Source organism: Coptis chinensis, chromosome 5 (assembly GCF_015680905.1).
Source record: "Coptis chinensis isolate HL-2020 chromosome 5, ASM1568090v1, whole genome shotgun sequence".
Classification (NCBI taxonomy): Eukaryota; Viridiplantae; Streptophyta; class Magnoliopsida; order Ranunculales; family Ranunculaceae; genus Coptis; species Coptis chinensis.
Window position 1 is genome coordinate 64,179,364 of NC_141460.1, and position 72,089 is coordinate 64,251,452.

At 37.5% G+C, this 72,089-nt stretch overlaps 4 protein-coding genes and 1 long non-coding RNA gene across 10 annotated transcripts; 4 read left to right on the forward strand and 1 right to left on the reverse strand.

Moving 5' to 3' along the window:
• Positions 1-1,731: 1,731 nt before the first annotated feature.
• Positions 1,732-6,738, forward strand: LOC147498318 (uncharacterized). Of its 3 annotated transcripts, none has more exons than XR_015195435.1 (4): positions 1,732-1,878; positions 1,970-2,077; positions 2,186-3,687; positions 6,397-6,738. It is a non-coding gene; the product is annotated as an uncharacterized LOC147498318 (long non-coding RNA). The 3 variants fall into 3 exon arrangements; XR_015195436.1 differs by lacking the exon at positions 6,397-6,738 and adding an exon at positions 4,852-4,900; XR_015195437.1 differs by lacking the exons at positions 1,732-1,878; positions 1,970-2,077; positions 2,186-3,687 and adding an exon at positions 3,955-5,277.
• A 3,171-nt stretch (positions 6,739-9,909) lies between these two features.
• Positions 9,910-10,911, forward strand: LOC147498319 (uncharacterized). The gene has a single exon (XM_086563209.1). The coding sequence runs from the start codon at positions 9,910-9,912 to the stop codon at positions 10,909-10,911; it is 1,002 nt and encodes a 333-aa protein (XP_086419335.1).
• Positions 10,912-19,556: 8,645 nt separating this feature from the next.
• Positions 19,557-21,789, forward strand: LOC147498320 (protein NRT1/ PTR FAMILY 4.6-like). The gene is given in 3 exon segments (XM_086560353.1): positions 19,557-20,172; positions 20,364-20,574; positions 20,577-21,789. Coding segments are annotated over 3 exon segments (1,443 nt in total). The 5' UTR covers positions 19,557-19,704; the 3' UTR covers positions 21,341-21,789.
• A 1,401-nt stretch (positions 21,790-23,190) lies between these two features.
• Positions 23,191-28,861, reverse strand: PLPB (PAS/LOV protein B). Of its 4 annotated transcripts, none has more exons than XM_086560357.1 (7): positions 27,523-28,861; positions 26,407-26,599; positions 26,240-26,304; positions 25,799-25,878; positions 25,625-25,680; positions 25,466-25,529; positions 23,191-23,643 (listed from the first exon to the last, which is right to left on the reverse strand). In XM_086560357.1, the coding sequence occupies exons 1-7, from the start codon at positions 28,100-28,102 to the stop codon at positions 23,635-23,637; spliced, it is 1,047 nt and encodes a 348-aa protein (XP_086416483.1). In that variant the 5' UTR covers positions 28,103-28,861; the 3' UTR covers positions 23,191-23,634. The 4 variants fall into 4 exon arrangements, with proteins under 4 accessions (XP_086416483.1, XP_086416480.1, XP_086416482.1 ...); XM_086560354.1 differs by having other exon boundaries at positions 23,191-23,638; positions 26,407-26,614; positions 27,523-28,857; XM_086560356.1 differs by having other exon boundaries at positions 26,407-26,614; positions 27,523-28,753.
• A 19,458-nt stretch (positions 28,862-48,319) lies between these two features.
• On the forward strand, positions 48,320-49,694 carry LOC147498322 (uncharacterized). Its single transcript, XM_086559040.1, has 2 exons — positions 48,320-49,375; positions 49,472-49,694. The coding sequence occupies exons 1-2, from the start codon at positions 48,336-48,338 to the stop codon at positions 49,572-49,574; spliced, it is 1,143 nt and encodes a 380-aa protein (XP_086415166.1). The 5' UTR covers positions 48,320-48,335; the 3' UTR covers positions 49,575-49,694.
• Positions 49,695-72,089: the final 22,395 nt, after the last annotated feature.

Below are 72,089 nucleotides of genomic sequence, written 5' to 3' on the forward strand. Positions count from 1 at the left end.
TTTGGTAATTGGTAAAGAGTAAGTACAATTAAGTTGTATATTCCTAACAACTTAAGACAGATTTTTCTTTGGTAAATTAAGTTTATTCGTTGAACTAAATGTTTGTTCATGATATATTTGTTATATCAATTTGATTTTCTTGTTTACTTAACAATAAGTATATTTTTGGAATAAGTTTCCTACAAAACAATCTAGCTCAACTTCAATAAACTAAAGGAGCAAACAAATTGAACTGAGCCAAATGGACTTCACGAAATAGAACACATGATTCAAATTTTGGAAACCCATAAAATTTCATTTGATTCATCATATTATCTTTGTGTCTTTCTCTCAATCCATTCAACTTAACAAAAACTTGTAGAAACCCAACTTTAAAGTGTACCTTAATACAAAACTTATAAAAATTGTTTGATTTTTTGTACCATACAACTATTGGATCGAGTTTGAATGTATCACATATAGGCAAAAGTGTACAAAAAAATAAGAAAAATTGCAAATGATGATAAGGTGCGCGCCTTGTGCCTCAACAAAAGGCACAAAACGCCACAAAAAACACGCGCCTTATGCGTGCACCCGCGCCTTGGTTGAGGTAAGGCACTAAAGGTGCGCCTTGACTTCACTGGTATTAACATCAATCCAACAATTCCAACATTTAGAATCAATTCATTTCACAAAACACCACAAAATTAAATAAAAAATGCAATTGAAACAAATCCCACTTCAATTAATATATATCAAAGCCTATTTCAATGTAACTACAAACAAACAATGGGTACATTCAATAAAATTTCAACGCATGCTTCCAAAACAGCTCACACAATCAATCAAATCACACCCTCAATCAAATCGAATTTGCAAGTTGTAATATTACGTTGTCGTATGCCCAAGCAATAAAATCTAGTTGAATGAATCTTCGTCCTTTACCTTAGCTCTTTGAATGAATCGAATTTAGAAGCAATTGTTTATGGGGGAGAGAATTTTATGAGGTGGGAGAAAGAAGACCGGCAGAGAGCAAGAGAGAGGTGAGGAAGAAGGAAGTTTTGCATTTTTAGTGTATAGACTATACAGACGGTAGAGTTTTTGCTGTCTGTTTCTGTCGTCCGTCTCCCGATGCTACAACTGTTAAAAAATGTCGATTGGAATGGTTTTTTGTGTTTGGGCAGCCAATTAAATTAGGGTGAGCATGCTAAAACATGTTAAAAATTATATGTAGGACCCTTTAGCAGCCTAGTTTTAGCACCCCATTGGACTTGCTCTAAACATAGAGCTCATAATTATATAGTGTGACCAAAGACATAAATGGGTTTCGATAACCCAATAACCGATCCGAACCAAACTGATAAAAAACGGTTTGGGTTTTGATAATTTAGTTTGCCCTCTACCGAACCGATAAGATATTGGTTTGGTTTTGGGTTTGCCTTCCACCGAACCGATATGAACCCGAACCAATAAGATAGCATTTTAGTAATATTTATGATTAATTTTGTATGTGTTTATCAATTGTGTGGTTAAAATTAATAAATTTAATTTAAAATTTAATTGATTTTATAGTTTTCGGTTCGGATTCGGTTTGCAATATATCTTATCGGTTCGGTTTCGGATTTCCAATTTTCTTATCGGTTCGGGTTCGGATTTTCTAAGACCCGACCCAAACCGATCCATTGACAGTACGACCGTATGAGTGACCAACACATCAAAGTTCTCATATAAGGTATATTATGTAATCTGTATCAGTCATCCCTCATCAGCAATCAATTTTCTTTATATACACATTTTACACGAAGTCCAACCTCTCAGGCCTCACCTCAAATCCTTATATATTCAACCCGGTACTAAGTCTTTCATATCCAAGATCCTAGACGAAGTTCATAAGAAATGGTACTTTTTCCTTCTTGTTTATACTTTTGATATCCTTCTTGTTTTTTCGTACATATAACGACTTTCTTCAATCACAAATGACATCTTTCAGGAAGAAGGTAATCAACTAGAAAGATGGGAAGGATATTTGGATTGGAGGGGAAGACCTGGCTTGCGAGGTCATCATGGTGGGGCATGGTCGCCGCGTCTTTCGTCTTAGGTAAGTAAATCAATCTTCTTACAGTTTTGGGATTGATTGATTATGACTAGGTATTACTGAAGTAAGAACCAAAGGTTTGGTATGATTCATGTTCTACAAATGAATCAGTTGTAGAAGTACTAGAGAACTTGGCGTATTTGGCAAATGCAAGCAACCTCGTTCTCTACTTATCGAAATTCATGCACTTCTCACCATCAAGATCAGCTAACGCAGTCACCAATTTTATGGGAACAGCATTTCTTCTTGCCCTCCTCGGTGGATTCTTATCAGACACTTACTTTACATCTTATCATACCTGATAAGTGTAGTGACTGAATTTCTGGTAACTATATATATATGCCTATTGGCTTATATTCACTAGCTTCATGAATTTCAATTTTGAGTTTTCCTTCATTTTATCACTTATATTTCATGGATTTTCACATTATCACTTATATTATCCAATCACATCACTTTTCCTTTAAAGATCCAATCACTACTTGCAATGAAGTTTCTATTTGCTTTTTCAAGCTCAGTTGGAACTTCAATGCTATATCTTTGTGTCAGTTGTTTTGTAGTGAATTATTTTGTCTCTAGTACTAGAACAGTAAAACTAATATAAGCAAACTGACATCAAATGTTTAAACCGTTGACATATTTTGGGACACGTTGTCCACAACCTTCTGCACACGGCACACCTTTCATTTTGCTATAATTGGCATTATATGTTACCATCATCAAATAGTCCATGATACGTATTTACTAAATTCCAATATGAATAGTGAACATTTACTACAAGTACTAGTGAGAGGAAATCTATCAGGAGTCAGTGGAACGAACTGAAGTAATAATTCCCACAATCTGAACTCATGAAATTTTGTTTGACACTTTAACTCCATTTTCCTATACTTGCTGGAATACTAGACACTTATCCATTAGTACAAAATTCGTATCTATGTTGTGAACTTGTAATCTGTAGCTGTTTTATTTTGGTAACTGAACTTGTAACCTCTAGCTGAATCGCTCAGAACCAACCAAAAAACATAGTCTTTTCATTTTTTTGGGGTGCTGTATTGGGCGCCACTCATATTAGATCGGGCAGCCTCCACCCAAGCCCAAACAACAAAGCCCAAACAATAAAGCCCAATACACCCCCCCACCAAATCGAAACCGGGAAAACCTACAATTACCGGTCGTCTCTTTCGCCCAAACCCTTCGAAACCCTAACTAAAAAACCCCAAATTTGAATTTCAAATCTCCAACAATTCGAGTGCCCGATTCGAGTTTCTCCAACAATTCGAATTAAGAACTGTTTTTGTTTTGGCCAAAACAACAAATCTCCAACAACTCGAGTTTGCAAAGCCTTCGACTGGGTTTGATCCACCATTGATCAAAATCTCCAACACAATCTCTCCACCATTGATCAAAATCTCCAACAATTCGAGTTTGATCCACCATTGATCCACCATTGATCACAGTTTGTATGTGTTTGTCACTGAAAACTAGATTTGAGTTTCTCAATTCGTTTGAGTTTCTCAATTCGAGTTTTTCTCAATTCGAGCTTTATCAAAATTGCAAGTTGGAAGAGCGGTGAAAGCTTGAAATTTGCGAGTTCTTCAATTGAAATTCAGGTTGGTTCTTCTTAATTTGTGCAATCTCTTATTATGTAATCATATATATGTGATATGATCATGGTTTGTTGCTTTGAAATGTTATATATGGATTATTAATATGACTCTATGACTCTGTCCAAGAAGAGGCAACAAGAGGGTAAGTTGAGTTTCCATATATCGCTTTACTTTCAAGTCAATATGGTAGAATTATAGTAGATGATTGAAAATAGGAATGGACAAATGAACTTTACCTAGCTAGCAATAACAATGTCAATGGTCAAACGATTATGCATAACCCGCCCATGATTTCCCTTGACACTCCTTATTTAATAATCATGAATCTATAACATTTGAGTCGTGCTTAATTGAAATATTAAAAGTTCTAGATGATAAAAGTTAACGAAATGGTAGAATTATAGCATGACATGTTCACTTATAGGATCTGTTGTGTCTTTTACTGATTGTGTGTATTCTAGGCTTCCATGATGTTGATATGTATTTGGGTTTCCTCGAATTTCCAAATATTGTTTGACACGACAAGTCGGCAAATGTGGACTTTGAATAAGTTACGTTCTTTTTAGTTGAACGCATTTTGGCCATTGGTGTAGGTGCATGTCATGCTAGTTCCATCTGCATTTAGAATGTGGATTAATGGCTTGAGTCATTGTTGTTTCATTATTGTTTACCTTGGAATAAAAACCTTGTTATATTGATTACTTGATGATTAATGGTGGAGAGCTAGAGATATTCGATTCTTTGAGTTATCTCGTGTTTTGTTAATGAGGTTAGTTGGGTATTATGTTTAGGGCGTCATTGCTCTCTTTCTACTTTTAGTGTTGTAAGTTGTGAATATTTGATTCTTACACTCCGTCTTGCTGGGGGTGGTAGGACATCTTTCTTGTGTTTGATTTATATGTGTTGTCTGACAGGAGTACTAGAATGTGTTTCTTTTCCTTTTGTTCATTTTGTATGTGTTTACAGTAGGTGTGTTAAAATTCATGGTGGTAGCTTAAAAAGCATAAAAGGTACGTATTACAGAGACATCCCCCCACTAGGCACATGCACTAAAATGGTGCATGCATTTCTCAACCAGCACTACAATGTTGTAATTGTCCTGTTCTTTGTTCTTTAGGAACGTACAAACAACTCAAAGTAATTCTTGTTTGTCGTTTTACTTATTAGGTTGCATTGAGCTGAAAGACGGGCTATTAGCTTGGCAATTTATGGAGGTTTATGGATCGAGGATATTGAGTCCCGTTTGGAAACCACCAGTAGGATCGAGGATATTGAACAAAAGCCCAAGACACATTGAACTTCCATCCCAAAACCGGAAAAACCACCTCTAACCGGTCATCTCTCTCGCGCAAACCCTTCGAACCCTAACCAAAAAAACCCAAAATCCAATCTTCTTAATTTCAATCCAATCCAATTTCGCCATTTTTGCAATCCAATCCAATTCGCCTTTGCAATTTCGCCATTGAAGCTTTTGCAATCCAATCCAATTCAGTGAAGTATTCTCTCATCTCTCGCCAACACGCCATTGTTAAGCTATTCTCATTGTTAAGCCCTACAAGACGATCTACTAAGGGTCAGTGGACAGTTGAAGAAGTAAGTGCTTGAAATCAAATTTCCAATTTATTCCATGATTTTTAATCAGAATGTTATACCACAATTTCATGCTTTCCGATATCAATAGTAAATATTACTCTTATTTTCTCAGAAACTAGTGTTGAGAGATGTTGTGGTATAAAAGTAATGATTTGTATGTTGTCGATAACCTTGGTTCAGTTGATTTAGAACGATTTTTTTTGTATGTTGTTGATAACCTTGGTTCGGTTGATTTATATGTTGTCGATAACCTTGGTTCTAACATATAATAAAACAAGTATTGTGTTAATACGAGATTATTTTTGTCGAGAAATGAGGAGGTGGTTGGTGGAGGGACGGGTTCGGATGGTGATAATGGTGTTGTGAGGACTAGGAGGAAGTTGCAAGTTGTTTTTGCGCCTCATTTGCCGGAATCATCTTGTGAGTATGTGGTTTTGAGAGAAGGGGTGTTTGGGCTGACCCCGTTGTGATTGTTTCCACGAGACGAGATTGAAGTAGGGGACGTGGGTTTGGACATTTGTTTGTATATGAAAGATGATAGTCGTGATTTCTGAGTTGCATTTTCACATGTATTTTTTACGGAACATGGTGTAAATTAGTATTTTCTTACTAGTTGGGAACTAGAATTTTGTTTATCATTCATATGCTAAAAAGAAAAGGAATGAAGAAAAAGTTCGTAATTGTGAATAATATAGATTGGAATTACGGAATATTCATATTGGCACTCAAACTTATGATTGGAATTACTTTGTGATGAGAGTTCATGTAATGTAGAAATAAGAGTGAGAGTTAAGTTCTGCACCCTTTTTCTATGAAACTTTCATCCGTAGAAGTTTACAACTTGATTGTCCTGTACATATATAAGTATAAAATTCTTGTCAGTTTTTCGCTTGAGAGCTAAATGAGGACTTCTGTTGTTTGTTTGTTTGTTTGGTGTGGTATGTCTACGTGTATGAAGGTATAGTATTAGTGTCTATTGTTTGGTGAAAGTAATTGTCCGGGAATAAAGCAAAGAAGAAGGGCATATGAGAAGGATAGGGATAAGTAGATTTCTAACATAAGTGTAGATTTGATTAAACTTATTATAGTTACTAATACTTGTTTTATTTTTCTTTGTAGCAATGTCTCGATCAAATAATGTCAAGAATGTAGCAAAAACTACATTCAATGGTGTAAAGAGGTTGTTTAGTGGCAGCGGTTCCTCTTCGGGTCGTGGTGACGCGCCTGAACCTAAGAAGAAGAGAGAAAAGGGGTCGAAAACAATGGCTTCCTCCGATGTTGATGTAATTTATGTATTTTTGAATTTGATGTATTTTGTAATAATTGTGCGCCATTACTTGTAATATGGCGTTTGGGATTGTTGTTTGTACTGAGTTTTGGATATTAGCAGGTTGTTTGATGAGTTTTTGATATGAATATGTCAATAAAACAAATGAGGTTATGGCAAAAAAATTTCAAAAATTATAAGTTAGGAGGTTTGTCTACTTGTCGCATCTTCAAATTCTTCACCTTGACCTTCAACATTTTGTTCCACTTCTTCACTTTTAACATATCTTATATTTTCTCCTTCTCTAATTTGTCGTTCTTCTCTAATTTGTTGTTGTACCTCAAACATTACCTCAAATGATTCTTCTTTATCTTCATGTTCCATTTAGAAAAACTTATGTATTCTAATATGTAGAAAAACTTGAGTATGTAGAGAAACTTGAGTATTCTATGTAAGGAGTAAGAATTTTGATAAAAAAAAAAAAGCAAGGAGGAGTAATGAGTATTTTATATATATTTGAAATTTTGATATATTTCGAATAATTGAGTGAAATATGTTTGTAAACCCTAAACTCTAACACCCCCCCCCCTCCAACTAGTTTATTATTCACAATTGAATAAAAAAAAATGGAAAATAACAAGTTTAGATATAAAACAAATTATTATTTTAGATTTGGATAATTGAGTGAAATATGTTTGAAATTAAAATTTGTTTATGTCGGTACGAAATTTGTAAACCCTAAACCCAAATCCCAAACCCCCAAACTAGTTTATGATTCAAAATTTGAAAAAGAAAATAATAAATAATAAGTTTATAAATAAAACAAATTATTATTTTTGAATAATTAAGTAAAATACGTAGTTACGCAATTTGTAAATAACCCTAAACCCTAAACCCTAAACCCCAAACCCCCAACATAGTCTATGATTTACAATTTTAAAAATAAAATAAAAAATAACAAGTTTAGATATAAAATAAATTATTATTTCAAATAATTAAGTGAAATATGTTGGTACGAAATTTCTAAACCCTGAACCCTGAACTCCAAACCCCAAACTAGTTTATGATTTACAATTGAAAAAAATAATAATAATAACAAGTTTAGATATAAAACAAATTATTATTTTAGATTTTAACATATTTGATTACATGTTTTAACTTGGTTATAAAGATAGGTGACTATGAGAGTGCAGAGTGCATGTTTTGTTGGTGTAATTGTGTTGTTTCAAACCTAATTTTTTAAATCGGATTTCAATTTTCCTAATTCAATTGGAATGTGTTGATAATTGATCATTACTAATTCAATTTTGCACATAATTATTTAAATAAATTATTATATACTTATGATCGATTAATTATTTGTATTATAAGAAAAATGTTAGTGTTTATCTATAAGAAAAGTGTAATTGGTGTTTATGTCCAAATGACTTCACCATATTGCCCCATATAAGTCCTAAACGACTTGCATGTGATATCAAATGATTAGCCAAATCTAAAATGCACACACAAACGATATGGCCACGTCGTTTGAGTGCGTTTGAGTGTACACTCAAACTACGTGACCATATCGTTTGAGTGTATACTCAAACTACATGACCAAGTCGTTTGAGTGTATACTCAAACTACATGGACAAGTCGTTTGAGTATTACTCACACTAACACTCAAACTACGTGACCACGTCGTTTCAGTGTACACTCAAACGATATGGTCACGTAGTTTGAGTGTTAGTGTGAATAACACTCAAACGAAGTTGTCCATATCGTTTGAGTATACACTCAAACGACTTGGCCATGTAGTTTGAATGTAACTCAAACTCAAACTAACACTCAAACGACGTGACCATATCGTCTCAGTGTACACTCAAACTACGTGACCACGTAGTTTGAGTGTACACTGAAACGACGTGGTCACGTAGTTTGAGTGTAAACAGAAACGACGTGGTCACATAGTTTGAGTGTACACTCAAACTACGTGGTCACGTAGTTTCAGTATACACTGAAACGATGTGGTCACGTCGTTTGAGTGTAAACAGAAATGACGTGGTCACGTCGTTTGAGTGTAAACAGAAACGGCCCGGAGGGTTCGTTTTGGCGATATGATACCGGTTGAATTGGTTGCTGGACATGGGCTTTGATGACAAACTTGTAATATGGCAAACTTGTAAAATTTCTTTTTTTTTAGGGGTTGCCCAATCCAATTTGATGAGTGCCCGATGGAATTGCCTTTTTTTTTTGTGTGGTAGAACTTTCGTCATATAGCTCATTTATTGCTAATTAAAAAAGCTATATTTGTCGTTTAAGCGCAAATTTTGGCCACAAAATGGCCTTTCTTACCAACATTGTCAATGGGTGGAAGTCAATATTGTACATGAAATTTCATGTGAAAGAAATTATAAAGCGAAACTTTAAATCTCAACCTTAGCCGACAAACACTAAAATAGAAACAAATATTGGGAGAGAATGTATGGGTCGTATTCATGACCTAGGAGGTTAGTGGTGACAATGGGATCGGATGCGGTATAGTATGGGGGGACAGGTTGTATGGGATCAGATTCGCGATATCCTAACTGCTTTGGAACTACTGCGAGACGTGGAGAGAGAGAGTGGAATCATAACTGCAAGATAACTGCCGCGATACGTGGAGAGAGAGGGGACAATGGATGGCAGAAGATCGACGAACTAGATGAGAGGAGAGGTTAGAAAGAGAGAAAGAGATATAAAAGGAGGAGGGAGGAGAAAAGAAAAAAGAAAAAAATATATAGAGAGAAAGAGGAGAGATAAAAGTAAGGAGAAGAGACAAGTGATCTTATAGGTTGTAATAACAGTGTATACATTTTGGCGTCGTCTGTGGAGACACGAAGAGAAAATGGCTACTGTAGTGAAAAGGGGAGTAGGGAGACCTAAGAAAGCAATGGTTAGAGGAACAGCCGAGGAAACAGAGAACACACGGAGCGGAAAGGGTAGGAGAAGAAGGGGTAGGAGAGGAAGAAGTATCTAACGCGGCGGCGTACGCTACCAGACTTCTCCAGGAGGAGATAGTTAGGTTACGGACTGAGAATGACGAATTAAGGAAAGAGAGAGAGATTACACATGGTGAAACGGGCGGAATGATCACCGGAGCAGCGAAGTGGAGGGGGAGAATGAGGAATACCCGCCACAGGAGGCTGAACAAACGGTGGGTATCACATTGGAGGTAGTACAGGCGATGATTGAGAAAGATAGGGAGATGAACCGCGCAGCAGAAAAAGCGAACCAGAGCGCTACACAGAAGGAGGTGGCAAGCCTCAACAAAAATCCACTAGCAGATTCGATATGGAATTCGGAAGTGCCTAAGAGGTTCGCCCAGCCAAGATTTGAGAGGTATGATGGAAAGGGAGACCCGACGGATCACTTGCACCATTTTCAGCAACAGATGCCGTTATGGCAGGAGAATAAATGATGGGCTTCACTGCATGATGTTCCCCCCCAGTCTAAAGGGGGGAGCCTCCGATTGGTATTACAGGTTGGCTTCATGGGGCATCAAAAGGTTTGAAGAACTGGAGCGTGCGTTTGTTGATCACTTCATACACCAAAAAAGAAGGGTGGTTGACATCGCAGCTCTGTTCAACATAAAACAAAGGTCCGCAGAGTCATTAAGAGAGTTTCTGTGTAGGTTTAAGGAGGAGACATTGCGGGTGGAAAATTTGGAGGAACATATCATGGTCATAGCCTTCCAGCACGGCTTGAGGGCGGGAAATAGAGTTCATGAGTCGGTTTCCAAAATCGAAATCACTTCTTTGCATGCTCTGTATCCAAAGGTAGAAAAATACATACGCTACGAGGACATAATGCATAGAAATGCGAAAGAACAGAAGAGATCAAGGAAAACAGTGCAGACCGTCGACCAAGATGTCAGCAAGGGAAAGAGTAGAATAAAGGAAAGAGAGAAAGGAGCGTACAGAGGAGAGGGCCGAGGTCCGGATAGGACGGGAGACCGCGGCCGAAGGGATATCCGGGAGAGGAAGTCGTACAGGGAAATTGAACAGACTCCACTCAACAGGCCCTTAAAGAAAATCTTGCCGCTGATTAAGGGGCAGCAGTACTTTGAGGGTCCGCGAAATACACCTATGGAGATAGAAGGGAAACCATTTTGTGCGTATCATAAAATCAGGAATCACGCCACGAATGAGTGTTATGTATTGAAATGGTTGGTGGAAAGAATGATAGAAAAGGGGATGCTCAGGGAGTTTGTCACAGAGGTTCACCAGGAAGAGAGGGTGCCAGCTCCGGCTAGAATTTTAGGTACCGTCAATGTCATCTTTAGTGGAGAAACCTTGGGAAGAAATGCACACCGAGAAAAGATGAGAAAGACAGCGAGTTTACAATAAGTGAATGCGGTGGTAAGCATACTGCGGTTAATTTGCGGAGCAGCAGTGGGTGAGGACTTAGAGTCAGTGATTTCCCCGCATGAGAATGCGTTGGTAATTACTATAGCAATGGACAATTATCTGGTAAAAAGAGTATTGATAGACTGCGGCAGTTCAGTGGACTTGTTATTTAAGGGGGCGATGGAGGAGATGAATATCGGAAAAAATCAGTTAAAAGCACCTCGAACTAATCTGTATGGGTTCAATGGCAGCATGACAGAGCCCATGGGGGAATTGATGCTACCGGTTATAGCTGGTCCGATAACGGTATTCACCAGGTTTATGGTGGTGGATTCAAGTTCTCAATATAATGCCATTCTAGGGAGAAAATGGATCCATGAAATGAAGGCCATCCCCTCGACATTTTATCAAGTGATCCACTTCCCTACTAATAGGGGGACATACGAAATAAGGGGGGGACCAAGTAGTAGCGCAGAATATCCATCAAGTTAATGTAAAAGGTATGGTTTACAGAACAAAAGGGGAGGGGTTGTCGAACGAACCAGGATCATCATAGATTTTACAAGGGGCAACGGAAACAGAAAGGTACGAGCCTCCGCTGGGACCGAAAACGTTGGATGAGTTAGAAGTAATGAACCTTGGGGTGGGAGATGAGGAAAAGTTTACATCGGTTGGAGCTGACTTACCGGAGGAATGGAAGGGTAAGTTGGTGTAGTTTTTGACGGACAATACCGATATATTTGCATTGGTAATCGAGGATATCACGGGCTTAGACCCAGAGTATGCTTGTCATCATCTGCATATGAATGAAGATGCTAAGCCAGTGCGACAGAAAATGAGAAGCATAAGGCCCAAATATGCTGAAGGGATTCGCGAAGAGGTTATACGGTTGAAGGGGGCTGGGATAATAAGGGAAGTGGAGTTTACAGAGTGGTTGTCTAATGTGGTCGCAGTACCGAAAAAGAATGGCAAGGTTAGAATGTGTGTTGATTTCACAGACCTCAACAAGGAATGCCCGAAAGATTGTTACCCTATGCCCCAAGTGGATGAGTTAGTTGATAGAACGGCAGGATACAAGGTGTTTTCTTTCATGGATGCATCGATGGGATACAATCAGGTCGCGATGTTCGGACCAGATCAGGAGAAAACCACCTTTGTGGTGGAGGGTGGTACCTATTGTTACACCAGGATGCCTTTTAGCTTAAAGAATGCGGGTGCTACCTTTCAGCGGTTGGGAGAAAAGATGTTCGAAGGCAAGATTCGAAAGGGGATAGAAATATGCATTGACGACATGGTGGAAAAAAGCATATCGGAAAAGGAACACTTAGAAGGCCTCCATGAAACTTTTGGCATACTGCGGAAGCATAAACTGAAACTCAATCCCGAGAAATGCTCATTTGGGGTAACTTCAGGAAAGTTTCTAGGCTATGTAGTCACACACCGCGGAATAGAGGCAAATCCAGAGCAGATTCGATCGTTGATTGAGATGCCCTCTCTGCAGAATGTGAAGGAAGTACAACGACTGGCTGGACGAGTTGCCGCCCTTAATAGATTCATTTCCAAGTCGTCGGACAAATGCCGGCCTCTATACCGCTTGCTGAGAAAAACTCCTGATTTCCATTGGACCGCGGAATGCGAAAGAGCCTTTCAAGACTTGAAAAGCTACCTCAGGCAGGCACCCTTGCTCTCACGACCGGAACATGGAGAAAAGCTGCATTTGTATCTGGGTGTTAGCGAGTACGTTATCAGTTCAGTTCTAGTGAGGGTGATCGACAAGATAGAAAGGCCAGTTTACTTTCAAAGCAAAACCCTACTGGATGCAGAGACCCGGTATAGTAGGATTGAAAAGTATGCTTTGGCTCTGATATTTTCAGCTCTTAAATTAAAGCCTTACTTCGAAGCTCATTTTGTAGTGGTAGTAACAAATTTGCCTCTCAGACAAGCGTTGAAGGCCGAGAAGTCAGGTAGGATGCTTAAGTGGCCGATATTGCTCAGTTCTTACGAGATTACATACCAAGTCAGAACAGCGGAAAAGGCACAATCCGTGGCGAAGTTTCTGGCTGAATTTCCGGCAGAGGATCCCACTTGGGGAGAGGAAATGTTAATGGAATCTGAAGGGGAGGTTAGTAGCGATCCTTTGGATCCTTGGGATATGCGCAATGGGTGGAGAGTTTTCGCGGATGGTTCTGCTACAGATACAGGAAATGGAATAGGGGTCGTGTTAGTAACTCCTCAGAACAATCGCCTTGATTTATCTATGAAATTGGGATTCGCGGCTTCAAATAACGAGTCTGAATATGAAGCTGTGATAACTGGATTAGACTTGACCAAGGATCTGGGGGTGAAAGAGTTGTTTGTTTACTCAGATTCCAATTTGGTAGCTTGTCAGGTGAATGGAGGGTTTGCAGCTCGCTGCCCTCGGATGGCGAAATACTTTGATGTCCTACAGCGAAAGGCAAGCGAGTTTGACAAAATACAATTTGCTCATCTGGGCCACGGAGAGAATAGACATGTCGATGCTTTGGCTTATGTGGTGGCAATCCTACCCGGATCAGAGGGTCGGTCTATTGAAGTTAGAGTGTTGAGCAAACCAAGTACATCAGATGAGGATGGGGTTTTGCTCACTACCGAGGGAGATCAGGGTTGGATAACACCGATTAAGAATTTCTTAAAGGGAGTAGAGGTAGAGAATAAACAGGACAGACGAAGGATGGAACAGTTGAGTCAAAGGTACACATTGCTGGAAGGGGCACTATACAGGAGAAATTTCAACGAACCATTGCTTAAATGTATAGGTCCACCGCTGGCACAAGAGGTTCTGGCAGAGGTTCACGAAGGAGATTGTGGTAGTCATTCTGCAGGACGAACTACAACTCATAGGTTGATATCACAAGGGTATTTTTGGCCCCATATGAAAAGAGATGCCACAGAGTACGCCAAGAAATGAGAGAAATGCCAACGATTTGCTTCATTCATACACTCACCAGTTGAGCCATTGCATAATGTGTTTAGCCCATGGTCGTTCGCCATGTGGGGACTGGATATTGTAGGACCGCTACCAATGGCGAGCGGTAAGAGGAGATTTCTGTTAGCCGCTACTGACTATTTTACCAAATAGGTAGAAGGCGTGGCTTTGCAACAAGTTAAAGAAGAAAACATGAAGAAGTTTTTGTGGGAGAATATCATATGCAGGTTCGGGCTGCCACATACAGTAATCGCGGACAACGAAACTCAGTTTACCGGGGGAAAGGTCCGAGACTTTTCACAGGCGTTTAAAGTAAAGCAAAGGTTCTCGGCCCCCTACAACCCTGAGGGAAATGGACAAGCAGATGCATCCAACAAAATAATAATGGACAATTTAAAGCGAAAGTTGGAGGAGAGAAAGGGTGCTTGGGCAGACGAGTTAAGTCATGTGCTATGGGCATATCGGACCACACCAAGAACATCCACTAATGAATCCCCATTCGCAATAGGGTACGGTGTAGAGGCCGTCATACCAGTGGAAATGATAGAATCCACAACCAGAACCCAGGCTGTTGAAAGAGGCATGAATGAGAAAATATTAGCTGCGGATTTGAATCTTGTCGAAGAAAGAAGAGAGATAGCTTGTATTCGGTTGGAGGAATACCATCGGACTTTACAGAGACAGTATGATAAACAAGTAAAGCCGTGGAGTTTTGCGGTGGGGGACCTGGTGCTGCGACGAGTTACTCCTGCCACCAAGAAAGAAAACGAAGGAAAGTTGGGTCCAAACTGGGAAGGACCCTATGTCATCAGTAAAAAGGGTAACTCTGGAACTTATGGATTACAGACTACGACAGGGGCAAAGATAGAGAGGCCGTGGAATGTCAGAATGTTAAAAACGTTCCATGTCTAGAGTCTGTACTTAGTCTTTTCGTATGACAGATTTAAGAAAGAGCTTAAGATAGTGCACTATCTGTATTGTTTATTATTATGTCTGTGAAATAAACATGCACTTCTTTCAATCGAATCAGCGGTAGATAATAAATTATCAATTTTGGAACGAACATAACTTCTCAACAAGCTTCACAGCTGTATAGAGAGACCGGAGAGCCTTTCGGATTGCACATCGAATCAAAATGGAGGCAACCCTGAAAAAGCTTCACAATTTGTCAGAGAGCGGGGAAAGAGCCCTTCGCCCGACGGTATGCGTCCGAATCGAAATGGGGGCAACCACGAAACAGCTTCACAACCAGATAAAGAGGGCGGAGGATGAGCCCTTCGCTGGACTTTACGTCCCTGATCAAACCGGGGCAACCCGAATAGCTTCCACACCGTACAAAGAGAGCGGGGGAAGAGCCGCTTCGCTAACTTGCAAGTCCTAATCAAACCGGGGGCAACCACGAGCGACTTCACAATTTGTATAAAAGAGAGCTGGGGAAGAGCCCTTCGCGGACTGCAAGTCCGAATCAAACTGGGGGCAACCCTGAATAGCTTCACAGCTGTATAGAGAGAGCGGGGGGGAAGAGCCCTTCGCGGACTATACGTCCGAATCAAACTGGGGGCAAATTGAGCCGCCCCCATCTAGCTTCACAGCTAGCCAAAGAGAACGAGGGGATTAATCCCTTCGCGGTGGTAGACAACTTAGGGGCAACCCTAGCTGGCTTCACAGCTAACTAAGTCTGCAGGGGAAATGAGTGCAAACAACTTGGATGAAAATCAAGATAGCCCCTTCAAAGATTATGAAAAGGATATTCATATTAAATTTTTTAATAGATTAAATGGCTTCAATGCATAACGAATCGAAAGAAGGGCGAAATTTGAAGAAATTATGGCAAATGGTAAATGAAAGTGCAAATGGAGTATAACGCAAGTTTGATTGGCACCTACTACGCAAATGTAGTGGGTCGATGAAATATTTGTTCAAACACATACAAAAGATAGTTGTTCCACAAAGAAATTACAAGTCAGATAGAAAAGCGGCAAAGAAAGAAAGCCAGCACATGTTACTGCTGAGGTTCAGTATTCCCTTCTTCCTGAGCGATATTTGCCTCCTCACCAACAGCGGTGTTGTTGTCTTCGTCCAATTCAACTGGAGAGGTGTCAACATTAGTAAGGGGAGTAGTCACATCAGGGGTAGTGTCTCAGCAGTCTCAGGAGGCGTGGTCGATGGTACCAAAGATGGTGTATCTGCAACTGGAGGCGGCGGTGGAAGAAGACGGCCATCAGCGGTAAGCTGATCAAGTTGTTGTTGCAATTCACAAGCTATCTTCTTCGCAGCTAGACCCCAGAATCGCTTCGCGGCTTCTTTCAAAGCCTTGTCTACAGCGGCTTTAGTGGCAAGTTTCTCTGTCTCTTTGAGGCTTTCCAATTTTGAATTGACCCCCGCTATGTAGTCGCGGTGCTTGTCCTCGGCCACCTAGAGCTGCTTGTGGGCCTTGAGTGCCACAATCCGCGAATCGTCCCTTTCCTTCTCCAGCTTAGCATACTTGGCCTTCCAGCCATCAGGTCCATGAATCTCCTGCTTCACAACCTCCAGATTCTCCACAGTGCTGGTTAGGCCGCGCAACACATAGCCGATATCCAAACTTAGCTGCAGAGACATATTGGGTATAAAAGGTAGTAAAACGGATAAAGAGAGAGTAACATTAATAGCACGCACCTTTTCCCAACCAGTGTAAATGGAGGCCCTATGAGATGCGACAGTGCCAGAATCTCCATAGGCTTGATCCCGAGGGAGATGAGAGCTGAAAAACAAAGATGCGGCAACAACTGGATTTTCCAAAGCTGAGTCTCGAGTAGTAACATCGCGATCCCTGCCCTTGAATTTGGGTTGCCAAACTTCGACTGGGCCTGATGTTAAGGGACCGACTGGAAGTGGGTCTTGTCTATGGCGCTGAAGGGATAGCGAACCCATGAAAAGGATCGATCTGAAGGTACTAGTGGGGGGATGAGAAGTGGAAGTAGTTTTGGCCTTCTTCGTTGGACTCTTATTTGAAACTTCAACAGGCGCATCGCCATCAGAGTCATTGTCCCAAAGCTTGTATTTGTTCACGTCCATAGCGGTAGCAGAAGGGGTAAAAGAAGTATGGGCAAAATCATCTTCCCACTCAGCCACATGAGAGTACGAAGAAGGAGGGGTGTCAGCAGTAGTTTTAGCTTTAGCGGCAAGAAACACGTTGAAGCAACAAATTTCGTGAATGAGAAATTTTGGTGGTATATTTGAAGGACTTGTGAGCTGGACATTTTCTTTTTTGAGGTGGGGAAGGTTTTGGCTTTCTTTCTTTGGGGGGCGGCAGGCGATATAGGGGGCCTTGGTATTTGTCAATGTCTTTTAAAGAAGGGTCAAGTAAGAGAGGATTGGCCTTTTCCGGATCAATGCCGAGGACTTTACACTGTGCGCTTCCAAGTTCGCGAAGGGATTGGAAGATTTATGATGAAACGCCGTTGTATATCTATGATCGCGAATCGAGTCTCCAACTTATATCACCAAGAATAAAGACAAATTACAAACAAGTGGGACATAAATACTGCGACTCAAAATGGCTTACTTACCACTCGTAAGGAAATGGAGATGCCTCAGAGAAACTTCCGAAGGGAGGTCCGCAGATAAAAAACTCCCAGACACATACAACGGATAGTGGTGCCACACCTTGTCAAAAGTGGTGATGTAAAGAATAAAAGACTTCTTTTGTGGACGAGTGCAGAAGGATTGGTATCCCACACTCCCAAGTTTAGTGCTTTTCTTTATATATAAGTGAGCAAGGATATCGCGAAGTTGGATTTTAGGGGAGTGGGTCTCATTGTAATAGTTAGGCGGCATACATAACACGCTAGAAGTTACCTATGCCTTGGCACGGAGGAATGTTGAAATGGTTACAAACCTCGACGTCAAGTAGAGTTAAGGGAAAACGCAAACCAGCCGCTATCTGTCCTACAGTAGCGACAAGATAGCCGGGGCGCGGTGCTACCAAGTGAGGAAAGTGGGTGATGCCAGACACGTGTTCTAGAATAATGTCACTAGGTATGCCATAAGCGGCTTTAACGGCATCTAAGTTGGGTCTGCGGTAGTAGGATGGTGGGGGAGGCAGAGAAGGTTTCCTCCCAGAAGTAGATGGAACAACGATAGGGTCAGTGGAATCAGAAGCTGGGGATTCATATCGTTCCGCGGAGGGATGGCTAGATCTAGGGGTAGACGATTCAGATCTATCGGATTTGGTGGCGGAGGATTTTGTGGCGGAGGTAGCCTCCGATTCCGATCCAGACATAATGGAACCAGTGCTAAGAAGGGAGTTTACAAAAAGAGAGGTATGCAATTCTAGAAAAGAAGAAAGTGATGAAGAAGCAGCACCCAAAAAAAAACGATTAAAACAAATAATGAGAGGAAAGGAAAACAAATAAGAAGGGGGAAGACAAACCTGCGATAAGAGGGAGCCAAGACAACGGAGGTCGTAGAACACGAACAGTGCTGGAGAGCTACCGGAGGGAAGAATAGTGGGAAGAAGTTGGAAAGAGTTGAAGGAAAGGAAGTTGAAAAGATTGGTGAGGGTTTGGGGTTTTGAGAGAAGAGAGAGGTTTGAGCGGGATTTGAAGGGGCAAGGGCATAAAGGGAATAGCCAACAAAAGAACCAAGGAAAGTGTGACACGTGGAATCTCAATTTTCGAAGAGGCAGAATATGATGCGCGTGCGTCGTATTTTCACATGGCAATAAAGAGGAAGCACGTGGAACACGTGCTGAGAGAGAAAAGATATGGGGACAGAGTGGCAGTGTCAGAGAAGAGGTATATCGCGAAAGGTGTATGAGATGAGAAATGTTAGTTCTCGGCCCCATAGTTGTTCGCGGACCATCAATAAGACCGAGAGAGAGCATCTGTATGGATCGTATTCATGACCTAGGAGATTAGTGGTGACAATGGGACCGGATGCGGTATAGTATGGGGGGACAGGTTGCATGGGATTAGATTCGCGGTATCCTAACTGTTTTGGAACTGCTATGAGACGTGGAGAGAGAGAGAGAGCGGAATCATAACTGCAAGATAACTGTCGCGATACGTGAAGAGAGAGGGGGACAATGGATGGCAGAAGATCGACGAACCAGATGAGAATAGAGGTTAGAAAGAGAGAAATAGATATAAAAGGAGGAGGGAGGAGAAAAGAAAAAAGAAAAAAATACATAAAGAGAAAGAGGAGATAGAAGAGTAAAGAGAAGAGACAAGTGATCTTATAGATTGTAATAACAGTGTATACAGAGAATATTTAGCATGTTAGAAGAGCCTGAATTTTGGGCAAGTCCCCGTGATTCCAAGCCTTCATCATGTGCACCAGATTCTACGCCATATACAGTATGTAAGATTGAGGAAAGTTCAGGTAAAATATGTTCTGTATTTGAACTTTCGGACCTTAAATTGATCCCATTTACTTGTGACTTCTGACCATGTAAAGCATGGTGCCAAAGGGAGAAGACTTCTCAGAAACCCGTATTCTGACTTGAACTACTACAAGTCGTTTTGCATTCTGACGAACACAGGATGGAAATGTTTGGAAGTAAAAGATGAAAGTTCTTCAATGTTTTCTAAACATGCGCTCTAGTCGTTTTTTGCTCGCTCAATTTCACCTCTAGTTGCAAAGGGCCAACCCTGAACAGATTTTAGGTCTCAAAGCCGCGGCTCGTTTCCTAAGGAAAAAATATATAAATAAATAAATAAAAATAAGTAAATAAATGCCAAGGCTGAATTGGAACCAAACCATTTTTTCAACTTAAATAGAAGGAAATTATTAATTGAGAATGAATAACTGATGTTTGTGAATAAAATTCTAAAAATATCCCTTCTATGACTCAAGTTTGGTCATTGGAACAGGGTCTTGTGATACTAACAGTCCAAGCACATTTACCATCTCTTAAGCCCCCGCCCTGTGATCGAGTTAACACCAGCATTTCTTGTGAAGAAGTCTCAAACTGGAAGGCGGCAATGTTATTTGGTGGGCTTTACTTGACTGCACTAGGCATCGGAGGCATAAAAGGATCGTTACCGGCACAAGGAGCTGAGCAATTTGATGAAAGTACTCCAGAAGGAAGGAAGCAGAGATCGACATTTTTCAACTACTTTGTGTTCTGCCTATCTTGTGGCGCCTTGGTAGCGGTAACATTGGTTGTATGGATTGAAGACAATAAAGGATGGCAATGGGGTTTCGGAATCTCAACTGTGACAATATTGCTGTCAATACCTATCTTCCTTGCTGGCTCTACTACATACAAGAATAAGATTCCTACAGGAAGTCCTCTAACAACCATAGCAAAGGTAAGCGTCGTTCAAAGGTTCCATCATGTAGTAAGACTACAATAACGCCTTATTACCAATGTTTGAGATCGTCTTGAACAAATCATGTTCCTCTGTTAAGCTCTATCTGAAACCATTACCATTTTGAGCATACCAAGTCGCTTAAGTTATATCCTTCTTTAAGTTCTAATGATGCAGCTTCACTGGAATAGGTGTTGCTGGCAGCAACTTCCCCAACATGCTTAAGTAGGAGTCCAAGTAACGCAATTGCAAGCATGAACACAAGCCCAATGTACCCAACTCAGACTACGGAGGATAAAGAAGAAGAGGAAGAAGAGAAGACGAAAGAGAATCTTCAAACTCAGTCCCTTGCCAAAGGTCTCAAGTTTCTCAACAAAGCAGCAAAAAACAAGCCTATTTACCAGGTAAATGCACTGTGGAAGATGTAGAAGAGGTGAAAGTAGTGGTCAGAATTCTTCCCATCTTTGCTTGCACCATCATGCTTAACTGCTGTCTAGCCCAGCTATCAACCTTCTCTGTGGAACAAGCAGCGACAATGGACACAAAGGTTGGATCCTTGAAGGTTCCACCTGCCTCCCTTCCTGTCTTCCTTGTTCTATTCATCATAATCCTGGCACCGCTCTATGACCATCTCATCATCCCATTTGCTAGGAAAGTAACGAAGACTGAGATGGGAATATCTCATTTGCAACGTATTGGTATTGGGTTAGTACTCTCTATCATTGCAATGGCAGTCGCAGCTTTGGTTGAAGTCAAGCGAAAGAGGGTGGCCACTCGTTCAGGTCTACTTGACTCAAATGATTCATTACCAATCACATTCTTTTGGGTGGCTTTGCAGTACTTGTTTCTTGGTTCAGCTGACTTATTCACCTTGGCTGGGTTACTGGAATTCTTCTTCACAGAGGCACCTGCAAGAATCAGATCTTTGGCCATGGCACTGTCTTGGGCTTCATTGGCAATGGGGTACTACCTCAGCTCAGTTCTTGTCTCGGTAGTCAACAGCGTCACAGGTACCTCCAGGGACACACCATGGCTATCTGGTAGTAACTTGAATCATTACCATCTCGAGCGATTCTACTGGTTAATGTGTGCCTTGAGTGGATTAAATTTCTTACACTATCTCTTCTGGGCAAGAAGGTACAGGTATAGGTCAACAACAAATAGTTAAATGTAACTTCATGATTATGAAGAACTCAAATTGACTCCAATGGCGGCTTCCTCAGCATTTATAAATAACGTATCTTCATTATAGGGTGTACTTACTCACAAGGCAGTTCACTTTGTACCCTTGACTTACACCCAAGTAAATTTGTTTCATGCGACCCTTCAGTCACACTGTCCAAAACTTGCTAGGCTGTGTTTGGTCATGGAGATTGTTCTCATCGTTCATGTTTTTATAGTTAGAAGAGTCGAAGTCAAGATAGGTACTGCGCAACACAACTCTAAATAACCTCTACAGTAGACTTTATTGCCTACCAATATTTTAGTCCAATGGAATACTTAGTAACCTCTGTCAATATGCTTAACACATCAATTTATGAGTCTATAACAAATTGGGTTAACTAGTATTACCCCCCACTAGATAAGCCAATTAGGATTTTCGCCCCACTAAATGAGCCAATTAGGCCCCATAAAAAAAAAACTAAACAACAGCAAACAAAAGCCGGCGACAATAGTTTCCAAACTATTGTGCCAGAAATCAAAGTGTTGAATAAAGGTTGTCATTCCACAATCCACACCAGCTTCTCTTAAGGGAGTAATAAAATAAGATTGTGGAACGATTTCTGAGAAACATTAAGAATCAAATAGATGTACCTAAAGAGATTATACGAGGAAATTGAGCAGTGATACCACTATTTCCAATATATCTAGGAGAAGTAAAACACAGCCAAAACAAAATTCGAGAAAACCCTATGTACCATACCTGACTCAAAATTGTTCACATTTCCTCCCTTCCAAGTTTGAATATTTGTACCGAGTCTGACTAGCATGTAACAGCACCTCCCAGACATTTACTAATTACTTCCCATTGCTCAAAAGTACTTCCTGGGTATGTTGAGAACATATCAACTTACCCATATATCTATAGGACATGACTAGCCGGCAATCTCGAATTATGTTCTTACTCTATCATCAACTGTAGTTTACATAAGCATATTAATCCTTATAATCAGAGCACAACGTACATTTGGCATCTTAGTTAGACCTCGAAGTATGTATGACTAAACGTCTATACCTACAATACGACAATGCACCAATGGTTGTCAGTTGTTACTGATGTGCTTTTGCAGAGTTACATAATCACGGGAGAACATAAGCAATCTAGATACTTCCTGTCCACCGATGGTCCTATATCTCAAACTTCAATAAAAAAAAGTCTATGCTCCTGCTTAAGGACCTGTTTTACCATACCAAATGTAGGCTCCACCTCTGCTTCATTCTGAGATTGAACGTTAGATGGTTTCTCTTCCGCCACCTCTTGGTTATCTCCTACGTTTCGACTAATATCTCGACCAGTCGACCTTGTTAGACCAATATATGTGTAATCTCATCTTCCAACATGCATCTCATCATGAATGTGCTATGAGTATCTTTGTATCCACAGTACTCACTCTCATAGACTACAATGAACCATTTGCTTTCATCCAAAGATAGAGCTCATATTTGGTAAGTTACTATCAAATGTGAAAATTCAACTCACATTTGAATTTTTCTTCACAGCCGACTGTGTCTACATGGTAAGAATTTCCCTCAATTTCCCCAAAATCAGAACACAGCCCAAGTATAACGCATCGCCTTCAAAATGCAGACCCATATCTATCCATGTAATATGAACTTATTCCAATTATGCCAAACTAAGTATTTATTCAACATGAAAAAAAAACATCCATAACAACCCAAACTTGCATAGTTACAAAAACATTTAATAGGGGTCTTGCCCAAGAATTTGTTCAGCTGACTGCATCCTTAATTTTACTTTTCTTATGGATCACTATAATTGTGATACAATAAAGAGAGTTTAGCCGCAAAAGATTTCATATTGTTTTCAGAAAGCACATTAATTCTTATTTTGATTCCCATAACAGTAACAGCAATTTCAACAGAGAAATTGAAGCTGTTTCAACATCTTATTGTAACAATTTTAATATACAAATAATTGAGTTCACAAGATGTATATATATAACCTAAGGACAATATTTAAATTTCCACAAGACACTATAAGAGATGCAGAAAACATATCTGGACCCATTCAGAAACATGGGTTAAAAAGTAGATTAGCCTTTAATCACCAGCATTGAAGAGCCAAGTATCCCTATGATTTGGATGATCCAGCACACATTGATGAGCACCTGACTGCGACCTTTATCGCACCCACAGCACCAAGTTGTTTCATTTCAGGGCTCAGCCCTTTGCTGCTTCCATTACTACAACCTTCCTTTATCTGAACACCAGCGTAGAATGCTATCTGCACTGACATATATGATAAACAGAAGCATTTAAGAGGCACTTTCATCTGATACCCAAGACAGCATAAACACCATACTGTTTACTAAAATTGGAGACACGGACCAGTTAAAGCTTAGCAGATAAAAAATAAAAATAAATAAATATAAAATACAATTAATAATAGAAATAATGGTTATTATTATTATTATTATTATATAACAATAATAATATTCTTCTTTGGACCACTAACCAAATTGAGTGATAGGAAGGCAATGCACAAAGGGAACTGAGGTAAACTATTACTTAGGTAGATCTGAACCCAACCTGAACCCGACACAAATATCGACATGAAATTAGCGGATTTGGTTGGTCTTAAATGGGGTCAGGTCAGTTCCGGATAATATCCATCGGTTTTGATTAAACGATTCCAGTTTCAGTTCCTGTTATTTACGTACAGATTGTCACCCCTACTTAATAATTAATATATATGTTCCTCTCCAGGTACCCAGTACCATCAATAATGGGTGAAAATGTTGCAAACATGCCCTTTGTGAAGCTAACCCCAAATTCAACTGCTAGGGCGGGTTTGCATTTGCTATCTGATCCGTGGCCCAAGAAGGGCACAATCAACTGGAGGGGATGTTATACAAATTAAGTAAATTTCACGGACACAGAGATGTCATGAACTCTATTACAGAGCCATGAAAAAGTCATGCCATCTGACATGAAAATAGGACAATATGTTAGACCTAAGAGGTAAATTCGTACATGAAGCGCAAAGGAGTGATGGATTTTCTTCCATCACAGAGATGTGTCTCATTCTGACCAATTACAATATATGTGTGGTATAGATTAGATATTAATCAAAAATGTACTATGAAAGATATACACCACAGACCCAGAAGTACAAACCTAAATTCGATACGGCAAGGTTTATCGTGAGAGATTTACAGGAAAATTGCTGATACTACAGTGAGAAACCCATTTTTTACAGAAAGCTCACTATAAAATTTTCCTGTTGCTTCACTGGCTCAAATTAAAATTACAAATAAAGCCCAAAAGAACATTGTTTTTTCTAGAACGAAAACAGGAAAGTCCCATGCCATTCCTCGATCTACAATTTATACCAAAGTATATATGCCCTATTCAAGATTTGGAAAGAAGAGATCTATTGAAATCAGATATCATAGTTCCAAGATCCAAAAAAGAGGACTACCTTGGGAATGAATGGGTATTACCTTTCTTGATCCAAAAATGATTCTACACAAAAAGTACAAAAGACGCACAAAACATTGCATACCAAAAGTACAGACTTGAGAACCGCAAATCATTTACTACCACCAAAGAGAGGCTTCTATTCTTCCTAGAACCTTGAATCCTCCCCAGAGGCTTCAAATCTAATCAAAAGATAACTTACTCTGCAGATACAACGTGTACGTCTTAACCACTCTGCCACAACCTTCTCTCTTCCTCTTTTCCTATTCATTTTTTAAACCTCAAAAGACGAGAGTTATTGGCGGAAGCAACAATAAAAATACACAAACACAAACACATACCTACGTATAATAAGGAAACTAATTAAAATAATAATAATAATAATAATACAAAGAAAACTGAACCTAAAACACATACCTACGTATAATAAGGAAAATAATTAACAAAAGGATCAATTCAACTCATTAATTGGCTGCTTTGAAACTCCAAAACCAAGGTTTTATACATAATATTCACGACCAAGTGAAGCACCGCATAAGTTCTTTGAGAACAACTGATGTGGAACAACCAAAAAGACTAATGGGTGAACCAAAAATATTAGCATGTAAATACATTTAAAACCGTAAACTACCTTGCCGGAAGCATTTCGAATGGGTGATAAGTGAAGAAGATTCCAGAATGTGCACCCATCTTTCCTGAATTTAAGTATACCACAGCATTCAGTAAATACACTTAACAAGGAAAACTGTGAAATCTATCTCCTCAATAGGTATTGAAGTAGGGTAGGCACCTATAATTCAAGATACGTACTGAGCAGGCACGCTCACTCTGAATGCTTTCCCTTATCTTCAAAAAAATAGACAAAGGAAAAACGCTTCAACTAAATATTTGCAAGAGAAATATCCTAAAAAAGAATCAATGTACCAAACAGCAAAGAAAAAACCAAAGCAAATATAAAATATACCTGACATTTAACCTTAACATCTGTATCAGGTCCATTTAAAAATCTACAATTTTGTCCCAACACTTCATGTCTAGTATAACCTAGAGAAGAAACAGCTGTTACTTGGAGAGTATGCTTAGTAAATTATTACAAAGATTACACACACAGATAGCATACAATCAGATTGATTTAGGAGGTGTCAGAAGTACAACTTTTAGATGTTACATAGGGTGATTAGATGTTCTGGGGTATCTGGTTGTGGTCTTGACCGGTCAGTCTGCAAGGAATATATATTGCATGTATAGGTCAAGACGAAATAGGAGATATAGACATCCTATCATAACACTCATTAAAGTAAATCGGAACAGGAAAGGGAATGAAAATGTAGCAAAGCGAACGAAATTTAAATTATAAAGCAACTGATTACTTTAGGAAGGAAAATTATGATATAACATGAAGTACCTGTCATCTTCAGGAAGGCATCACTAACGTATACAATTGGCATGTCATGTAAATTGGCATCTGCTCTGTGGAACAACAAAATGCATGCATGGAGCAAAGTAAGATCCTTTCCAGTAACAAAATACGTCAGGTAGAGCAACAGAAATTAGGAATTTGAAACAACTCACAATACAAAGCTCTGTTTGATTCTACCAAGAGATATAAGTAAGGATGAGGCAAGGGCACTTATCCCAGCTGAGCAGCATCTCCTCCCACAGACCAATCTGCCTGTTAGCTCGCTATAATGTCTCAGCACAGATAAGATGTTGTTAACAGCTTTAGCAGCTTTTTGTTTCTCCGCATCGCTTGCCTCACAGGAGTCTACAATGTCCACAACTGTCATAATAAACACATGAATAAAACACCTCAACTAATGAAACAAAATGAAACTCGAATAGAATAGGCAATGCACGAAAAGACCGGTAGACAGAATACTGAATCACCTAACATAAAAATTGTATGCACAAAAAGAAAAAGGAGACATAAGATTTGAGAAAACCAAACAAATTAAAAACATTCAGCAAAGATGTGTATCAACCCATGAGTTCTAAAATAGTTGATTAATCAGCTTTTGGAAGTTAACATTTAAAATATCTCTAACATGACTAGTATAAGGATAAACGACTGAATTGTAGAATAATCCAAAACTGAAAATCAATATAATCATGGTACCACCGTAACAAAACACAAGCTAAAATCCACATATGCACCAACTACAACTCATCAGAAAAACGATTACATGTTTACCTATCCCATTAACATACAGTTTGTAATAGCTAGGGAAAAATGTGTGTCAAAAAGTACATTAACTGATGCAGTACAAGATGTAGCAAAGGCCTTCATGGATTCGTATGATCGTGTTTCTATGGCGTGATGGGTGCCCGCCCATATTTCTTCCCTAAAGTATAGGCACACGCCTATAGTTTATTTAATGTTTCGTATTGTTTTATTTTGGTAGGTTGTGGACTTTGTGATTGACACAAAGGGGGACGTTGGTCTTTGTTTTCTGGTCTAGTTTTAGGACGCCTATATAAGGCTAAGTTTAGGGTTTTGAAAGATACTTCTGGATTAATAATATTCTTCTTGATCAACTCTTGGTTAAAGGGTGATTATTCATTATCTTTTCTTGGTTAAATGAGAGATACTTAGATTGTTTGAGAGCTAACGTTCTTAGTCATACATTATTAACTCATAGTACATTAACTTCCTTGCAATAAAGAAAATAACAGTACCAAAAGACAAACCTCTTTCTTCCGCATCCATGTAAGAATTTAACAACCGAACACGACCTAATTCCATGACTGAATCACTGCAGACCTCCCTCCTACATGAACCAAAAACAATCTCCTGCAATACAGACCCATCCTCACTGAAGTAGCAACCATTCCTCGGAGACGCAATTCCATTAATCCTTGGTTTTTGAGATATGGGCACCTGAACTGCAAGAAAGTGTGTAACTCTTCCTTCCTCCTTATTAAAAACTGGGGATAAATGAAACAACATCCAAAATGGAGTCCCGTCTTTCCGATAATTCAACAAGTTAATCTGAATCGTCCTCTCATCTCGAATTGCTTCTCGAATCTCCATTACCGACCTTCTATCAGTCCTTGGTCCCTGAAATATCCTCCCATTCTTCCCAATAACCTCATTCTTTGAGTATCCAGACATTTTAAGGAATCCACTACTGGCAAAAACAATTGGGTGGCCAGATATACAAGGATCTGCAATTGTAAAGTTATCAGGAACCTCGTCGAGAGCTTCTTTAACCCAATTAGAGTATCGTGTGTTAAATGATTGGTCGACAAGACCCAATTCCAATTCCATTCTCCTAGTCCTTCTATTCGTCTTCCTCTTGTCACTAACTCTTCACTATAACAAACAATCTCCAATCCCATGTAGGCACTTCAAGGTTTTGTGCTACTACTAGGCACTTTAACTTGTTAAACTACCAACCATACACAAAAATTCAACCAAAGAAACATACTCCATGAGCCCCAACTATAGCTCAGCACTTGAATTATAAGTTGTCAACACAAAAGTTGTCATAAAGAAACACACTTTATGAACACTCTTATGACTTAAACTCAAAAGGGTATCCTCAAAACCTTATAAAATTCTCAAAAACCAAAAATTCTGAATAAATAAACAAACTTTATAAACTTCCAGCACATATATTCAAAGGTGTACTCTTAAAAACTCATAAACATTCACTACTAACATTGAACAGCAACATCTCTATTACAGAAATAGTTTAAATGGAAAAAATATCTTCTACAAATTAAATTTTTGATTGAACATGAATAATCCACACATACACATCAATCAAAAATGTCCATGCATGTATATCTTGAAACCAAAGCAATCTCAATCACTAGAAAATATGAGAAAGAGAGTTTAACAACAAGTTGAACAAGTATTCAGAATGAAGAGAGAGAGAGAGAGGAAAAAAACTTTGTGAGGTGGAGAAATGAAAACTGTTTAAGCAGTGTCACCTTCATGGTGATGAAGACATCATTGTTAAGAATCTACTGTTGGATTTACCTAGAGATTCTGTTTTTTTTAGTTTTTAGATGATACCTGAATATTTTTTTAGATAATAGATAATGACATTATCTAGTTGTGTTTGTTAGGCAGTCAACTTAGGCTATAATTAAGGAAGGTAGTAATAGGTGAAAATTTATCTAATGGTTTTGTGCCTATTTGCTACCTTTTTAGTTCGGTGGGTTATTTGCCTAGAGATCAGATCACATTCATCAGTACTAGCGCGACAAATATTTGTTGTCTAGCGCGTATTAGCAATCGTACACACTAGATACTGCAGACGGAGACTATTTTAAGCCTATGTGGTGCATGAATTTGTTTAATTATTAGATTAATTGATTTCTACATATACACTCTACTTTTTATGATTTATGATTTATGATTTGATCATTCTTATAAATGAAATTTAAGTCAAGATATGTTTATCGGGAAAAAAATAATGTAAGTCGAGAGTACAAAGAAATGCGTGTGGTCGTGTGGTGTGCATAAGCTCAATGGTTTATTTAACTTAAACAGTGCGTGCGGCGTGCAGAATCAAGAAACGAAATAGACAAAGCTTGGTTGAATAGTGAGGTGGTACTTATCTGTACACGTACTCATAAGTTTTGGATTTTAGTGGATGATTTGACGTCTTTGTTTTTAGTAACTAGATGATTTGATGTCGTTACGCGTGCAAACTCCAAGATAAAGACATAAAGTATGATACCCCGCTGTCCCCACAAAATGCGCGACGCCGCATCCTCTCAATCTTCTCAATGCTCAGTGAGAATAAGTAAGGAATAACTGTGAACAAATTTTCTGCGCACTTATTTGCTTTGAAGTTTTTTCTACTTATTTAGACTCCAATTTCACTCCAAATCCATACAGTTAGATTCTATTAGTATATATATTATTATTTCTACACATTCTACAAATCTTAAAAAAAAAGTATTTTCGGTAAATAGATTTGGAAAATTAAAACAAAACTTAGACTGGATGCAATAGCTCCCTATTCTATTAAAAGTGGAGGGAATGGCAGTGGTTTTTCCCTTTTATCTCTATAATACTCTCCATATATAGAGAGTAATATTGAAGAATAGAGAATGCATTCTACAAATTGAAATGGCGTGGTTTGTAAAACCTCAAACGGCGTCACTTGAAGTGGCATGTGATAACCGTAAAAAGATAGTCTTACTCACAAATAAAACGATGAAACTCTAAACGAAAGTAAAACTATAAATTGTTTCTTATACTAGACTTATCAAATATATTTGTTTTCTACTCTCGAATCTATTGACGTCGAGTTGGAATAGAAGATTCGTTTCACTCCAAGTCCTTTAGCATTCAAGTTTTCTATAATTGATGGTCTATCCAAGGTCAATAAGAGATTTACGATGAGAATTTATACTACGATGTGAATTCAAATAACAATATAGAAATAACGGAATGACAGAATGCTAAGAGTTGAATCTAGATAAAAAAATTAGGAGAATTTGATTCCACCTTGATTACCAACTTAATAAACTAGCATAGATTTGTTGTAAACCAATTTCTACGTTCTTACGGTAAGAATTGGTCGTTCTAATCCCTAATTATACATGACATTTCTACTAATTCATAACTAGCATGTGAGGTCGTCCACCCATTCTCCTAGCGAATCAACGACCTTCTAGAGTGGAATAGATTCTTACAACGATTCTATACTACATAATCAAGTTTTCATCAAGGCTTCATCAAACCCCTCTAATGGAGGTTTAGCCTTGATTCATCAAACTATCATTTCCAATTGAATTAAAACTAGACATAATATAAAGATTTGAACTTTACTAATTTAACTACTCAAGAATTCAATTCGAAATTAAACAACTAAGAATTGAAATGAGATCTAAACAAATGTAAATGACAAAATCAAAATAATCAAGAATAATCTATTTTATTTATCTAATGAAGGATAATGATTCAAATAATTAATCTAAAATAAGGAATGAAACCAATTAATTAACTAATTCCAATTCAAAAACTAGATCTACAAGCTATTCTAATGGCTACTTTCTATTCTAAGCTATCTAACTATATATTTTTTAAGAGCTAAGTCTTGTTTTTCTTAAAGGAGGAGACCAGATCTACAATTTCATGCATGGGCTGAGGAGCCATATTTTGGGCCGGAAAATCAAGCCCAAAACCCACTTTCTTCAGTCCACAGAGCCCGTTTCAGTTAGCTTTGACATCAGCAGACTTTTCATCTACTTTTTCTCCTCTTATTGGGTCAAGGCTTAGACCATTAGAAAGCTCTTTCCGAGCCGGTCGTTTTAACATAAGGTAGGCCCAAATCCGAGGCCTGAGTCCAAAATATGGTATTCGGAAGTTCTGCTGACTTATGCACTACTTCTGCCCGTGTTGACTTTTCAGCTTTTAATCGGGCTTCATAAAGGCTTTCTCTCCTTGAATCTTGGCCTTTTTCACAGAACTTCTTAGCAACCAACCTTTTTCTCTTTTATATCGCCAAAGTGGCATATTTCTGCACATAATTGAGTTTCATGCCTGAAATACATAAAAGCACGTAATTAACATTAACTCTTATTTATTACTCGCATAATTGGTCTAAAAGTAGTATTATTAAGGGGTTAAAACTATAGTTTTGGGCTCTTATCAAACCACCCCCAAACAGCATTTTGCTTGTCCTCAAGCAAATATGAGAAATTAGCATAAGTAACCAAAAATGGAGTTCTAACTAATCTTGTTTCGCCGAGTGCAATTGCATTGACCATATACAACAAGGCCTTAAACCACTAGGAATTCCCTAGTGAACGAGTTATAGCCTCATGAGAGTTTTTCAGTGAAGGTACTCATAAACTTCATCTATACTACAACGACTCAGAAATAACTATTGTTTCCTTATCTATGTCTCAATTATCTATACATTTCACTAGCAATGAATACAGAATAATCAAGTCGAAATCTAAGCTAATATATGCATAATAATCTATCATCTACGAATAAACATATATACAATGAGTAATACTATCAGATGAACTAGCAGGTCCGTTTCTGAAAATTCGAAATAGCGTCCTTAAGTAGGTCCTCACATAAATGTCAAGACAAAAACCACTCCGATTTTTCCGCTCAAGTTTCGCTACTCCACTGTGCAGTGAGCACACTTTACCTTACAATCTCTATGACACACAAGGAAGCCGGAGTCGATCAAACACATCTGCCAGTTATTATCACACTAACCTATTCCTAATTGAGCTAGAGGTCTTTATTAGGTGTTGCGGGGATTAGGAGATGGTTTAAGAAAGAAGAAAATGGATATTCAAAGAGAACAAGTCTGAGATAATAGAGTCTTCATATTATGTAACTAGAGAAAACCTTAATCTTTACTTTTGCTTCTACACTTTGTTTCCATCCTTAGCCATATTTTTTTTTTTTTTTTGGCTTTTGACTCCTTGATTCTATTTTTGGAATTCTAACTCTTTATTTCCTTTCCTTTTATTTATTTTTTGGATGGAAACTTACTTTTCTCTTCTGAAGCAACTAACGAATTCTTGATTTCAAAGGTTATTCTCTTTTCTATTCTTCATAGGTTTGAATTTCTGGCTATATCGATCCAAAGAGGGCCTAAATTCTCGCTTAGGATATGGTATGGTAATCAAGCAAGTGGACGTGTGATTTCTCTATCCGGATTTTACTTCTCCCTTGTGTCATTTCTCAAATATTTCACTCATATAAGGCTTAGGCTATATTCTCACAGGATTTGTAGAATAAGTACTCTAGCCTAGGTTTCAGAAACTTACTGCCAATAATCATAGATACTCATGTAACATATTTATAGATAAGATGCAAAGATTATTACCTACATATTAGCCTAAGTTTCTAAAAACTATTTTAATGCAAAAGCTACGTGAGACTTCTAGATTATTGAGAGCATATAGAAAGAAAACAATACCAATATTCCTAAGTGTATAACATACTTTTTATTTATATTTTTAAAATTTTTGATTTTTTTTTTAGCTAGAAAACAAGTGCATATTATACATATCTATATTCTAATAGATGCCTTAATTACACATGTTTCTATCCCCCCCCCCCCCAAAACAAAAAGCATACTTTGTCCTTAAAGTATTTTAAATAAAGAGGATAGGAAAATACCATTGAAACGCATGAAATTCCGGAACATCTGCAAAACAAGGTTATAACATACTAATATAGAAAAGAAAACTGACGCAACTCTATAAGAGTTCCACCCGTAATGGGGTTTATGAGAAATAGATTGCTTGGGACATAAGCAGACACTAATTGAAATAAAAACTAACATTAACTCCCGTTTAAACATTTTCCTCCTCATCCTTAATGAAGAAATGAGGTTCTTTCGCATTCTGCCATGCCATGGTGATTTGCCAGGCTTCACGCCACCTATCGCCTACTATAGCTAACCTGTCAAGCGCCACTTGGTCGGATGGGGTGTAAGGCGCAACCTGATAGGGTTGTATCCTCCACCCTTGCCAAGTCATTGCACGGAATGATCGTATAATACAATTGGTGGGTCTCACAATACAAAAATAGGAAAGAAACATAGCATTATACGGCAAATTAAAACAGGCATAAGATGGTACTCATGCCTCTTGGCATGGGCTCGGGCTATACTAGACATTAAGGTCTGGGGAATATCATAGAGTGTCGTCCCCAAATTTAAAGCAAGGAAAATATCACAAGTTTCGTCATTCACAGAAGAATAACGTCATTCTCCTCTAATGTTTAGCATAATCCAAAACATAACAGTGCCCACGTTCATAGACAGCCTACCAAAGGACACGTTATAATCCCCTTGGTCCTCTATCCTAAAAATTCATGCCCCGTAATGCTCATGCAAATCATCATAGTTATACATGTACATATTATCTACCAAATAGGCCCATGAGTCTTGTATTTCGCCCGGCATAGCAAGTCAAAGCACAAAGGCTATCAAGAACCTGAAATTTTCCATTAGTTCATCCCCGATGGTGATGAAGAACACTTGTTCTCCATCTGGTCTATCAAAGAACTTACAATTATCATAAAAATAAGATGTAAGTGCGGGAGAATAAAGTTCATCAGGACTTACTAATAGTGGCTCCCATCCTGCTAGAATGATCACTTCGCGAAACCACGCACCATAGGTGTCACTTTGGAATAAGTCTTCATGTTACACAAGATATCTTCATGACCCTTTTCGAGCACTTCTAAACTCGTCTGAAAGTTCGTTTGTTTATTTCAAACTATAATTTGCTTATCTCGTATATCTTCACAAATAGCGTAAATATAACGCACACTAGTGTGCAACAATTACATGCGTTCTGAATCAGACGTACACCTCTCCAAGGCATCTTCATCCAAACATGTCATGTCTTCCATTTCCTCATCCGAATCCACCACCCTATCCTCCAGCAACATCCAAGTCTTTTGGATACACTCCTTATAACTGATTTCATTTGCATGCAATTTCAACATCCTCCGCTAAATTTTTGGTTTATTCCCCCAAGACAACATTATCTTCGTAATTAAAATAGGAAATGGTGCGATACTCTTCCCAACTCCTCTAATCATATTTAGCAAAAACTCAAGGATACAGAATCCATACCTCTTCTCTTGCAATATCCAGAGAACGTGCAAACATGTGAACCCGATGTCGCTCACTTTCTCCTTCCCAATGATGTTCTTACCAATCCACTGAGCTACAGCTAGTTGGTTGGTTCGCAGAGATGACTGTCGAGTACAATGAGAAGTTGTGTTATATTGACCCTCCATGAGGGTGTCATTCATCAATGTAGGAACTCAAGTATACTGGGATTCCTGCACGGTGGCTTCTAGGCTGCGTCTAGGCGTAATGCCTAAAATTTCAACCAACTTCTCTCTCGATAATTCTCTCCTAGTCCCAGCCACTTTCATGAAAATTTTCTGATCGTCCAACTCTCTCTTCTTATAGAACTGTTCGACCAAATCGGAGTGGTAGAAATCATCTCATTCGAGTACCATTACCACAACCGATTCCAACCCTTCTAATCATCTCATCATCATAAAAAGCGGTAGCGGCGGGTCAGAACGCTTTGTTCCGCAACAACCTTCGTCTTTGAGCCATTGATATTTTAGAACGATTTGGGGTTTAAAAAGACTGTGGGAATGGAGTTTGAGACTCCCTTACTAACAAAACAATAGTGTTGGCGCGGGGGTGGCGCGACAGTTCGAGTTTCTTTGAGTTTTGGGTGTTTTTCGGTGGTGGAAATTTTTGGGAATTAGTGGAGGAGTGTTTTGGAGAAGATTTGAAGTTGGAATTGTATTGTGGGTGTGGGGTATTGAGGTATATTTTTATTTTTGGTTAGGTTTTTGAATTTGGTAATGGCGGAATTGGAAAGAAATCACAATTCTGTTTATTTTGGAAGAAGGAGACGCACGCGCGTGCGTTGGGCCCAAGCCCAAAATGATTTTTCAATTTTTGTCGATTTTTAGCGCAACTTCAAACTAAAATTCCCGCTTCGTTACTAGTCTGATTTTTGCGAATGATCAAGAGAGAATTTCCAATCCAATGATCCATAAAATGCTCTAGTCCGACCGTTGGTGACATATAAGAAGATGGAAAATGCCTCGAAGTGCGTGCATAACGTAAGTTATGCAAACGAATGAAATCTAATTTCATAGATAATGTCAACCCGGATCGAAATATGATTAAACGGTCTAAACAACATAAATGGAAAGTTTGACCATCAATGAAAGAAACCCGAACGCCCCATCCCCAAACAAATTTTAGACAACAGAGTTTAGAAAATTTGTTTTAATAATTGGTCTTTTAAAGTCAGATTCCCAAGACCTTTAACAATTAATTGGATATATTAATATATATACCATGCTGTTTTCCATATATTAACAACCTAAAGAGTTGTGGGTCTTTCCATAAATAATTACCATGAAATGCACCCCCAAATAGAATCAAGCACCAAGATTCTTTACGACGCAACTTATTGAAATGAAAGCGACGTCTGATGGATCTAGAATGTAACCGCACATGCACCTTCTTTCTTGCCTTTAAACGAGAGGGTTTCCAAGTGAATGATCATGAGAAAATGGATGTTTGTGGAAGATATGGTGGATATGGATGAATTTTATATGTAAGGAATGGAAGAAATGAGAATGTAAGTTTGGCACAAAACTCATTCATGGTGTTGGTGGGAACTGTCTCAATTCTGAAAATGAAGGTGTCAAGTGCCTTTCTCTTGGGAATTATTTCTGCATTAATAGGATTTAGAAAATCATTAAGTACAGAAGAAACAAAAGGGTCAAACGCAAACTCTAGGTTCCTTTGAAAGGGTGAAAGGTGGGGAATATTAGTAAGGGAAGATGAATGAGTGTTAGCTAGAGCTCTCAGGTCTAGATCATTAAAAGCCTTGAGATATGCCAGACATTCCTCAATAGGTGGGTCAAAAGAATCACTGGTATAGAGGGTGAAAAATTCATCTTCCGTCATAGCATCAAGGGATAAAGGGATGTTGGCAGGGAGGGACTCGCGAGGTGGCAGGGAAGAGTTGCAAAAGAGTTGAAGGAAATCTTCCTCAATTTCCTCTACGTCCAAGGAGTATTTGTTGAAGTTGGAACTTCCAAGGGAAAGGAATTTGTGCCTCTGGTCATTCAAAAACGTGGTTTTGAAATAATCATGAGTTAAGCTCTCGATCATACTAACCTCTCCATCAATATTTGTATAAGGCAACTGTTTGATCGTCTTAAAAATGTTAACCATAACGGAAAGATGGCCAAAAGACAAGGACATCGAACCATCGCGGCAGTTTATAAGTGCGTTGGCAGTTGCCAAGAAAGAGCGTCCTAAAATGATTAGAACAGAATCGTTAGCGACTTCTGTATCGAGGATAACAAAATCCGCAGGATAGTAGAAATCCTGAACCTTAACCAGCACGTTTTCCACTACACCATACCCTTAGGATACTTGATAGACCTATCAGGTAGTTGCAACGTCATTGTTGTAAGTTACATTTCATGTAGACCTATTTGTTTATATAAATAATAAGGCAGTAAATTAACACTCGCCCCGAGGTCTAATAAGGTAATGGTCGTGTGAGTATCCCCTAAGGTGCATTGTACAGTAGGACGACCAGGGTCCTTGTACTTAACTATTCTATTATGTTTTGTTAGAGTTGGAAACTGTTCCGTTAAAAAGGCGTCTTTAGGAATCTTTGTCTTACGCCTAGTAGTGCACAACTCTTTAAGAAACTTAGCATGGTGAGGTAACGTTTTACTCGCTTCCAGGAAAGGTAAGTTTATCGTTAGATTTTTAAAAACTTCCATAATTTCGTCAAAATTTGTATTCTTGTTTAACATAGCTAATTTCTGAGAAAATGATGGTTTCTCTCTATATTTAGCGTATGAATCAACTGGATGTCTAACATTTGCTTTATGTTTCTTAGATTATGGTTTAACTGGTACCTATACAGGGGTAGGATCTTCAGTTCCTGTTTCGGTATCTAGTATAATATCTAGTGTAGGGACTACTGGTGGGGTAACTATAGACATAGTTACTTTGTTATCCACCACTCTACCTGAACGGAGAGTGGTGATGGAATTTATCTCCCCTACGTTTGCATTTTCGTTACTAGTATTACCGTTTACCTCAAAGGTTGTGTTTGGTGTTTTCGGATTAGGTATCACTTGTCTTGGAAACACACCTTTGGGTTGCACTTTCTCTTGAGCTAACTGCTATAAGGAAATTTAGATGGCTTGTAAAATCTGTTGTTGAGATTGCATAAAGGTATCAAAACGATCTGGTTGTGGAGTAGTATTTGCTACTGGTTATGTAATAGGAACTATGTCACGTTGATTATTAATGGGTGGATTTTGGTAGTTATTATTTATCGGAACGATACCTCTATTAGTATTATAATTATTATTGTTATAATTATTATAATTTCCCTGGCTTTGTCCTTGTTGTAGTTGAGCTTGGTTGTTATAATTATAATTACCCTGACCTTGTCCTTGCCTTGGTGGACCTTGGTTGTAATTGTTTGTTTGCCTAACATTTGGGTTAAACAACCTTGGAGGTTGTTGATTATTCTGCCAACCGAAGTTGGGGTTTTTTCGCCAAGCTGCGTTAGGTTTGCTATTAATAGAACAAACGTTATCTTGTTGTGATTGTTGTTGCTCATAGGCGAAAGGACAATAGGAGTCGGGATGCTCTGGACTCAAACAGAAATTACATGGATTGGAGTTGACGTTCATGACGGGATAGGCGTTTGTTGAATAGAAATAGCCTCTACCTTTTAGTTAGAGATTCGATTAAATTTTAAGTTCGGATCGGGTTTCATCTCAAACATACCGGCCGCCTTTATTGTTGTAGAAGAACTAAGCGTTAAGGGAGATATCGTCCACTACCCCCGTTATTATTACGCTTAGTCTGATCTTCTAAAAATTTATAAGCTTCTGAGGCTCATTTACTTAAGAAACTACCCCTAATTCATTATGTCAAGGACTTCTTTATGGTGGTGTAGAAGTCCCTTGAAAAAAGCATGAACTAACGTGTCTTTCGCGAGGTTATAATGTGGACACTCTATAAGTAGATCGGTGAAACAATTCCAAGCCTCTGAAAATGATTCATGAGGATTCTGTCAAAAGAAAATGAATCTTGGAAAGCATTTCATCGGTCTTCAGTGGTGGGTAAAAATGTTCCATGAATAGTTGAACAAGTTTAGCCCACGAGTCCACAGAATTTGGCGGTTGGGCAGTTAACCAAGATGCCACCTTATCGGCTAAAGTGAAAGGAAATACCCTTAGTTTAATTTGTTCAGCACCAACTATAAGATGGTGAAATGTAGTAAGGACTTGGTCAATCCTACGCATGTGCTGATAAGGCTTTTCATGGTCTAACCCATGAAAAACAGGTAACAAATTAAATATATTCGGGGGAATTCGGAAATCCTTCCACTGGGTCTGATAGAACAATGCAAGATTTAGGGCTATCGTTCAAGGCTTTGTAAAAGTCAGAGAGAGGAGACTCTCTTTCTTCAACCATTGCTTCAGGTAGTGTGTGTGGTATATTAGTTAGAGGTGTAGTGAGTGGTATACTAGAAAGATATGTTTGTTGCCGTTGTCAGTTAATTACGTTAGGCGTTTTTCTTCGGCCTGACCTTAATCTCATGCAAGGCTAAGGCCAATCTTAATGAAACACAAGAACACTCCAAACAATCCTGATATGCTAGTATAAACCTCTAACAGAAGATGTGAGGTGTTGAAGAAAAGAGTACCTAAAAGCCTCCTTGCTTCGCTTATGAATATCGTCTTGTTTACGCGTGCTCAGTGTATATAACAAGTTAGAACATTGAAAATCTTGAAAAAATGGAAGTTTGAATCAAACCTGTGGAAATCGGGTAGTTTCAGAAGGCGCTGGTCGCGCTTCGAGGCCTAGGCCTAAATGCTGTCGCGCCCAGTCAAGCCGAGTTCTAGGCGGGTGGTCGCAGGTCGCGCTCCAAGTTAGCCTTGGGAGGCGTCGCTCGCCAGTTTGAAGTGGAATTCCAGGCGTGTGGGCGCAGGGTGCGCTCCAATTTGGCTTGCCCAGGGCGCGGGTCGCACTCATGCTTGAAGTGGAATTCCAGTGTGGCGCAAGGTCGCCCAATTTGGCTTTGCCTGGGTCGCTCTCGAATAATTTTTCGAGGAAAATTTCGCTTTGAAAACAGGAAACCATAGTGGAATCAAACAAGGGTGGGTGGGGTAATGGGACTTTGAAAACTATTAATTCTAAAGAAAACAATAATAAAGGTACTAAGATGGCAAGCCCATTTGATAACCGTAAAAGATATAGTCTTTCTCACAAATAGAAATCATGAAACTCTAAACGAAAGTAAAACTATAAACCATACATTGTCACCAAGTGCGGTGCGGGTTTAAAAGCGGTATACTTGAAAAATTTTAGTGTTTTAAACGGAACGCCTCGGGAAAAAAAACGGAAAAAAAAGCGTAAAAAAGCGTGGGGCATAAAAACGGGTTTAAAACGTATAATAATGATAATAATGCGTGAAAAGAAAACCGAAAACCGATGATAAATAATATAATAGATAAGGAGTTTGATTTTCTATAAAAGTGGGAAAAAAAAAGACACATAAAATAAAAAATAATAATAATACAAATGAAAGAAAATTCAAATACATGAAAGTATCAAATTATCATTACTCATCCAAATACTAGAAGTTTTAGATTCAGTGCCAAAACACTATTCAAAATAAGATACTACTAATTACCAACCATAATGGCATAATTAAGTACTACAAATAAGTTAATAACTTTAAAATTTTTAATTAATTAAATAAAAAACAAAATAGAACTCTCAATAAGTCAATCTAAGATCTTCAAAAGGTAAACTCCAAAACCCTTTTCTTTTCTAGCATTTTCTTTAAAAAAAAAAAAAAAAAAAGTTTTAAACGGGAGATTTTCAAAATCTCGGGTTTTAAACGTTTAAAACGTTTAAAACGGGTTTAAATCGCTTAAAACGAAAACTTAAAAACTAAACGGGTTTTAAACTAAAACTATAAAACCCGTGATTTGGTGACAATGTTCTTATACTAGACTTATCAAAGATATTTGTTTTCTACTCTCGAATCCATTGACGTAGAGTTGGAATAGAAGATTCGTTCCACTCCTAGTCCTTTAGCATTCAAGTTTTCTATAATTGATGGTCTATCTAAGGTCAATGAGAGATTTACGAAGGGAATTTATACTACGATGTGAATTCAAATAACAAGATACAAATAACAGAATGACAGAATGCTAAGAGTTGAATCTAGATAAAAAAATTAGGGGAATTTGATTCCACCTTGATTACCAACTTAATAAACTAGCATAGATTTGTTGTAAACCAATTCCTACGTTCTTACAGTAAGAATTGGTCATTCTAATCCCTAATTATACATGACATTTCTACCAATTCATAACTAGTATGTGAGGTTGTCCACCCATTCTCATGGCGAATCAACGACCTTCTAGAGTGGAATAGATTCTTACAACGATTCTATACTACACAATCAAGTTTTCATCAAACCCCTCTAATAGAGGTTTAGCCTTGATTCATCAAACTATCATTTCCAATTGAATTAAAACTAGACATAATATAAAGATTTGAACTTTACTAATTTAATTACTCAAGAATTCAATTCGAAATTAAATAACTAAGGAATGAATAACAACTAAGAATTGAAATGAGATCTAAACAAATGTAAATGAAAAAATCAAAATAATCAAGAATAATCTATTTTATTTATCTAATGAAGGATAATGATTCAAATAATTAATCTAAAACAAGGAATGAAACCAATTAATTAACTAATTCCAATTCAAAAACTAGATCTACAAGCTATTCTAATGGCTACTTTCTATTCTAAGCTATTTAACTATATATTTCTTAAGAGCTAAGTCTTGTTTTTCGTAAAGGAGGAGACCAGATCCACAATTTCGTGCATGGGCTGAGGAGCCATATTTTGGGCCGGAAAATCGAGCCCAAAGCCCACTTTCTTCAGTCCACAGAGCCCGTTTCAGCTGGCTTTTACTTCAGCAGACTTTTCGTCCACTTTTGCTCTTCTTATTAGGTCAAGGCTTGGACCATTGGAAAGCTCTTTCAGAGCCGGTCATTTTGACGTAAGGTAGGACCAAATCCGAGGCCTGCATCCAAAGATATGGTCTTAGAAGTTCTCACGACTTGTGCTTGTTTAATTACGCCCGTGTTGACTTTTCAGCTTTTGACCGGGCTTCATAAAGGCTTTGTCTCCTTGAATCTTGGCCTTTATCACAGAACTTCTTAGCAACCAACCCTTTGCTCTTTTATATCGCCAAAGTGGCACATTTCTGCACATAATTGAGTTCCATGCCTGAAATACATAAAAATACGTAATTAGCATTAACTATTATTTATTACTTGCATAATTGGTCTAAAAGTAGTATTATTAAGGGGTTAAAACTACAGTTTTGGGCTCTTATCAGCATGGAAAATATTTTTCAATTTCATACCACGCCATTTGAAGTGGTGTAGTTTGTAAAATCCCAAACGGCACCACTTGAAGTGGCGTGGAATGTTTTTTTTTTTTTCGCCGGTCGGCCGGCGTAGAATGGTCCGAACCATTGGACACCAAAATTGACTCCCCATCCTCAAAACACTATTTTTTGTTAGAATGGAGAAGAGGGTGATACACCATTAGACTCAGCCTTACGAGACAAAGAAACCAAACCCCTTCTTCTCCGTCCTCCCTCTACCTATTGAACTGAAGATTGAGGAAATAAAATTAAATCGCAATTCACCTCTCAACCACGTTGATCCTCTTCTGAAAATCATCTCCGCCAATTTTAGCTTCTATTCCCGGTGACTTCTCCATTTGTATTTGCTATTTTAGTTTTCTAATTTTGATCTAATTTGTCACTTGAATTTATAATCTATTATTATTTTAAATCAAATTTTGTTTTATTGTTTGTTGGATGTTGTTAGGTTAAGGAAATAATAATAAATCTTGGGGCAGATGAGTGAGGTATTTGAAGGATACGACAGTCAATATTGCGAGATTTCTGAAAATTTGTGGAAGAGCAAATGTGTGGAAGTCAGACTGGCTATGAGGAAACAAAGGTTGGGAGTAAGGCTTGTTTGCCTAATGGGGTACAAGGATTGGGTGGTGGATTGCCTGATTTGAGAAGTAGAAAATAGGGAAACAAAGGGTTTTGAAGGAAAATCACGTAACTGAGGCTTTAGAGAAACTTGGGGAGTAGGCACGAGAGATAGTTCAAGGATTGGAATCGATAGTGTATAAACAAAAGGTTGGTGGTGGTGGTGATGATTTGGGCAAGGAGCGAATGATGGAGGATTGGGTTAAGCAGTTTGAGGAGCTTGCTGGTTCTCAGGTATTTTCAAATCGAGAATTAGTTTTTTGTTTTTATAATTGTTGATTTGGTTGAGAGTTATGTCTTGCAAATTGTACGTCAGGACTTCCGAACACAATTATAATGCATGTTATGTGATTAATATGGAATTATAGATTACTTGTTAACCTGCCTGTGCTAGAGATACTTCTACTTGTTCAATGTATTATATTTTGTTTAGGCTATATTGGGTTCATGGAATTAGGCTTTGTGAAGGTTAAGAGTGGGAGAGAGATACAGATTAAAGAAGTAAAGGGGACATTACTGCTTTTACTGTCTTTGCACTCCTACTTTATTGATTAAAGAGAGGAAACTAAATTGCCTGCAAATTGAAAGAAAGTCGTCGAGTTATAATTGGATGGAGCAACCGGCCATCAGTGGGTCATTTAGGGGTAGTGGGATTATGAGGACTGTGATACACATAATGAAAAAGAGATGGGAAACATCAGGTCTCCAGCCAGAGTGTATTAGACTTACCCTGAACTTATTCACTGCTAGACTAGACAAGAAGAACCTTCACTGCCATTAGTTCTTTGCTTTGTTTTCTGGTTTTATTGTTCTTAAATGGATCTTTAGCTTATACAGCAAAGCACTTGAGAATGGGAATTCGTCTCCTGATTTTCAAGGGATGGTGGTTCAAATCCACCAAGATCCTTAAATTTTGATCTCACCTATATACTATTGTTTCTATTACATAGGGGTTTGTGTTGCAAAAAGTGTGTGTGTTGAGGGTTCAACGGCTAGAAAGTTGTATCACATTTTTAAAATTTTTAAAAAATGATTTTCCAACTTCCGCAAAAGTGATGGGGAAAAAGTCGTTTTGAGGTCCAGCCCAATAATTGACTTGAAAACACACATACAGAGTCCTTGTACTAGAGTAACTTGGCTATGCTCTTTACTTCTTTTCACATTTTTCGGTATTTTGGGTTGTTTTTTATTTAGGACTCTACAGAGTACAGACCTAGTGAAAATTTCAACTATGATATGTGCAGAAGTTTCTGAAATCTTGGTAATAGATCAAGTCATATATTGAAATATGAGAGTCCTAAACTTATTCTCTAACTTTTGACAGATTCTCTATCGGCCTGGAGCCACCACAACTTTTGGACTGGTCCCCTTTCATCAACCACTTCATACCTGTCCTAGAGGCTAACATCACTCACCAGCTCTAAAGAGTAAATTATTATCATGGAGTCATCACCGGTTCTAGAGATCGAAACTAGGCCTGAAAGTTATTGTCACCCAACATGATTAATATTTGGGATTACAGATGTCGAAATTTGAGAATACCAAAAAATATAAAGGATCGCATAAAAAATAGAGCACTTGTTTGATATGTAGGAGCAATAAAATAACTCTATTGAGAGTTATTATTCACTTGATCGAGATTACAAAATCTTCCTACACAGTACAAAAGGCCAATACCGAGAATACATAATCGACTCTGAGTACATAAAATTGAGATGTAGATTGTAACACCCCAAAATCTTAAATAAAGATTACGAGGCGTTAATAAGACTACATTCAATATTAATAATTTAAAATTAATGATTAAACCATCATATTTTTTTTTCTACAAAAAATCCGGCAGAGTTTTCTTTGTATAATCAACATTTCATATACCTAAAACTTGTCATAACCTTAAAATCAAAATAACCTAATAGCCATAACATACTGTAACGTCTGTTAACCGATCCCTTACCCTGGATCGGTATTTCACATTTGCACAACCCTCCATGACATCATATATACGTTTTAGTCATGCAATATAAGCTACAATAATATACATAGAAATAAATGAATTAATAAGCCACTACTTGTAACCGGTATTAACGTTATTTAATCTTCTGCTACGTTTTCAAGATGTTTCTTTGTTTCTTGAAGTTTCACTTTGATTCTTTAGTATGTATTCACCTTATAGATCTTGATATGGAAGGACCTGTTCGTCCCTTTCCGTTTACACTCCGACGATCAACATTAGACACATAATCAATTTGATTGATAAAACTTATAAATAATACATCAAGTAAAAATATTAACCAACACAAGAATTACGTACCTTCTTCTGCAAATGAACCTTACCGTTTGCTTAGCAAAATTTCTTAATCCTATTGGGGTACGATCTTTCAAAGGCATCAGAAACATCCGATATGACAAACAAGCTTCAATGTAAAATATTAACAATAACAATAGAATCTGAATAAACTCAACTATCACTTGAATATAAGATCATCACTCCATTAATAGAGACATCAATATCAATAGGGTAACATGACCTCGTAAGGATAAATCACTCTAATAAATCAACCAATCATTTCTATTGTGCAACTTATAATAATGTAGACTATTAAATTAGTATATAACTTCGGCTCAAATATTGGTCGGGATTAATGCTACTCACCTCGATACAAGCTTGCCTTGGCATTCCCATGAATAGTTAAGCAATTCCACTTAAGCATACTCCACTCTTTCAACCACTTAACGGTACTGCACATTTTCCATTTCTTCTAGCCGACATGGAAATGGATGGGTGAACAGTATGGCTGCCACATGTATCTCCTTTTTGAATTCCTCCCTTTTCTGGACATCCTTTCTATCCTTTCATTTATGCTTATTAGCTAACTTTCCCTATAGAGATCTTAACAAAAGAGCAGAGCTTTGAAACTGATTTTCGGTGAGAAAGAACGCTCGCGGCAATGTTTCGCAACACCCCAATAAACTTTCCATCTGAGCTAAGCCTCGAAAACTGTCGCGCGCCGCATCAAGACCAAAACCTCCATATTGAAAGTCGCAAACCAAGTCCCGCGTTCACATACACCACGCGCCACCATCTCTACTCAAATGCCGGAAACCGAACCCCACAACGCATCGGTAAATCCTTGGCCTCCATCTCTTTCTTCTTCCTTTCTTATTCTTTTCTCTTCTTTCTCTCTCTTTCTTTTTCTTCCCCTTTCTCTCTCCTATCTCCCTCTTCTTCTTCTCTCCTGAACATCTCCTTCTCTCCCTCCCCTCATCTCTCCTGATCGTCCCCCTTCCTCCGTTTTTTCTTCCTCCCTTTCTTTTTTTTTTTTTTTTTTTCTTTTTGCCTACCTCTCCCCCTGGACTCCTTTTCTTTTTTCTTTGTTGTGGCCAAGCCCATATATACCAAGCCCAAAAAACACAATACAATAAATTGGCCCAAAAGACAAAAACAAGCTCAATAACATAATTCCATAAAGGGCCCAATATAAATAAGGGTTTATTCGTGAAAACCCCCCATTTTATGGCATGCTTTTGTGTTTACCCCCCAAATTTTGAACCATCACAAAAGTCCCCCCACTCCGTCCTGGCCCCGTTCAGAAATCATCCATATTTACTCTATTGCCTAAAATACCCTTAGGGGGTAAACACAAATTATTGCAAAAAAGAGCCGTTGGCATCTGTCTGTCGTTGGCAGTCGATTGAAATACCTATTTTAGCCCTTTTGACTTTGAAAATTGTTGACTTTATCGTGAAAAACCATATTTAACCTTTGTAACAGCGGGAAATCATTATTAATCATTATATTTCTCCCCAATCTCTTAATAGTGTAAAAAACTCTAGTTCTCATAACTGCTTCTTGTTCAACACGGATCTAGCTGTTTGTGCAACACTTGTTCTCATAATTGCAACCCTAATTAAGAAACCCTGGTAATTGGTACCCGATCTAGCTGTTTGTGCAACACTTGAGGTACGTTGTTGAACTTTTACTTAAGCATGCATTTGAAGTTTTGTTTGTAACCTAGTTCTTGACCTTGCTGTAGTATTTGTTAATAATGTTTGTACTATCACCTCGATCTCACCATTTGTACTTCATTCCACTAAAGAAAGTAACATTTTTGTGCATATTGTTTCCTTGTTTGTCTGCAGGAGAAAAATGGTTGTGTACGATGATAGAACTTTTAGATTTAATTACGGTGGGAGTTTTAAAGTAACTAAGAAGAGGCACAATGTTGAAGTGTTATATTACGAGGGAGGGGATATTGTGGATACTGAGTGTTTGGAGGCTGAAGAAACAACCTTGTTGGGATTGGTTTCTTGGGTGACAAAGAAAATTCCGTGCCCTCCCATTCCTGTGATTGAAATCAGTTGGATTGAAGGTCATGATGTTATAGTTATTACTTCAGATGCAGAGTTGTTGTATATGTGGTCTCATGCTGTGAATGATAACGAAGGATACACTCACTTGTATTTGAAGATTACTGAAACAGTTGTGATGAGTAGTGATGAGGATGATAGAGATGAGGATGATAGTGATGAGGATGATGGTAATGAGGGATGACAAAGAAAGGTGGATATTTTAGTAGTGGTGGTGGGTACTATAATCGAGGTTATGACAGTGAGGGTAGAGATTCAGGTGATGGCTTCCCTTACAGTGATGATGGCAGTGTGCATGAGTTTGGAGGATATACTGGTAGAAGAAAATATAAGGTAGGGAAGGTGTTTGACTTAGATGAGTGGCCTGATATTGAAGTATATGACAAGCTGGACAACTTGACAAAAGACAGGTTCCAAATGAAACACAAATTGTTGGAATATAATATTAAGAAGGGTAGTGGGGTTATGGGGCATGAACCAAATGGAGGGGACCAAGGGGACCACTCTGTTGAAAGACCATCAATAAATAAGAGTAAAAAGGGATCAGCTAGTTCGACCAGCCAAAAGGGAAAGACTATTCAGACTGAAGGTATTTTTCTTCTCACACTACTGTTTTCATAAGTCATTTTTGATTACATTTGATTTCTAAACTTTGTCTTCAATGATTACAATATTGCAGAGGATGTTGCAGCTAATGTCAATGCTTCAAAAGGTTTGAAATGTTTACTGATTTACATATGGGGTTGAAACATGTATTTGTGTTTCAATTTTTTTTTTTTAATTTGTTGATTTGTTTATATTCATTTATAGATGGCCTTGTGAGGGTAGAGATTAGTTTTGATCAAATTGATGCAGAAGAGAGATATCATAGTGATACTTCATCAGATGAGGATTATGTGCCTATTAAGGGTGAGTCTGATAGTGATGAAACTGTTGGGGGTTTTGCAGATGAGATTGAGGTGCATCAAACTAGGAATTCTCAGAACCAAGTTGATGTAGATGATGATCTTGTAGACAGTGTGATACATAACACATTTCAGATACCAACTGATGAAGGTGTGACTGGTGAGGACACAGGGTTAAAGTTTTATGTTGGGCAGAGGTGGAGTGATAGATATGAATGTAGAAAGTATGTAAGATTGTATGCTATTAAGAATAAGTTTGTAATATGGTTTAAGAGGAATGACAGTGAGAAGATAGAAGGTATTTGTAAGAACAAGGGCAAGGAGCCTTGTCATTGGAGGTGTTACAACAGGGTAATGACAAATAAACATACCACCAAGATTAGAAAGCTTAACAATGAGCATACATGTGAGGCTGATGCTGAAGATAGAAATTCAATGGCTAATGCTACATGGATTGCAGAACAAGTTGAGAAGGACATGAGGTTACATTTCAAAACTTTTAAGCCTACTAACATAAAAAAAAAAAAATAGTCATGCATAGGTTCCAAGTTAGAATTAAGTACTGGCAAGCTTGGAATGCTAGGAACCTAGTCATGGAGAGGATACATGGAAACTATGATTTGTCATATGCTAAAGTGGCTGAGATGTGTAGGCAACTGCTGATTTCTAATCCTGGTAGTATTGCTAGATGTAGTAAGGATGCAAGCTATATGAGTTTCACAGGTTGTTGTGTATCTTTCAAAGCTAGCATAGATGGTTTCATCAAATGGTGCCGACCTCTTCTTGGACTTGATAGATGTTTTCTGAAGGGGAAGCATGGGGGAGTTTGCCTCTCAATCATTTCTTTAGATGGTAATAATGGGTTGTTTCCCCTTGCATTTTATGTCTGTGTTGCAGAGAACACTGAGACCTGGAACACTTTTTTAGATATTATGGCACCACATCTCTTTAATCACCCTGAGAAGCTAACCATTATATCTGATAGGCAGAAAGGTTTAGTGAATGTTGTTGGAAACTATTTCTCCAACTGCAATCACAGATTTTGCTTCAGGCACATGGTAAAGAACATGAAGACCAGATGGAGGGGCTTGGAGCTTGAAGCTTGGAATGCTGCAAAGACTTTCTCCCCAACAGAATTTGTGAAACTCATGGATGTGCTTGGGAAGAAAGAGGAGAATGCAAAGAAGTATTTGTTGACTGAAGACATTACTCTTTGGGCAAGATCACATTTTGATCACATATCCAAATCAGACCATCTTTCTAACAATTTTACTGAAGCATGGAATAGTTTCATATTGGAAGCTAGGGACAAACCAATTGTGAAGATGGTGTCCTGTATCATGATTTTACAGATGAAGTTGTTGTATGATAGGAAGCAGAAAAGTAAAGATTGGACTGATGATGAGTTGGTGCCTAGGGTTAAGGAGATAATCCGCAAAAGGGAAAATTCAATTGGGGAATTCAGTGTTGCTCCAGCAGATGACAACAATTTTCTTGTGAGAAATACTTATGGAAAGTGGTGGGTTATTAGTTTGGTGAACAGGACATGTGAGTGCAATGAGTGGCAAGTTACAGGGATCCCTTACATTCATGCTGTGGCTGTGTTAAAACCAAGGAGGTTTCAATATGTTGAGTAAGTAGTTCTGTTTTATTTTTAAAATTATTAAATGTGTTTTTCTCATTTTTACTGATTTACATATTGTTTTATTTGTTGTTGGTGGTTTTGAAGGTACTGTAGCCCTTACTTAACTGCCAAAGCTTACAAAGCTGCATGTAGTGGTCATATCAAACCTTACTTGCATGAGGATGAGTGGGAGTTGGTTAGTTTATAGCTAATTGTTTACCCTTGTTTTATACTTGTTGCTGGTTATAGATGCTTATTATATATGCTTATTTGTTGTACTTACTTGTTGTTGGTTTTATACTTACTTGTTGTTGGTTACTTACTTATAGCCTCAACCACCGGTGAGTACACTTTACCCCCAATCGAGACAAAGACAACCCGGGGAGGCCTAGAGTCAAATGAAGGAGAGATGATGATGAAAAAAATGAACTCAACTAGGTGTTCAAGGTGTGGAGTGATTGGGCATAATGTAAGGGGGTGCCAAGGTGGTGAGGTGGGTTCAAATCCACCTTCAAAACCAAGGGGAAGAGGTGGGAGGCTTAACTAGATCACTTCCAAACCCAGTGCTGACTAGACCACTTGACCCTCCACAGAATCGGGTTACAAGTTCCCCGAAAAAATCTTGAACCTGTAAGAGGCAGAGAAAGGGGCACTAGGGGCAGAGGAAGAGGAGCACAAGGCAGTCAAACTAATCAAGTTCCTAAAGGTAATGATGAGGCTACTCAAGCTGTGAGAGGCAATGAAACTAATCAAGTCAATGAAAGTGTTGAAGGTGTTGTGGCTATGAGAGGAAGGGGAAGAGGAAAGGGCACTAGGGGAAGGGGCCGGAAGAGGAAGAGTCAGTGGTCAAGTGATTGAATCTAACACAAGCAATGAGGGTGATGTACCTGTGAGGGGTAGAGGAAGGGGCAGTAGGGGTGGCAGGGGAAGAGGAAGGGGTAGGGCAAATGTAGAAAACCAAACTGAAGCATCTTATGGTGATGGACAAACTCAGCCACCAACTCAGTCACAGACTACAACTGTCACAGCACCCATGCCTCCACCAAAAAGAAGAAGGAAAGAAGCTTCCTTGAATATTATATCAAGTCAAGCATCTTGCACTGGAGGTGTTTCACAGCCAGCTTCACAACAAGGATGACCTAATATTATGCTTGGCATTTTGGAAACATTTTGGAAATATGTTGTTTTGTTTGTTAGACAGTTGGTTATTGTCATATTGGTTAGGGTATTGGTGTTTGGTGTAATGCTGTCGTATTGGTGTTTGGTTATGGCTGTATTGCTATGGTTGGTTGCTTTGTCGCCAAGAATTGTGTTGTAGTACTATGGTTCTATCTTATAGTTGTTAGTTGTTTTTTGGGGACTTATGTACTTATGTATGTTGTCAGTAATGAAGGTGTGTTTCTTAGATTTTGAATTTGGTTAAAAATATTGCAGATATGTCTCCGAATATGAAATGTCATCCATTAATTTAGGGAACATTCAAATACATTATTTTGGAACTGATAGCTTCTTGACAAGTTCTGCTACATCAGTTACATTGCCCTCTATTTGCATCTTAACAAGACCATCAATACATAGCTTCAGTTTACCATCTTTTTCAGTTGGCTTCTTTAATTTACCCTCTTCTGTTGGCTTCTTCAGTTTACCATTTTCTTCTTTTTGCTTCTCCAGTTCATCAAACCACTTAAAGCCACTGCATATTAGTGATCCCTTACACCTAAGAAACCTTTTTCCCATGCTGTGTTCCTGGCCACTCTTCCTAACTACCATGGTTAGCTTGCAACCAGGGTAGACACATGGATAATCTAGCCATTTGCACTGGTACTTCCAATGATCCGATTCTCCATAGTTAAAACAACCTCCAAAACCTTCATTATTGTCACTTGTTGCTAGTCCTCCCTGATATTAACACAAAAACAAACAAAAACTTAATTTGTATAAACCCTTTTTAATTTGTATAAACCACCCATTTTTTTACTTTCATTTGTTTTGACTCCCAATTTGGCAGAGGCAGACTTCATCCACAAAAGGAGATGAGGAAGATGACTTGATGAGGAAGATGACTTCATCCACAAAAGTCTGTTAAAACAAGTTCAAAAATTACTAACCTGACTTGATGAGGCACTTCCAGAACCACCACCACCCATCTTCTCCGAAAACAAGAAAATTGGAGACTAATGAACCCAATTTATAGTGGTTACATCAGGAAGGGTAAAATTGGTATTTCACATATAGTTGAACTTGTTAGAGTCAACTTAACCCAACGGCTCTTTTTAGGGTATTTTTAGGCAATAGAGTAAATATGGATGATTTCTGAACGGGGCCAGGACGGAGTGGGAGGACTTTTGTGATGATTCAAAATTTGGGGGTAAACACAAAAGCATGCCATAAAATGGGGGGTTTTCACGAATAAACCCTATAAATAACGGGCCCAAAAGACCAAAACAATAGAAAAGACCCAATACAGTATAACAAGCCTAATATAAAGAGCAGGCCCAGTACAAATGAATAGGCCACTAACGTAATAGGTGGTACATAAATCAAACAGTAATATAGCCTAAAATATTTGTGTAACTAACCAAATAAATTAAACAAGTAAATACTAATAATTACACCATATAAATTACCTGCTATGGCGATATTACCGAAATGTCCTTGAGAAAGTTCCATATTATTACATTCTTCTCTGCTTGCAGAAATTTTGTCCCGAAATTTAAAACGTGCCTTCATAAGCAAAGTTCCACCACTGGATTTTGTGTTGCTTCACCAACATTAATAAATTCTGAGCAACCATTAAACCCATGTTGAAAGATAATGCATAGACCAATACTACCGTCACTTAATTATCAGTTTAACTTATTATGGATTCAACATATTATTTCACTTCAATACAAATTTGACAAATTAACCATACAAAGCTATTGTAATTTGAAAGTACACCAAATTAAATAACATATGAAAGTTGGACAAAAATTAAGAAAACTAGTTGCAAAACTTCCAAACTGTTATGAAAATTCTACTTTCAAAACTGCCATAATATCCCAAAAATTCAAACTGTTTTATTGCCAATCATGTAAACTAGGTCAAATTACACCAATGACAACTATAATGAGTATTTAACTAAATCACATACCTGACCTTGAGCCCAAGAAATTATGCCGTACCTATTATTCTGTACATATTTATTAGTCCTCCAATCATAATAACCAATCTAACTCATTTGAACTTAAAGTGTACCACCATTGCCAGTGGGCATTTAGACAGGTTAAGGCGATTAAGCATCGGCCTAGTTCTTTGCTGGTGGTAAGGCTTCTCGGCAAAAAACGAAATCCCGGCCTTTAGAATAACTAATACCAGTAACGACACACTCTCCATATTTGCATCTTCCCTGATCATACTTATATTGAACAAGAAAAGATCAATACAACTATCTCATGTAATAAGATCAAATAAAGATATAATCAAATAGAACCCCAAAGCCATGAGTATAGATTAGTAAATTAAAAGGAAAGGATACCGTCAACCAAGCTAGCACAAGTCAGCACACGTACTGCTTCCATGAATCAATTAAAGTTGCGCTTAATCATCAGGATAGCCGATCATGCTTTCTTCTTAATCTTATTTCCTGTTGTTTTTCTGCCATATTTGGTGTGGTTCCAATCCTTCTCAAGATAAGTTCAGACCTATCTAAAGAAGAGGTAGTATCCCCTCTTTGGCTTGTATCCATCTTCATATTCCAACGCATGTATGAGCTTCCTCCTTAAAAAGAACTATTAACATCCTAAGCAAGTAAGAGGTGGAACAAAGGCACTGAAGCTTGTCAATTAGATATGTGTCAAGTTCTAACAAATAAAAAGTTTTACTACAAACTTACTGTTTAGGCCAGCACCTCCTGTACACATGCACACAAGTTGGTTAGTCATTAACTTCGAGCATAGTCCAGAGGGTAACTTGTTATGTTACACTTGCTAACAAAATCCGGACAATCTAAAATATGACCCATTACAAACATTTTCGATCCACCAATTAACAACTACAAGCCAAACAGCAACAACAACTAATTGAACAACGACTACGATATATCTAAAGACTCACTTCTTAATAAATAAACTCGCACAAAATAGCATAACTAGAATAACCCAAACTTACACAAGATATAGTTAATCAAATTAACCTCGAATATGTTCTAAATCATTACATTCTACTCACCTTTTAGAAATATGGTCCTCGAATTTAAAATTATAAAGTGTACCTAAATGTCCAGAAGCTAAGAATGCATGCTTTGCCAGGAATGAAAATATATGAGTCCCAATATTGCCAGCTGACCACTGACTGTATCCTGGCAATTGAAATAACATATTCCAGTGGGGCTCGATCCTTCCCACCTCCCGAAATGCTTTCCATATAACAAAAGAGCACTGAATGCCTATATCATCCGAAAAGTACAAACTAACAATTACAAAGACATAGGCACAGTACGATGATAGAATTGGGAGCACCTGACCTAAAAAAAATAACTCAAGAGCATAATATAAACTTAAGTGAATAACTACTTCTCCAACCAAAAATAAAATAAACGAGCCAGTGATCCAAAAGAGTAGCAATAGAGTCTGATATTGCTATTATAAACCAGAAATAAAGTATACAATAAGAACCATATATGCAATCTAAATTACCAACCTATATATATAATGAGTTCACTAGTTTCCAGAACAAACAACTAATAAGCTAATACCCTAGGCAAAAATAAAACCATAGTCAAACCCAAGAATAACAACCACACTTCAAACCAGATCAAAGTTACATCTAATATTCTATGACTGTAGTTCAAAAATAGACATCGTTATGTAGAAACAACCACTCATGATACACCAATAGGGTGTCAAACAATATTTGTGGAAATTCATCCATAATACCCAACGTCATATTCTAGAATATAGGTTCAAACGAAAAGTAATATCAGTAAGCAAGCAAACAAAATATGGTACATTTACCATTACATAAACAAAAACACAACCATCCACTAAGAATAATTGAAACCATCAATCTATCAACCATTTCAACGAGAGGTACCATGAAAATTAAAAGTCACGAATATCGACTATAATTAAATAACACACATACATCGAATATCGACTATACACAGTAAGTTCATAGTCGATCCACTATATACACTACTATTATTACTAGTTGAGCGGCTACCCAAAATTTACAAAGAAAATTTAAAGTTATCCACATTCACTTAAACAACTCAACAACCAAAAGGCTCACACTCAAATGGAAATCAAAAAACACAACAATCTGAATCATAAGGTAAAGAAACATAGAATCATGACACAGCAAAGATCAGATAAAAGAAATTTACAAAGATAAGATAAATTCAGATTTGATATTTCATATCCAACCATTTCATAACCTTTCGAGCAACATAAGCAACAAATCCCCGCGGAAAATTTAAATAACCACGCCCCACGGGAAATTGAAATAGAGCCAAAAGTAAACTACTATACTTAACACTTAAAAGTAAATTGGATGTTAAGAAAATATATGTGATTTTCCCGAATTGCATTAAAAAGCCTCCTGTCTTAGAAACCCCATAATCTCTAAGAGACAAAGTCAATTTAATCATCCTAAATAATTCTTTGCTAGCACTAACGATTTATACAAAGAATTATTTGCAAGGAATCACAACGAAGCATCTTCCAAACACCCTAGAGCATATACAATTATTTAGAATAATAACAATAGCATGGCCCACGACCAAATTAAATGACACTGCCCACGGGCAAATTTAAATGACACTGCCCCACGGACAAATTTAAAATATTTGGATCAATGACCAGCAAACCTCGAACACTGCTGACCATCGTCTTCACACAATCATCCTTGAAGAACATTTCAGAATTCCAAATATCACATAATAGAGTACTAAACTAAAACTAAGAACTTAAACAATTGAATACCCTGCCCAATTCGAATCTAAAGCCTAAGCTCTGATACCATTCTGTATCGCCCCAAAATCTTAAATAAAGATTATGATGCGTTAATAAGACTGTTTGGAATATACAACTTAATTGTACTTACTCTTTACCAATTACCAAACTATACAAACTTTTTTGTCTTGTAAGTGTCTTGTACTTCTTAATTTAATCCGAGCCTAGTGTAGATACACTATGTCCTTAAGACATATTTTTTTCCTCACGGTGCTTGAAGGTTGATGGGAAACTGTCTCCCAAGATAGAACGGATTTCCTTCTATAGAAAGCTAGCACTTCAATTCTATAGAATCAGCGAACACAACATAGTATTTGACTAAGAATAGAGGGAGAAGAGAAAGATCATAACTCTGTGTGATCTGGTGTCTTTTTCTCTCCAAATTCATCCACTATTTATAGGTGAGTGGTGCCTCTTCGAAACAACACAGTGACTCTTAGGAAAAAGTAAGCAACTCTTTGAAAAGTCACATATTTCGAAAAGACACACCATTTCGGCATAAAGCATTGTTTCGAAAGGTCACACCTTTTCGCATGATGCACTGTTTCGAACCATTGCACATTTCGAAAGATCGTACCTTTTCGGCATAATGCACTGTTTCGAACAAGTGCATCATTTTTAAAAGGTTTTTCTCACATTACGTACTGTTTCAAGAAAAAACTCATTTCATCTCAAGTGGGGTAACTTGGGAGACAAACTACTCATTCATATTTTAATGAATTTGTGCAAATTCATTTTTTTCTAACAAAGACTACATTCAATATTAATAATTTAAAATAAATGATTAAACCATCATATTTTTTTTTTCTACAAAAAATCCGGCAGAGTTTTCTTTGTATAATCACCATTACATTTACCTAAAACCTATCATAACCTGAAAATCAAAATAACCTAATAGTCATAACATACTGTAACGTCTGTTAACCGATCCCTTACCTTGGATCGGTATTTCACATTTGCACAACCCTCCATGACATCATATATACGTTTTAGTCATGCAATATAAGCTACAATAATATACATAGAAATAAATGAATTAATAAGCCACTACTTGTAACCGGTATTAATGTTACTTAACCCTCCGCTACGTTTTCAAGATGTTTCTTTGTTTCTTGAAGTTTCACCTTGATTCTTTAGTATGTATTCACCTTATAGATCTCGATATGGAGGGACTTGTTCGTCCCTGTCTGTTTACACTCCGACGATCAACATTAGACACATAATCAATTTGATTGATAAAATTTATAAATAATACATCAAGTAAAAATATTAACCAACACAAGAATTACGTACCTTCCTCTGCAAATGAACCTTACCGTTTGCTTAGCAAAATTTCTTAATCCTATTGGGGTACGATCTTTCAAAGGCATCAGAAACATCCGATATGACAAACAAGCTTCAATGTAAAATATTAACAATAAAAATAGAATCTGAATAAACTCAACTATCACTTGAATATAAGATCATCACTCCATTAATAGAGACAACAATATCAATAGGGTAACATGACCTTTTAAGGATAAATCACTCTAATAAATCAACCGATCATTTCTATTGTGCAACTTATAATAATATAGACTATTAAATTAGTATATAACTTCGGCTCAAATATTGGTCGGGATTAATGCTACTCACCTCGATACAAGCTTGCCTTGGCAATCCCATGAATAGTTAAGCAATTCCACTTAAGCATACTCCGCTCTTTCAACCACTTAACGGTACTGCGCATTTTCCATTTCTTCTAGTTGACATGGAAGTGGATGGGTGAACAGTATGGCCGCCACATGTATCTCCTTTTTGAATTCCTCTCTTTTCTGGACGTCCTTTCTATCCTTTCATTTATGCTTATTAGCTAGCTTTCCTTATAAAGATCTTAACAAAAGAACAGAGCTTTGAAACTGATTTTTGGTGAGAAAGAACGCTCGCGGCAATGTTTCGCAACACCCTAATAAACTTTCCATCTGAGCTACTGTCGCGCGTCGCATCAAGACCAAAACCTTTAGATCGAAAGTCGCAAACCAAGTCCCGCGTTCACATACACCACGCGCCACCATCTCTACTCAAATGCCGGAAACCGAACCCCGCAACGCGTCGGTAAATCCTTGGCCTCCATCTCTTTCTTCTTCCTTTCTTATTCTTTTCTCTTCTCTCTCTCTTTCTTTTTCTTCCCCTTTCTCTCTCCTATTTCCCTCTTCTTCTTCTCTCCTGAACATCTCCTTCTCTCCCTCCCCTCATCTCTCCTGATTGTCCCCCTTCCTCCCCTTTTTCTTTCTCCCTTTCTTTTTCTTTTTTTTCTTTTTCTTTTTGACGACCTCTCCCCCCTGGACTCATTTTCTTTTTTCCAGTGTTCTAAAAAATGCTAGGCGGTAGTCGGGCAGTTGGAGAGTGCCTAGGCCTTTTAGGCAGTACCTAGACGGGCTAGGCGCTAGGTAGTTTTTTTTCAAATATATCTTATAATATATATAGTAATACACACCTATACTACAATAAATGAAGAAAATCATTTACCATAACTCAAAAAATAAACACAAACAAAAATACTTATTACAAAAATGCGTAACAGTTTAAGAAAATCGACTTCATATAAAAACATATTGTTTCTTATAGTGACATATAATTTACATTAAACTTTAGTCTTTTAAACTCATTCAAATCTAAAGCCTACATGGGTCTTTAATTTTCAATATTTAATCAATTCAAAAAAATAAATAAAAATAAATTGATTGGACTGCCTAGAGGCCGCCTAGCCCGCCTAATCAGTTCGCCTAGACTGCCTAGCTTGCCTAATCGGTCTGCCTAGACCCGCCTAATCAGTCCTCCGATTTCTTAAACGATTTGGGCCTAGGCGAGTCGGTTGGGCACCGCCTAGCGCCTAGAGACCGCTTAGGCATCCGCCTAGACCGATTTTTAGAACAGTGCTTTTTTCTTTGTTGTGGCCAAGCCCATATATACCAAGCCCAAAAAACACAATACAATAAATTGGCCCAAAAGATAAAAGCAAGCCCAATAACATAATTTCATAAAGGGCCCAATATAAATAACGGGTCCAAAAGACCAAAACAATAGAAAAGGCCCAATACAGTATAACAAGCCTAATATAAAGAACAGGCCCAGTACAAATGAATAGGCCCACTAATGTAACAGGTGGTACAAAATCAAACAATAATATAGCCTAAAATATTTGTGTAACTAACCAAATAAATTAAACAAGTAAATACTAATAATTACACCATATAAATTACCTACCATGGCGATATTACCGAAATGTCCTTGAGAAAGTTCCGTATTATTACATAGATCACACAATCCTCTCATGATTAGGCATATTGGATCCTCTGTGCTAACTCCTCCTTTCCTTTCAAGTCATCAAAATATAAAGAGGGGTCTTCTATGCATCTCCGCTACTAATAATATTTGTTGCATCTTCAGTACTACCTACCTCTGTAAATGAGGGAACAAAAATTAGGCCACAATGAAGAGTTAAACTGAATAACAATTAGAAATTTATAATTATAGAACAATGAATAGTAAATTTGCACATTTGCTCTTTTTATTTGGATTATCGAGACAAGTTTTTCTGTCATGAGTAGTTCTCTTTTTACAGCATCCGCACATCCTTAAAGTTGTTTGCTGGGAGATCTCAAGTGGCTTTTTCAATCTACCTGAACCGCTCTTTTTCATATTTTTCTTTCTCCCTTTTGTTTGAGAAATATTGGAATTCAAAAGCAACACTTGAAGGCTGGCAACAATAGGTTCTTCTTCTTGAATTACCGCATTTGGCTTCTTAGCTGCATCATGTATTGAAAACCTTTCTAGCAAAGTGCCCATCGCTTCTACCATCATTCCAAATTTCTCAACATCCTTTCAGCTTCATAAACAACTTGATTGGCAAGATGAGACCCATGCATAAGTCTTAGCACATCCGAATCTTCAGCACTACTCAGTATTACACTCTTATCCATAACTCGGTATTGGTTTGATCCTTTCATCCATCTTCTGAAATCCCATTGTTCAGGTATCTCATCAATATCATAGTGGATAATTACCTTCAAAACATGTGCACAAGGAATTCCCATGAACTCAAACCACTTGCATTCGCACGAGCCATTACTAGTTGTTCAGTTGAAGATCACCTTCCAGATATTTCCATCACCTTTTTTATTTTTTCTTGATGTCATGGTATAGGAGTTGTAGTCATTGTCGCGTTCTTCACTTAAAAGTTTGTAAGTCATGGCTTAGCACATTTTTCTTTGAATTTATTGTACGCATTTCTTGTGTAAAGTGATGCAGCATTCTTTAAGAGATATTGAGAGGCATCCACAATCCGATCTTTGTGCTCAGATTCATAGTCTTCTTCCCTTTCCCTTCGAGCAATTCTCTGCAACTTTTTCTCATTTTTGTGAACAAACTCAACTAGAGTAGTGTCAGATGTAAAGTAATCTTTATAAAATCCATTCATTCCTTCGCTACGTCCAGTAGTGTTCATTCCAGCAAAAAAAGTATCTAAGTGGTACACCGACACCCACATCTTTCTAATATCATACATTTTCTTTAGCCATTCATGTTCCACTAGATCGTATTTTTGCAACATCTCTTTCCACTACATTTCAAAAGAACTTACATCATAAGTCTGATGTAGACAACAATCCATTGCATTTTGAAACCCTTCCCTTGTAAAATACACATGCTGTAAATGCTTGGGAAATTTACTAGTGATATGCCACAGACAAAACTGATGTCGAGAGTTAGGGGATACTTTGGCGATAGCTACTGTCATCACTTTGTCCTGATTGGTAATAATGGAAACTGGGGCATGACCACCCATAGTCGCAAGCCAAGTCTTGAACAACCACAAAAAACTTTCTTCAGTTTCATCTAGTAAAAGAGCACAACCAAACTGGATAGATTGAAAATGGTGGTTAACTCTAGTGAAAGGACCAAAAGGCATCGAATAATAGTTTGTTTTGTATGTGGTGTTGAAACAAACAACATCTCCAAAATGCTGGTACTGCTTAAATTCATTCCATCATTGAGCACTTGAAAAGGTTACCTACTTAATAAGTATGTTAACAGCTTTGTTTCAGTCCATAATTAGGCACTTGTCTGGCATTACAATTTATATTTTTGTTTTTTCCTGAATGTGAAAAATGTTAGGGAAACGTAAAATATATTATCAATATGTTCTAAACAAGATTTTTTTTTTCTTAGACTGGATGCTGCACAAGTGACATGTAGTGGGGTTATACTTACATTTTAAAGTAACTGCCTATGGCAATAGCTTTGTTTGCAATTGCCAAGGGAGGGAACTTATAAAGTGTTTGTTTCTAACAATTTTCTTTTGTTTCTTTCCCAGCTGATTGTGAAGAACGGCTTGCTTCCAAGCTCAGTAGTTGCCAAGTGTTAGGCCATGCCACTATTCAAATTGAAGTCATATCCCTAAAGACGGGCCATAAGCTTGTTGATATACATGCGACTTTGGCGAAATTGGAAGGTTTTTTTTGTTGGATTGTGATATTATCTTCTCGGATTGGAAAGTAACATTTTAAATTTTCATGTACATATATTAGTCATTTATATTTTGATGTCAATCGTAACTTATGATTTTTTAATTGAATGACTTGTATTGTTTCTCGTCAAGATGTTGCTAAGGTGTAGGATGGTTATGGTGATTGGTGGTTATTTGTAGGTGTAAGACCTTTGCTAGGTGATTGGTGGTTATTTGTGGATTGTAGGTGAAAAGATCAAAGAATTGAGTAAAAAATCCAGTCAAAGTTAAGACCTTCGCTAGCAGCTGCTATAATAAGTTCGGGAGACGGACGACATAATTTATGCCATCCATGTGTTAAATTTCGACGGACGGCAGAAATTGTGTCGTCCGTCTAATTTTTTTTAAAAATAATGGACGGACGACAGAAACTATGCCGTCCGTATCAGTTAGCACTTCAAAACAGAAAACGCGATTGGATTAGTTTATTGATTTTGGAGAGCCAAATTTGGCTTGACAAGCTAAAAGGCCTATGTGGCACTTTTAGCAGCCCAATTTAGCAGCTCTCCATTGGACTTGCTCTAAGAGGCTAACTTGTCCATGACTTGGAGTTACAATAAAACATGGAAAACGAATCCTAATAGGATATCGATAACTAATACCAACCGACGCTATTTCCCTATAAAAGAAAAGCAACATGGCAGGTTTTTGAACGTTTTGAATGTAAGAAAAAAACAAAAGAGAGCAAGCAAGAAATAATAGTGAAGATGAAAATAAGAGGATTAGCGAAGATGAAAAAGATAGAAGAGAAAATATACCCAGTAGGAGCAGCATATTACGAGCTCATGGATGTGATAGGAAAGGGAGGCTTTCGCGATTTGTTTACCGAAGCGTGTTTGCCTTCCTTTAGGAGAGATCGTTGCCATTAAAGTCGCCAACTTGGAGGAGCAAGATGACTTCGAACTTATTACGAAGGAAGCATAGACGATGAAGATGGTAAGACATCCCAACCTAGTTAGCGCATATTGTTCTTTTATCAAAGAGTCTGAGCTTTAAAATAATTTAAATAATAATAATAGACAAAAACAGCGTTTGGTTACACATGCACGTTTTATTATTATTATTTTTTTAAAATGACTCTACCCACGGTCTATAGCCGTAGCAAAAACAACAGATCTCACAGACCAAAACCATAGGAAAAACTTACCTTTTCCCACGACCCAAAACAATAGGTAAAAGTGACCTTTTTCCACGGATTATCCAATGGTTTCTACCGTGGCCCTATCGACGACAATAGCTGACACAAAGACCGTCGCTATTGGTAGGCTTTACCCACGGTCAAGACTGTGGGTAGACCATTTCCGATGCACAAAAAGCCCACGGTCCTGCGACGGTTCAAAATCATGGGAAAAAGTCTTTTCCCACAAGGTTTTGGACCGTGGGGGTAAAACCTATTTTCTTGTATTGGTAAGTTTCCATTTTTGAAATTATAATACTTTAAAATGTACTTATTGTTTGGTATTCCCACTTCGTAATTTACTAAACTGTCAAGAAATAAAAAATCTACAGCGTTACTAATATCCTGTTTTGGTGTAGTGATTTCAAGTTACGACATGTTAGATACTTAGATTAGACACAATAAAATTATGCTTAAAACATGCATATAGGGGTTTGAATCTTTAGCATGAGCAAAGCCTTTTCAGGGAATGAATCGGAAGTGTTCTTTTTAAATGTTTTATCTAATGGAAATAAGCTTAAAATGGCAAGAACGCTCATTCAATTGGGAGGTTTGGTAGTGTTGTACGTTGAGCTGTTTTGAAACCTTAATGCCTGTTTTGAACCTTATAATACTATATATCACCCACATCCACCGGTTTTCTTAAAAATCACCCACCCCTTTATTCAAAATTTGTTAAAGGAAACTCTTGATTCAAGGAGATAGTAAAAACAAAAACAAAAAATTTGGTAATTTAAATCTAGTACTTAATTCCAATGAGCTAAAATGGCCATGAATTCTCAACGAGATGAAATTTCCCTGAATTCCCAACGAGCTGAAATAGCTGCTGAAATTACCATGAATTCTCAATGACCTAAAATAGCCCTAAACCCTAAAATATCCTTGAATTCCCAACGAGCCTAAACCCTTAAATTGCCCTCAATTTCCAATGAGCTAAAATAGAATAGATGAAACCCAAAATTACAATTAGGGAAAAGAGAAATAAATCCTAAAAGCATCAGCTTTAACACTTTTAAGAACAAATGAACCCACATCCAATCTATTACAAACCCCTTATTAGTAACTTAGGGTTTGTCTGACAATAATGTAAACCAATAATATGACACATAAACCAACTGAAAAAAAAAAGTAATAAAAACAAAAACTCATAAGAGGAGACGTTTCTCCCTTGCATCTTATCTCCCTGTTAACCATCGAGGTAGAATTATTCTTGAATTTCCTAGATCTTATATTTGGACTGCAAAATACCATGTCATGTCTCCTTTTTTCATGTGGTGTGCATCTCATAATAAGATATTGACTATTGATAACCTTATTAGGATAAACAAAAATTGTTAACTTTTGCCTTCTGTGTATGATGTGTGATTAATGGTGAGTAAGCCACACTCTCATCCATTGTTCCTTCTCATGAGAGATCTGGGGTCATTTTGTGTGTCAATCTGGAATTTATTGGGTAGTTTCTCGGTCAGTGAAAGAGTTGTTGGTCTTTTGGGTTTCAAGAGTCCATTTGTGGCTCTGTGGGTAGAGTATATATCAATCAAAGTGTTAATTTCCCTTTGGTCAATGCTTTGGGAGTGGAGAGACACCACGTTCTTTATATTTAGATTCGAGAGGTTACTTGCTCGACTAAGCATAATCGAAGTTTCTAATGGTTTGTTTTTGTTTGTATTCTCCTTGTATTTTTGCTCAGCCAAGCATGATCGAAGTTCCCAATTTTTTGTTTTAATTTGTATTCTTGTATTTCTTTTATTTTCGTAGCCCTTCTTGTAATAATCTTGTTGTATTTATATGGGATATGTATACTTATATTATGATTACATATATAAAAATCCACTTTACCGATAAAAGAAAAATGTAATAAAAACACAAACAATAATAAAATAAAGTATTGGGTTTGACTTGGATGGGTACTCTACATGATTCACATCATTCTCCCTGACTTTGAAAATCTCGTCCTCGAGATTATAGAACTAACATGACTTTCACAACAAGAAACTTTGCACTTGGAATGAGTGAACCAAGAGACTTCTCCCCGACTTTCAAGTTGAGGGTGTATTCTGCATCGTTATTATCTTTCCTTGTAGCAACTTTTTAAGATCGAAGACAAGCAACAAAATGAAGCGAAGGTAGAACTCAGCAAGATATGCACAAAAACCGCAAGTGTAATGATGGTCACTGCAAAAGTCTTGAATTTTCATTAAGGGTAAATTAGTAAATGACATGTGAAACCTAAGGACAATTACGTACTTGGCCAGTCGGATAGACGTTTTAGCCTTACGTAACGTAATTTAATTTAACACCAACTGAGAAACCTAAGTTAGTTAAGTAAAACACTTGCAAAAATTAATTTTGTATTGTTAGTTACTTAGAATACACGTATATCGAATTGGGAAATAAATAATAAGTGATGAAATAATTTTATATAGTAAATTTTTACAAGTGTTTGTATAACTAAATACTTGCTTAGTCAATTTCAGTATGTTGCCTATAAATATGAAAACTTTAGACTAGGTTAACTCATTTGGTGATAGTTTTGCATTTACGGTATAACATGTGCGAACTTAGACAGTTACATGTGAGAGCATGTGATCAAGCACTTGCTTGATTTATTAGTCGTACTTGTAGGCTTGGTGAGTGTCATCTTAGCCTGTTAGGTACTGGTTCGGGTTGTGGATCCATTGATAAGAATCAGCAAGTTTGGATATATAACTTCAGCTGGAGAAAGTAATCTCACTTAAATCAAGAAATCAAGAAAAAACATACTATCTGAACATTCTTGTGTGTCTTAGCAAAACATCCCCAAAACTCCCAAGCTCAAAAAACCGTTGCAAAATTAAAGACTCGACTAGGGGAACTTTCGTGACACACCAGACAACATCAAGAAACTAAACTGCCCCTAGCATGTTCTTCTTCTTGTATACATATACTCACTACTTTCTTGAAATACCCAATTTTTAACAATGAAATCAAGTCTTGGTTTTTTTACCTTCGCACACGCTTTGGAGGTAGGGGTTCTGAATATAGAGAATTAGTAATTATTATTAGAGAGAATGGAGAAAGGGAGAAAGAGAGAGATTTAGGGCATCACCAATGGGGCTTGGATACGGGCCGTTTTCTTCAAATTTAACTGACCTAAAAAAACAGCTTCCAACGCAACCCCTAAATGGGCCTCCATGTTTATCACCTTGATAATTGTCCTCATTCTTACAAATGTTTTAAAGGACCTGAAGCCCAAGCCTTTAATAGAAGTTGTGCACATGAATTTACTTAAGTCGGCACGTGACTTCACTTATGTTTTTTCTTATCTAATTTCACGTGTTATAAAGGAGGGGTTATCTTCTCCATTGGAACAACCATTAATATAGAGTTTTCGCTACTCTTTATTTCCTTCCAAAAACTAATGTGGCCGTCCAAAAAGATGACGAGGCCCTGGGTTTTAAAGCTCTGCATTAGTGATGCCCTTACCTTTTCTTGTTTTGAGGATATTTTCGTCTATTTTTGATAAAGTTGGGTAACAAGTGTCAGTTCTATATTATGGTCAAATTGAAGTATTAATTTCTAAAAAAAAATTCACATGAGTCTTAAGACTACTAAATATTTATAACTGACTCCTCTAGCCTAATTTTTTGTATCACACAACTACAACCCTGATACTGGTAACTAAAGTGTTTTTGGTTCCAATCCTGAAGGTTATTTGGTCAATTGGCGCCAAGATACGTAATGTAGTCAAATAGTCAACCGTAGTTGGTATCAAAATCAGAGCCAATACAATACCCAAGTTGACGTTTTTTTTGTGTGTACTTGGGGGGAGACCCTAATTTCCCCATCTAGTGAGGGGGAAATCCTAATTGGCTCCTAATCAAACATTCCATCCGAGGTTTAAAGTCACCTCTATATTGGGCAATATTTTCTTGTTTTTCACCACAAAGGTAGCAAAGAGGGGAAATAGCCCTATGTGGAGGTGAAAAAAAGTGACTTGCATTGGTAATGCTCTAATAAAATGTTCCCAATAGCTTAAAGTAGAGACTTTTTGAGGTGGAATTTGTTTCTCCTATTGGGTGGCATTGTCTACTGTCTACTGCCACATGAGCCAATGCTCCCGACATATAAATTCTAGATTCCAAATCCCTAATGAATTGGCAACAATAAATGTTAGAATGGACTTTGTAAATGTCTATTTTTATCCTAGGGGATTAACAGGATATTACACAAAGTGTTTATACAAAGTGTTCATGATTTAACTCTAATCTAGAAAGGGAGTGTTTTGGTAGATGGTAATGGCTACTCTTCATGAGTAAGAAGATGCCTACGTATCTAGTACCTTGAGGTGAAACTAGAATCAAGCCAACATAGTTCTAGGGTTGGATTTTATAGGCGCTGGGAGTGTGTAGCTAGTAGGACATTTGTGGTGGTATGGGCATGTGTGTTGTTAGGATGAGCGACACGTCCTCACAGGCTGTAGGGTGGTTTCAGGCATTATGTTGTTTGAGGTAATATAAAAAAAAAAAAAAAAAAAAACTGTGGTTAAGAATGTGATGATGACAATGATTTGAGTGTTGCAGCGGGTAAAAGTCTAATGCTAATGATAACAATGAGTCAATGATGAGAGTAGCAAGTGATGATTTGCGAAAATGATTGCAAAACTGGGCCTCCAGGAACTGCATTTCTTTTTTCCCTTTCTTGTGAAGAAGCAGGTAGGAAAAGAAAAGTTCTACCCTATGATTGACTATGTAGTCATTCCATTTCCTCGTGGATATTATTATGCTTTTGTGAGAAAAAAAAAAGTGTCTGCATTGGCAATTAGCCGATTGCCAGTTACAGTTCAGCTTGTGTAACCTACTTAAACCAGAAGCAAGATTTGAAGGATAAATTATTTTAGTTTGAAAAATTATTTACGTCAAAGTGCAAAATAAAATTGTTTCTATTGCTCGGAATAAACCACCCACGGGTATATTTGAGGGGTTATGTTCTTTTATGTCTAAAAAGGTGTATTTGAACGTCTAGATTGAGACATTATTGAATATTTTCTGTCGTTATGGATGACCCCATTACCATTGCTTCTCCTCCGCTTGCCTAGCGCAAGCATCAGCACCAAAAATTGTCTCATTCCATGTATAGTGATATCGTTCTAGGCCTGCACAAAACAACTAGTAATTATTTGTAAAATGTGTGGATGTTGATAGACTATTGATAAGAGCCCAAAACTGTAGTTTTAACCCTGTAACAGACATACTTTTAAACCAATTATGTGAGTAATAATTAAGAGTTAACACTGATTACATGTTTTTATGCATTTCAGGCTTCAAAGTCCATTATGTGCAGAAATGTGCCACTTTAGCGAGATAAAGGAGCAAAGGTCGGTTACTAAGGAGTTCCGTGATTAAAGGCCAAGATTCAAGAAGACAAAGCCTTTCTAAAGCCCGGTCAAAAGCTGAAAAGTCGACGCCTTGGCGTGAAACAAAGACTAAAGTCGAGAGAACTTCCGAAGGCCATATCTTTGGACTCAGACCTCGGAATGGGGCCTACCTTATGTCAAAACGACCGGATCGGAAAGAGCTTTCCAATGCTCTAAGCCTTGATCCAATCAGAGGAGTAGAAGTAGACGAAAAGTCTGTTGAAGCCAACTGTAGCTGAAGAGGCCTTTTTGGACTGAAAGAATTGGGTTTTGGGCCTGATTCTCTGGCCCAAAACATGGCTCCAAGCCCATGCACGATTTTTGGATCTGAGAGTATAAAAACAAAAGCTTAGCTCTTTGTTAATGGTAGATTTTTTAGTGGAGAATAGTAGATTTTTAGGTTAGAAAATAAAGGAGCTTAGAATAGAAAGTAGCCATTAAAATAGCTTCTAGATCTAGATTTAATTATTTTAATTAAGTTTAATTTCAAATCCAATTCTTGTTTTAGATTAAACTCTTAGAATCATTACTCTTAATTAGTTTGATTAATAAAATAGCTAGTTGTTAATTTCGATTCTTGTCATTTACATTTGTGTTAGATCTGATTCATTTATTACTTGTTATTTAATTCTTAGTTATTAATTATATTTTAATTATTGTTTAATTTAGATTAGTAAATTTCAATTCTTTATATCATGTTTAGTTTAAATTTAATCGGAAATGATTGCATAATGATTCTCGGCTAAACCTCCATTAGAGGGGGTTGAGAAGCCTTGATGAAAGCTTGATTCCAACTATCGTAGAGTCGTCGTAATTTCCTTTCCACTCTAGAAACGATTAGTTCACCATGAGAATGGGTTTAATCGTTCACATGCTAGTTATGAATTGGTAGGAATGCCATGTATAATTAGGGATTAGGAAGAACCAATTGTTCTGGCGATTCAATTTGGATTCTGACGATTAAATGGATTAATAGGATTAAGTCGAGTTAAGGTGGAATTAATCCCCCTCTAACTCCTTATCATAGAATCAACGTAGCATTCCCTTAGTTGTTCTAATAGTTGACTAGTGCATCTTGTGGATAGTTGCATTGTAGTCTAGTAGCCACTTCGTAAATCTCTCATTAGACTTAGAGTAGAATACTTATACTTAGAAAACACAACATGCGGAAGGACTAGGAGTGGAACGAATCACTCTACTCTACTATATCTCATAGGATTGAGAGTAGAATTCTTTGATAAAATATAGGCACTTAAAATATAGTTTAGTTTTACTTACGTTTAGAGTTTCATCGCTTTATTTCGTAGGTAAACTATTTCATTTTACGTTTATCAACTATCTTGGGAAACTAGATGCTGATCGAGAATTGGTGAGATGATTCCCATATTGTAACAACAGAAATTTTGACCCCCTTTAATGGACCAATATAAGTATTTACCTATTGATGTTTTGCTGAGGAGTCTTTGATTTAGCATCCTCTAATCCTGCATTAAGGACATTATCTGTCAATTCATATTTTTTCAACAAAACGCCCGATCATACACCAATTTTATTTTAACATATTATATTTAGTTCTACTTACGTTCCTGTGTAGACGCACATACATACAAACTTATATTATATATTACAAACTACAATACTCAAGGCATTAAAGTTAAGAAACTATACGACTATACACAACAGGATACAGGAGTTGACAACTGTCGTGGGCAAATATCGTCACCCCGATATTCCAACCCAAATATTGCGATATATCGATAATTGGTATTACAGTTTGTATATTGTAGGTTTAAGGCGGGAGAAGAAGAGAATGGACACGCGGAAGTTAGTGATTGGTGAAGGCTATTCTCAAAACACTATACAAAGACTAGAAGGAGAAGAAAAGATTCATTCCAAAATCATTACACAAACATCTGTAAAAACTAGAGCAAAGAGAGAGAAAAAGAATATTGTAAACGCCATTGTTACTCAATAACAAAAACTCATTTTTAGTTTAGTTCGATCTTTACTTTTCATCTTTAGCTCTTCATTCTTGTTAATCTTAGCTGGTTTCTCTTGATCACTACAACAACCACGACCGACTTAACTATAAGCCAGTGTTGGCCTCAGGCCTTATGTATGTTTTGGTGTTATGAATTGTATGCTTATGCAGCATATTATTGGGATGTATTGTATTACGCCATATTTATTCATGAGTTTTGGCTCGCCGTGGTTATCGGATCATATTTTCCCTCATTTATCCTGTATGGAATGAGGGTGGGGATTTTTACTTATGCTTCTGGACTCATCAAAAGGAAACGACTGATTGGATTTTTATTTGTCATTGATTTCTATTAATTCTGAAAACCTTTTGACTTTGAGTTGTAGGATTTCATGATTTTTTACTTTCTATTTATTATTTATTTTTCAGAAAAACCAGCCAAGAACTAAAACTGTTGTTAACAAAGTTGGATCAATTACAAATGAGTTTCGAGTACCCAAATTTGAAGTTCTACCAGGAATTGATGATATGGTTACGGAAGTCAAGCAGTATGGAGCGACATTCAAGCTTGACTATAGCTTGGTCTATTGGAACTCAAGATTGGAACACGAGCACATCATACGTGATTTCTCTATTCCGGATGGAGATATCATCCGTGACATGTTTTCGGTATTGGCCTTTTGTTATTCTAACAACACAAAAGGGATGTATAGTTTATGCAAACGAACTTGAACTTCGGAAAGTGTTAAGCTATTTGAAGATTAATCCAGAGATCAACAAGGTAGATGATCGTGTTTTGTGCATATAACATGGATGCTAGAGCATTTATTTGTCACTTAATGCAAGTTCGGTTTGTGCGGAAACATTCTCTTCGAAAGTGAAAGGTCAGCAATTAATAACCAAGACATAAGGCATGTATTTCCACATTGCTTATTGTTTTCTTTCCTGAAAACCGTAAGTGAACCTCCCCATGACTTGCGGTTTACATGAAAGAAATACCAATTAACGGTATCGATCATCAAGAAGCCACGAAAGCCCGTGCACTACCTTTTACGCGCGAACTAAAAAGACCATCTAAAATTTCGAGGAAGGTATATTCAGATAAAATTATGAATCCTAGATAGCCTTGATGATATTTACGTTTAACTTTCTCATATTATGATTGTGGATAATTTCAGGAATTAACAAGTTAAATGTAACTTGGGCCTATTAATCGAATATTTCCTGCTGCAATTTAAGAGTAAAAGAACTAGATTTTGTGTTTTGTGCATTTTTCATTTTTCATTTTTTTTTTGAAAAATAAATCCAATTCAAGATCACTTATAAAAAAATTAAAATGAGTATGTTTAAAAGTCCTTGTTGTAATACTACATTGCTTGCTTAACTTTGCATCGTGTTTAAACTTTAAACATCCTCGAGGGACATGATAAGTAACATTCAAATTTTGGGTAATCTGGGGTCGATGTATCAAATATCATCTCTATGTAGCGGTGTAACACATCTCAGTAGATGGAGCAACAGAAGGGTCTACGATAGGTGTAGACTCATAGATGGTGTTGACTTCCTCTAAGTAGGAGTCGTCGGCGAAATCTGAACTTCCAAAAGAAAGGAATTTATACATATGGTTTTCCGGAAACGTGTTGTTAAAATAATCTTGAGCTAAGCTCTTGAGCATGCTAACATCCCCATCTACAGACGAATCTGGTAATTGTTTCATCATTTTAAAAATATTTACCTCAACAGAAAGATGGCCAAAAGACAAGGACATCAAACCATCGTTAGCAACTTCAGTTTATGAAACAAAATCAACAAGATAGTAGAAATCTGAACGAACCACCCCATTAGGATACGTTGACCGATCCAAGAAAGGGCGTAGACCTATTTAAAATGATCGAACAGAATAAAGCGGTGGTCGTTAGCAACCATTATGTTAGTGATATATCGAGGATAACAAAATCACAAAAGATAGTAGAAATCTTTGGATTGAACCGTAACAAAAAAACGTTTTCAACCACCCCATTGGGCATTAACTAAGACGTCCTTTTTGGGAAACTACCCCCATTCATTAACTTGTCGGCTAGGGTGAAAGAAAATACCCTCAATTTAATTTGTTCAGCACCAACCGTAGAATGGTGGAATGTAGTAAGGACTTGGTCAATCCTACGCATGTGCTGATAAGGCTTTTCATGGTCTAACCCATGAAAAACGGGTAACAAATTAAATATATTTAGGGGGATTTGGAAATCCCCCATTGGGTCTTATTGAATAATGCAAGATTTTGGCCTATCGTTCAAGGCTTTGTAAAAGTCAGAGAGAGGAGACTCTCTTTCTTCAGCCATTATTTCAGGTGTGGTGTGTGGTATATTAGTTAGAGGTATAGTGAGCGGTATACTAGAAAGGCGTGTTTTTTTACGTTGCCGGTTGATTACGTTAGGCGTTTTTCTTCGGCCTGACCTTAATCTCATGCAAGGCTAAGACCAATCTTAACTAAACACGACAACACTCCAAACAATCCTGATATGCTAGTATAAACCTCTAAAAGGAGATGCGAGGTGTGGAAGAAAGAAGTACCTGAATGCCTCCTTGCTTCGCTTATGAATATCGTCTTGTATACGCGAGCTCAGTGTATTTA

Coding starts and splice junctions, on each gene's coding strand:
- LOC147498319 (XM_086563209.1), top strand. CDS start 9,910: ATGGAAAGGGAGACCCGACGGATCACTTGCACCATTTTCAGCAACAGA.
- PLPB (XM_086560354.1), bottom strand. CDS start 28,102: ATGGAATTGGAATTGGGTCTTGTCGACCAATCATTTAACACACGATAC. Junction 25,879..26,239: donor TGCCTTCCTGAAGATGACAG/GTACTTCATGTT, acceptor TTTCTTCTCTAG/GTTATACTAGACATGAAGTG. Junction 25,681..25,798: donor ATGTTAAGGTTAAATGTCAG/GTATATTTTATA, acceptor ATTTTTTTGAAG/ATAAGGGAAAGCATTCAGAG.
- LOC147498322 (XM_086559040.1), top strand. CDS start 48,336: ATGGAGAGGATACATGGAAACTATGATTTGTCATATGCTAAAGTGGCT. Junction 49,376..49,471: donor AGGAGGTTTCAATATGTTGA/GTAAGTAGTTCT, acceptor GTGGTTTTGAAG/GTACTGTAGCCCTTACTTAA.